Source organism: Budorcas taxicolor, chromosome 25 (genome assembly GCF_023091745.1).
Source record: "Budorcas taxicolor isolate Tak-1 chromosome 25, Takin1.1, whole genome shotgun sequence".
In the NCBI taxonomy this organism is placed as follows: Eukaryota; Metazoa; Chordata; class Mammalia; order Artiodactyla; family Bovidae; genus Budorcas; species Budorcas taxicolor.
The window spans coordinates 29,379,406-29,451,494 of NC_068934.1; the positions used below are offsets into that span (position 1 = coordinate 29,379,406).

A 72,089-nucleotide genomic window follows, 5' to 3' on the forward strand; every position below is an offset into this window, starting at 1 on the left:
AATTGAAGACTAGACAATTGGGCAATGGGGACACATGAGAGTCAGCTCTTCTTACATACCTTGGCTTCCTCAGTAGGGCCAGTAGAAGTGAGCAAGGTCAGTAATTGCTAGAAAGAATGTAGGCCCCTAGTTCCTTCAGGCACTCTGTTCTCTTTGTCTGGGAAAGTGCAAGCCTTTGTCTGGGCTGCCATTGGCTGCTCCTCCCAGCCTGGAACTATAAAGTCGGGATCTTAGAGGCTCTTGAGGCTGTGGTTCAGTCCTGCCTTCTGTAAGTCCTTGTGGCTGGAGCCAGATCCAGAGATGGCTAAGTGCCTTCTGCTACTGCTGCTGGTGGTCCTGTCCTCACTGCTCGGACTCCCGCAAGGTGAGCTCCCCTGCTCCCCCCAACCCCAGAATGTAGGAGGGCAGAGGGGAACCTGGGTGAGTGGCAGCTTATGATTCTAGGCATTGCCTGTCTCTTCCCCTCTTTGTCTGCCTGCCTAGACATTAGAATGTCCCAGAGATAAGATTACCATTTACCCTATAATCTGGGGCATTCTGCTTTTGTAGGAATACATTTCAATATCTTTTTTGCTTGAAGGTCTGTTTTTCATAATTTCAACTGGGTAAACATTTTTGAAAGCTGAAATACTTGGGTACTTCATTTGTTGAACACTTGAAGACATTAAACTGTTGGGGTTATACGATAGAAACAGGATGGATCCTCACCCAAGCTTGGATTATATGTCAAGACTAATGATGCCACATACGTACCAGGAGGGTGTGAAAAGCCTTAATTGGTTATCTCATGAGGCTTTCTTGGGAGAGCAGGGCTTACTGCTAGGTGTCTTAAGATGGCTTGGGGGAGAAGAGAAAGGAGACTCTTGAATTTAGATGATGGTAAGGAAGAGAGGCAGGGCGGTGGTTCCTGCATTTAGGCAGGGGCTTGTGTGGTGTGAAACTCCCACCAATGTTGAAAGAAGGAGCCCCTGGGGCCCACATGTGGGCACAAGGGGCAAGACCTCAAGGTTGCCAGCTGTGAAACATCAAAAACCGGAGTCAGACACTCTATTACATGACCAAATGCAATGAATACTTGCGGGACCTTTTACAAAATGTGTTTTACTTGTAGAACACAAATTAAATCCCAATGTAGTTCTCCAGAAGCTTAACCATTTTCTGATCTGCTTGATGACAGGGAGCAGGGAGAACTTTTGCTGAAGACTATTTTTTATTCCACATCACCTTTACCACAAAACTTTCACAGCTCAGTTATTCTACCTGTGGGTGTGTATGTGTACATACATATAGAATATATATGTTCATATATAGAGTTCATAATATATGCTATATTTTAATATTCATGCATTAATAGATATGTGTGCATTTTAATATTTATATACGATATATTTACAACATATACATATTTTAAATATACTTACATATACATTTACTTATATTCATACACTATCTTGTTTGGACACAGGACACAATTCACAATTATGTGTGCATCAGAACCAACTGCAAGGGCATTTTTCTCTCTCTGGGTTCTCAGTTTAGTAACTTTTGCTGCAACATCATATTCTACTGGCATTTGTATTTATTCTTCCACTGTAAAAATAAATGAGTTTATGTGCTTTGCGGATTTTCCAATTAAATTTATTATAGCATTACAAAAAGTGTTTCACCTTCTACAGAATATACTTTCATAGTTTTTTTTTTTTATTCCATGATTGATTAAAACTGGAATGATCATTAGCATTAACAGGCACCACTTTTTCCCAATGTTCTTTAGCAAATGGAATCAGCCTGCTAATAGTCACTGTTTTGTTTGTTCTGTAAAAGAACAAGAAGACTTGGAGTACAAACTATGAAAAATTAATTTATAAGAGCATACACTTGATTTAAATGAAAATCCATCATCTGAAGCTGATAGGAATAAAAAATCATTTGTCTGGAAGCTGATTCCAGGAAATACCAGGAGGGGTGTGGGGAAGTAAGACAATGTGCAGGCATGCTTGGTTGTTTCAGTTGTGTCCAACTTGCTGTGACCCTATGGACTGTAGCCCGCCAGGCTCCTCTGTCCATGGGATTTTCTCCAGGCAAGAATACTGGAGTGGGTTGCCCTGCCTTCCTCCCAGGGATCTTCCCAACCCAGGGATCGAACCCACATCTCTTATGTCTCTTGCATTGGCAGGCGGGTTCCTTACTACTAGTGCCAGCTGGAAACACGCAAAGAAATGAATAAGCTGGACATTATGGTGAACAAATGGAGCCCATCCTGCTGGGAATTGTGGAGGGCAGTGTAGGGGATCCAACTCATGGGAGGGAGGTTGGTGTATTCATCCACCAATACCCCATCTGTTCCTGGGAGAAGGGTACTCCCAGGGGCATTTGCTCTCCACTGTTTGAGCTGCCCGACGTGCATGATGAGTGTGTCAGAGTCACAAGTGCCGCAGGGGCTGCCTCAGCGTGTGCAGGTGGAGGCTGAGGGCTGTGGGTTGAGCAAGAGGAATTGCACCTGCTTCAGCCAATGACACGTGAGGCCTTTGTTGCAGCTGCTCATATGAAATCATCCAAGGGCATAGTTCTCATAAAATGACTATAACTTTCAAGAGTCGCTGAAATTCTCAAGCAGATTTGTATCTCCAGTAGGGTTTCATGTGCTCAAGGACATCACAGATCCAGGGGTGACGGTGAATGTTGACAAGACAGACTGCTCAGGTTACACAGTCATCATTAAGATTAGAGGAAGTGGAATTGAGAGCTCAGTTCTTTTTATTGAGTGTGAATTTTTCAAAGTTCATTATTTTTGAAATTTTGGAATGTTTTTTGCAAAATAAAAATGTGTGAGTAAGTAAAAACATAAATGTATAGTTTTAAATGACACATAAAGATGAAAGTGTGAGAAGCGCCTTGCAATGACCTTCTATTTGCTCTGTTGCACGTTTCCTAGTTCCTGTTTCCCACAGACACACCTCACTTATGTGTGCAAGCTTAGTCACTTCAGTCAGGTCTGACTCATTGTGACCCTATGGACTGTGGCCTGCCAGGCTCCTCTGTCCTTGCGGATTCTCCAGGCAAGAATAGTGGAGTGGGTTGCCATGTTGTCCTCCAGGGGATCTTCCCCATGCAGGGATCGAACCCAGGTCTCCTGCATCTCCTGTATTAGCAGGTAGGTTCTTTACCACTAGCACCACCTGGGAAGTCCTATTTCAGTATACCTGACCTATAAATTCTCACATTTTTGCCTGGACGCAGTTGACTCGTGGCTTCCTTCCCAATTTCCAGTTTCTACCAGCCCTGTCCTGGGCCTCTGTTACCCTCTCCTTTAAAGCCTATTGTCTGCAGAGCTGCCAGAGTGTACATGCAAAAAGCTAGTCAATGTCACCGCCTATTGAAAAAGCCTCTGATGGCCTTTTCCAACTTTGAATACGATCTCAGTTCTTACGATGGCCTAAATGACGGTCCAAATAAGATGCAAGCCAAGCTGCAGACGTCATTTTCACTCTTCCAGTAGGCATATTAAAAAACTCAGAAATGTGTAAAATTAACTTTAATATACACTTTATTTAACCCAATATATCTAAACCATCGGGCTTCCCTGGTGGTAAAGAATTCTGCAATTCAGGAGCCACAGGAGATGCAGGTTCAATCCCTGGGTTGGGAAAATCCCCAGAAGGAGGGAATGGCTACCCACTCCAGTATTCTTGCCTGGAGAATCCCATGGACAGAGGAGACTGGTGGGCTACAGTCCATGAGGTCACAAAGAGTCGGACACGACTATCATTTCAGCATGTAATTAACATCAAAGTCACTGATGAGCAATTTAAACGATTTGTATGTGTGTGTGTGCTAAGTGTTAGAAATTGACTTACAGCCCATCTATTTGGACTACTGGCATTTCACAGGCTCAACAGCCACACATAGTCCATGAATACCACCACAGCAGCGCAGGTCTAAGCAGATCCGTGCTGTGGTCTGACCCCATCAACCTCTTCAGTCTTGTTTTACAATACTCCCACCCTTTTCCACTTTGCCTGTGCTGATGCTTCTGTTTCTCAAACTGGCCAATCTAATTGCAGCTCAGAAACTTTCTGTGTACTTGCCCGAGTATCTTCCTGGAACCAGTTTGCCAGCTACTGCCAGCTGTTTTAGTGGTTAGCATAAAAAAGATTCAGGTTTGAGCTCAAGGCACCGCTGAGAAAGCTCTCTGCCTCCCCACAGCCTCCTCTCGCTCACCCCTCCATGCTCTTCCTTCCCATTGTTCTCATGAGTCACCAGGACCGAAATAACCTTTATTTTTTCATTGTCAGTCATTTCCCCAATTTATTTGTTTAGCATTTGATAGGCGGAAGGCAATGGCACCCCACTCCAGTACTCTTGCCTGGAAAATCCCGTGGATGGAGGAGCCTGGTGGGCTGCAGTCCATGGGGTCCCTAAGAGTCAGACATGACTGAGCGACTTCACTTTCACTTTTCACTTTCATGCATTGGAGAAGGACATGGCAACCCACTCCAGTGTTCTTGCCTGGAGAATCCCAGGGACGGGGGAGCCTGGTGGGCTGCCGTCTATGGGGTCGCACAGAGTCGGACACGACTGAAGCGACTTAGCAGGCGGAATGGATGTTTCGGTGCTCCCTTCAGCACCCTATTTCCAACACCTAGAATAGCGCCTCTCACTGGCAGGAGCTCACTGTTTGGTAAATAACTCGGGGACCAGAGGAGGGAGTGAAGAGCTGTGACCCCAGGCGCATGCGTTTGTGCGGCAGATCCCTCCCTCTCTCCGTGTCCTGGTCTGCCTCCCTACCCCTCCTCAGCTCTCTCTCTCCCCCTGTCAATCACCCTCTGTCCCTCCTCCACCTCTCCTTTCCCTCCCCTCTCCTCTCCCTCCCCCCTCCTCTCCCTCCTCCTTTCTCCTCTCTCCCTCCCCTCCTCCCCTTCCTCCCTCCCTCCCCCTCCTCACTCCCCTCCTCTCCCTCCCTCCCCCTCCTCACTCCCCTCCTCTCCCTCTCCCCCTCCTTTCCCTCCTCCCCTCTCCTCTCCCTCCCTCCCCCTCCTCTCCTTCCTCCCCGTCTTCTTTCTCTCCCTTCCTCTGCTTTCCGATTCCCCATATCTTGCCTCACTCTTTCTGATCTATTTTTCTTCCCAACCCCTTCCGCCCACCTGTCCTGTCTCTCCCTTCCCTGCCCCTTTTTAGGCTGAGTCCTGGGTTTCTCTGAGTTGTCTCTTCAGATGAACAGGAAGGGTGGAGGATGGGGGGCTCTTCGAGAAGGAGGGGAGTGGGCGGTGCTGACTCCTCACTGCAGCCCTCATCTTCGCCGCTCCTGCAGATGGCATTCACACGGAACATCTCCAGTGGCGCCCCCTGGGGTTGGGGTGATAATCAGCTGGCAAGTGGGATGCGCGGAGGAGCCGCAGTGAAGGACTTGCCCTTCCTCCAGCGGCGCCGCGGGGCCCTGGGAAGACAGGCGAGCTCTCTGTGCTCGGGTGCAGGTCTTGTGCCTGGCGGCACGCATGCCGCCGCCCAGGTGGAAGCCAAGCAGGGAGAAATCACCTGCCTCCAGAACATTCATCAGGAGGAGGGAAACCGTCAGCGTCCAGGCGCCCCTGGGTCACAGGTGCGCTCCCTCCTGAGCTGCCGGGAGGCTGGCCCGGAAGAACCTTATTATGTTGGTTTGACTTTCCAGCTCTAGAGTGTTTCCAGTGTGACAGAGTCAACACCAGCGGGGTCTGCGTGTCTGGGGGAGGCACCTGCCAGACTCAAGGCGGCCAGCAGTGCTTTCTGAGGAAGATCTACGAAGGTAGGTGGTGCCTACAAGGTCTGGGGGTGAACTTTGCTGGAGGCTAGGGGCTGACAGTGGGTGTTCCAGGAAAGGGGCGCAGGGGGTAGTATGAACCCTCCATGGGACCCTGTGAGTACCTGGACCCCAAGCACAAGTCGGGGTGGCTGTGGGCCTCGGGGAAGTGGTCCCGCAGGAACCCTGGGAGCAGGAGCCACATAGAAAGGGGTTGAGCCTGGTAGGCTGCAGTCCATGGGGTCGCTAAGAGTCGTGCACGACTGAGCGACTTCACTTTTGTTTTTCACTTTCATGCATTGGAGAAGGAAATGGCAACCCACTCCAGTGTTCTTGCCTGGAGAATCCCAGGGACGGCGGAGCCCGGTGGGCTGCTCTCTGTGGGGTCGCACAGAGTCGGACATGACTGAAGCGACGCAGCAGCAGCAGCAGCAGCAGTGAAACATTATCCCCTCGTTCTGGTACTGGGCTGCCACTGGCCCTTAACTGGAATGGGGACCTTTAAGGGAGGAGGAGGAGAGGAGAGAGAAGAGCATAGGAGGGAGAAAGGGATGAAGAGAGAGGGATGGAGGAGAGAGAGATGGAGGAGAGAAGGATGGAGGAGAGAGGGAGGAGTGACTGAGGGAGGGAGGAGGAAGGAAGAGAGGGAGAAACCAGGGAGTTTAGCTCCTGAAGGTAACTGGAACTAGGCTGAGTGGGACCTGACTGGGATGGGGTTTTGGGGAACTAGGGACATATACTGGGGGACAAACTGGCAGGGCGGAGAGGACAGTTTCTATTCATCCTTTCTGCCTTCTCTTGTGGGGGGATGGATTGCACTCTAATATACAGAGCTTGGGTAGCTCAGCTGGCAAAGAATCCGCCTGCCATGCAGGAGACTCTTCCCTGGGTCGGAAAGATCCCCCGGAGGAGGGCATGGCTCCAGTATTCTTGCCTGGAGAATCCCGCAGACAGAGGCACCTGGCGGCCTGCAGTCCATGGCATCGCAGAGTCAGACACGACTGAAGCGGCTGAGCATGCATGCTTGCATAGAGCTTGCAAAGCTATCCCAGGAGAGCCCACCAGGGGGCCGTACCTCCAGGCTCTCAGTCCCAGATGGCTGACATTCTCTGTACTGAGTATGAGTCCTCCTCCATGAAATGTGCTATTGCCTCCTCATTCTTGATTAGTTGGTTGATGCATTAATCCTGCGCTTCATTCAGGAATATTTACTGAGCAGTACCCCCAGGATATGCTGAGCCCCACACCCATGGGGCTGCGTCCTAGGTTCTGGGGTCTCACTTGTCTTCTCTGCTCCTCTCCAGATGGCACGCTTTCCTATGGACGCCAGGGTTGTAGCCAACTGTGTACTCCCATGAAGCTCTTTAATCCCAATGTTATTGTGGAATATAAATGCTGTCATGACTCGCCTCTCTGCAACAAGTTCTAAAGTCAGGGCCCCAGCTGTTGCCCTGATGTGATGGATGAAGCTAATTTCGGAATCTCTAAATTGCAACCACGACAGCCTCCAAGACTCCCTGATCTGAATGTGGATCCCCCATGAGAAGCAGCCTCAGACTTGTTCTGTCTTCAGACTCATTCTTCACTGCTAGAAGCCCCAGGGCTGTATTCTTTGAAACCAAATTGGGATGAAGATTAGTGGGCATAGCGAGGTCCAAGGGTACTTTCTCCCTTTTCAGGTCCTAATTGGCAGTCACATTGATTGGCTGCTTAAAAAGGCAGGGTCTGGGAAAGGCTGAATTTGTGATTCTGCATGTTCTGGAGGCAGGAACTGAAGAACGAGGGGGAGTCTTCCAAGGCTTAAGAAAATAGAAGTGTGAAGAGCTCCATAAATGATAGATTAGTTCAGTGGGCTAGGTGTTGTAACACAAATCTCTTAAGTATCAGTGGCTTAAAAAAAAAAATGGAGTAGATTATGTCAGAGGGATCCAGAACTTACACACATCCACCGCTAAACCCAACATAAACTTTGAACCCAGATATCCTGAGACCACCTAGAACTTTTCTTCTTTTCTCCTTAGAGAGCACAGCTTAACAACCAATCTGCTCCCAGCAAGTGACTGAATGCCTGCCAGCACCAATCATAGTTCTGTGATAATAACCTTCCTTTCTTCTCTAGAATGTCTCTGTTGCCTTTATAATCCCCCACTATTGTCTGTTGGCCCCCCCCCCCCCCCCCCCCCGCCGAGCACATCTGAATTGCCATTCAAATGGTTGCCTCCCAAAATGCAATTCTTAGGATTCTCAATAAACTCTTTTTCTTATTTGCAGCCTTTTGCACTTTTTGAGTTATTACCTGAAAATGGTCTCTGGATGGCTAGCTTGCTTTTGTATTCACAGAATACATGCCACAGGCTGGGCGGGAGAATGGGTGTATTAATAGATATATCTCCTCGAGGGTGCAAACCATATGGACATCCTAAGACTTTCCTCTGGTCTGGGTTGACTGGGTCAGTGGTGAACACTTGCCACTGAGTTGAGTCAATAAAATTCTCTTTCCTGGCATTTTGTTATTGGATTTTAGAGACCAATTCTTTGAGTGTGATTAGAACTGTAATATGAAACTCAGCTGCTTTGGGGTATCCATCTTCAGTCACATGATGGAGAACCAGAGAAAGTCCATCTGCAAAGAACAGAAGACAAGATAATTCTGAGCGGTAGAATTATCTTTAGAATAAGAAGCAGAATCCAGGAACTTCCCTGGTGGTCCAATGGCTAAGACTCCAGGCCTCCAAAGCAGGGAGACTGGGTTCTATCCCTGGTCAAGGAATTAGATCCCAGATGCTACAACTAAGACCCAGAGCAGCCAAATAAATAAATAATTTAAAAATAAATAAGTCTTTTTTTAAAAGCAGCAGAGTGCATATGTGATCTAATTCTGGCGCACTGAGTACCCATTTTTCATCCACCCATGCTTGATGTCTAAATATTTCACCCAAAGGTGCATTTCATTAGCAAAGGTGTTGAATGTCACGACAGCACCTTTGGGGCTGTGTCTGCTGTCAGCATTGATACCTTTCTGCAAAGTAGCCAGTAACCATCATAAGTAGCACATATCAAAGGTGGTACCCTTGTATCCACTGTATCTTTTTATTCTCACAGCTTGTGAGGGAGGTGCTATTATTCCCATTTAATAGATGAGGGAACTAAAGACTCAAGAAGTGTGGTAAGTTCCCAAAACGATGGCAGTAGATTTCCACCCAGACAATCTGTCTCCAAAGTTCACAGTACTGCTCTCCAATCCAAAAGTTATTAATTGGAGCAAGAACAGATCCATGTTCTCTGTAAGGACCAGAGAGTAAATATTTTAGGTTTCACGAGTCATAAGTTCTCTTCAGTTCAGTTCAGTCACTCAGTCATGTCCGACTCTTTGCGACCCCATGAATTGCAGCACGCCAGGCCTCCCTGATCTCCCAGAGTTCACTCAGACTCACGTTCATCGAGTCCGTGATGCCATCCAGCCATCTCATCCTCTGTCATCCCCTTCTCCTCCTGCCCCCAATCCCTCCCAGCATCAGAGTCTTTTCCAATGAGTCAACTCTTTGCATGAGGTGGCCAAAGTACTGGAGCTTCAGCTTTAGCATCATTCCTTCCAAAGAAATCCCAGGGTTGATCTCCTTCAGGATGGACTGGTTGGATCTCCTTGCAGTCCAAGGGACTCTCAAGAGTCTTCTCCAACACCACAGTTCAAAAGCATCAATTCTTTGGCGCTCAGCCTTCATCACAGGCCAACTCTCACATCCATATGTGACCACTGGAAAAACCATAGCCTTGACTAGATGGAACTTAGTCGGCAAAGTAATGTCTCTGCTTTTGAATATGTTATCTAGTTTGGTCATAACTTTTCTTCCAAGGAGTAAGCATCTTTTAATTTCATGGCTGCAGTCACCATCTGCAGTGATTTTGGAGCCCAAAAAAATAAAGTCTGACACTGTTTCCACTGTTTCCCCATCTATTTCCCATGAAGTGATGGGACCAGATGCCATGATCTTTGTTTTCTGAATGTTGAGCTTTAAGCCAGCTTTTTCACTCTCCTCTTTCACTTTCATCAAGAGGCTTTTTAGTTCCTCTTCACTTTCTGCCATAAGGGTGGTGTCGTCATCTGCATATCTGAGGTTATTGATGTTTCTCCCGGCAATCTTGATTCCAGCTTGTGTTTCTTCCAGTCCAGTGTTTCTCATGATGTACTCTGCATATAAGTTAAACAAGCAGGGTGACAATATACAGCCTTGACGTACTCCTTTTCCTATTTGGAACCAGTCTGTTGTTCCATGTCCAGTTCTAACTGTTGCTTCCTGACCTGCATACAGATTTCTCAAGAGGCAGGCCAGGTCGTCTGGTATTCCCATCTCTTTCAGAATTTTCCACAGTTTCTTGTGATCCACACAGTCACAGGCTTTGGCATAGTCAATAAAGCAGAAGTAGATGTTTTTCTGGAACTCTCTTGCTTTTTCCATGATCCAGGGGATGTTGGCAATTTGATCTCTGGTTCCTCTGCCTTTTCTAAAACCAGCTTGAACATCAGGAAGTTCACGGTTCACATACTGCTGAAGCGTGGCTTGGAGAATTTTGAGCATTACTTTACTAGCACGTGAGATGAGTGCAACTGTGTGGTAGTTTGAGCATTCTTTGGCATTGCCTTTCTTTGGGACTGGAACGAAGACACCTTTTCCAGTCCTGTGGCCACTGCTGAGTTTTCCAAATTTGCTGGCATATTGAGTGCAGGACTTTCACAGCATCATCTTTCAGGATTTGAAACAGCTCAACTGGGATTCCATCACCTCCACTAGCTTTATTCATAGTGATGCTTTCTAAGGCCCACTTGACTTCACATTCCAAGATGTCTGGCTCTAGATTAGTGATCACATCATCATGATTATCTGGGTTGTAAAGATCTTTTTTGTACAGTTCTTCTGTGTATTCTTGCCACCTCTTCTTAATATCTTCTGCTTCTGTTAGGTCCATACCATTTCTGTCCTTTATCGAGCCCATCTTTGCATGAAATGTTCCTTTGGTATCTCTAATTTTCTTGAAGAGATCTCTAGTCTTTCCCATTCTGTTGTTTTCGTCTATTTCTTTGCATTGATCGCTGAAGAAGGCTTTCTTATCGCTTCTTGCTATTCTTTGGAACTCTGCATTCAGTTGCTTATATCTTTCCTTTTCTCCTTTGCTTTTCACCTCTCTTCACAGCTATTTGTAAGGCCTCCCCAGACAGCCATTTTGGTTTTTTGCATTTCTTTTCCATGGGTATGGTCTTGATCCCTGTCTCCTGTACAATGTCATGAACCTCATTCCATAGTTCATCAGGCACTCTATCTATCAGATCTAGGCCCTTAAATCTATTTCTCACTTCCACTGTATAATCATAAAGGATTTGATTTAGGTCATACCTGAATGGTCTCGTGGTTTTCCCTACTTTCTTCAATTTGAGCTTACAACTATTCAAGTATGCCATTTGTAGCAAAAAGGCAGCCACAGAAAATAGGTAAAGGAATGAGCATGGTTGTGTCCTAAAGTTCATATAGTTTTTTTAGGTTTTTAAATTTTTTTAATGGGAGTATAACTGCTTTACAATATTGTGTTTGAATTTCATATAGCTTTTGCATGTTATGAAATACTATTATTCTCTTGAATTTTCCAGTCTTTAAAAAGGTTTTTTTTTTTTTTAAACTTTTTATTTTGCATTGGGGTATTGTCGATTAACAATGTTGTGATAGGACTTCCCACATGGTCCAGTGGTTAGGAATCTGCCTGCCAGTACAGGGGATGTGGGTTTGATCCCTGGTCCAGGAAGGTTCCACATGCCTCAGGTCACCTAAGCCCATGCGTCACACCTGCTGAGCCTGCATGCGGCAAGAGGAGAAGCCCCCAGCCCGCCACAACTAGAGAGAGCCCTCGCACAGCAGAGAGGGCCTCGTGCTGCCAAAACCGACCAAAGGAAAAAGAAAACAGAATAAAGGAAACTGTATACTAAAAACACAATGTTGTGAGAGTTTTAGGTGAACAGCAAAGGGGCTCAGCCATACGTTGACCTGTATCCATTCTCCGTCAAGGACTTCCCTGGTGGTTCAGCTGGTAAAGAATCTGCCTGCAATGTGGGAGACCTGGGTTTGATCCCTGGGTTGGGAAGATCCCCTGGAGAAGGGAATGGCTACCCACTCCAGTATTCTGGCCTGGAGAATCCCATGGACTATACAGTTCATTGTGTCACAAAGAGTCAGACATGACTGAGCAGCTTTCACTTTCTTTTATTCTCCCTCTCACTCGCCTCCAATCCAGGGTGCCACATAACATTGAGCAGAGTTCCCTGTGCTATACAGTAGATCCTTGCTGGCTATCCATTTTTAATATAGCAGTGTGTACATGGCCATCTCAAACTCCCTTTGAGAAAGAAGAAAACCTGAAGATGAAGGCACAGCTGACATTTGAAAGCACTTACCATTTCTCTATAGTTCTTCATTTGCTAACTGTTCCCCCATGCTGTGGCATGTTAACAAAGAACAGAGAACATTGCTCACCCCCTGGTTTCTCAAGAGTTAAGTTGTAATCCACTGCAGAGCTCACTGGGCACTCTGAGTGGAAATTCAGATGATAACAGGTGAGGTACCCTGTGCTGTAGACAAGCAGGCCCCTTAGGTACTTAGATATATATCTCAGGAAAAATGTTAATAACCCCATAGTCTTGCATCTTCGTATACAGTGGAAAAACCCTAAAGTCATTAACTTGAGATAGGTGTTCTTTTTGACTAGCAGTTAACCTTCTGAAGGGTTAATAGGGTAGCAGAGATGTGCCTGCAAACGGGTCTCTCTGCTCAGGCTGAGCGTCCTTGCATACGAGGCGTTCTGCCAAAGAGTCTGGACACAGCCTTGAGTTTAATGGTCCCTTGCAAACGAGGGAGCATTCCCTTCTTGAGATAAGAAGGAGATGAGGGCTTTGTGCAGACTCTGCAGTAGAGGGAGATTTCACTCCCCTTTGCTGTACGATATCATGTATGCACCTGCACTGTACTGAAAAGGCTTATTCTTACAGTCTGGAATTCTGCCTAAGGGGGGCTTTATAATAATAAACGGCAATTAGTTTGCCCAGTTCTGTTCCTCTGGCCAGAGTGGTGTCCTGTCTGTCTCTTGTGTGTCTTGTATGTTCTGCGTCATTTCACTCGTAATCACCAGTGATCTACATCTGGCACCCAACGCGGGGCTCAAGTGAAACCGAAAGGGTGAGTCACCCCGGGGGAATTTTAAATCCACAGCAGGGGAACTTTCGGAAAATTATGGGGAATTCCTCACCCTAGTGGAGGGAAACTTTTAAAAAAAATCATGGGGAATTCCTCATCATCATTACGGGCACAATACATGGAGTTAGTCCAAGGACTTCTCCACTCCATAGGCGTTAAGGCCTCAACTCGTCGGTTGAGTGAGCTCTTTCGCTTGGTGGAGAAATACTGTCATTGGTTTCAATATCAAACTAAGTTACAGCTAAACTTGAAGGAATGGAAAATAATTCAAAAAGAATTGAAACAGCAACATCAGAAGGGTAATGTGATCCCTTTAAAACTGTGGACTTTATGTAATGCTATAACACAGGCTTTGACTTTACTCTCTACTGATAATAAAACTAAATCTAATGCTTCAAGGAGGGGAGAAATAATTTATGAGGATGTGTCAGACATTAATGGGGCTTCTGCATTGCCTGAGGGCAAGGATACAAATGAGCCTCCTCCTGTAAGTGGTGAAACATCGGATAGTTCAAAATCAGATTCGGAGGCTTCTTCGGTTTTGTCAGAGGAGGGCAAAGAGATTAAAGAAATGACCCGTCTATTCCGGGAGTGGTGGAAATCCCGTAAAGAGGAAAAAAAGTCCACACCCTCTGCTCCTCCTTGTGCTTCTCTTTTCCCCACTGCGGTTAATCGGCCGATGTGGGCAGGGAACATTGTCGGTTCTCCTTTCCTTTGTCTATGGTTCATGATGATGACTTGTCTGCTCCCCCTGGTGGGTTTATTGATCCTCCACAATTGTTTCCCATCCAGAGACAGCAGGATGGCAATGTGATAAATGTTCAATATGCTCCTTTGGAATATAAATTTTTTAAAGATCTTAAAGCTGCAGTAGCACAATACGGTCCTCAATCTCCCTTTGTTTTGGCTATGCTAAAATCATTGGGAAAAGGCAAACTAATCCTTCCGTTAGATTGGGAATCCATTGCCCAAGCTATCTTGGAGGGTTCTCAATGGTTGCAACTTCGTAGCTGGTGGGAGAAAGAAGCTAGAAAGCAAGCTCAGATTAATGAGGGACAAAATCCCCCTGGTCCTCTTGAAGACAAATTAATGGGAGAGGGCCAATATCGGGCTTTAAAAGAACAGGCTCAATATTCTGATCAGGACTTACAACAAGTCCGCCAAGTCTTTCTACGAGCATGGTGCCGTGTGGTGCCTACTGGCCAAGCCCAGCCCTCCTTTGTTAAAACAATGCAAGGCCCTAATGAGCCATATACTGATTTTCTAGCAAGATTGAGGGTAGCTATAGAACGGGCTGTAGTGAGGGATGAAATCTCAGGGATATTATTACAAACTTTGGCATTTAAAAATGCAAATCCTGAATGCAAGCGTATACTGGGACCTTTAAAGGGACAGGGTGCATCTATAGCTGAATATATTAGAGCCTGCTCGGGAGTAGGAGGAACTGAGCACCAGGCTAATGTCTTTGCTACGGCCTTGGCCAAGGCTATGAGACCACCAAAGGGAGGTAACTGCTTTCATTGTGGAAAACCTGGTCATATGAAAAAAGAGTGTCAAAAATTAAAAGCTGATAAAGACAGATCCCTTGCTAAAAAGAATAAGGCTCCTCCTGGACTTTGCCATCGGTGCAGGAGGGGATTTCATTGGACTAATGAATGCAAATCTAAAACAGACAAAATGGGCAACCCGACACTGGGAAACTATCCTGCGGGCCTGAGTCCTTGGGGCCCAGGAACAATACCAGGGACTTCTCCTCCTTGCCCTCCTCCCATTCCATGTGCCCCAAACCTGTTCCCTCCCAGCAACCGTTATGAGTCGATGCCCCGTTGAAAGGACCTCAGATGATGATTTCGGACTTGCGGTCTGCTACTTCAGGGAGTGCTGCTGCTGATTTGCCGCCAGCTGAGAATGTTCTTTTGTCACCAGGGGGAGGCATTTACAAATTAAAAACAAATGTATTTGGACCACTGCCTAAAGGCACTTTTGGCTTGATATTAGGCCGTAGCAGCGCGGCTTTGAGAGGCTTAACCATAATTCCTGGGGTAATAGACTCTGACTATGTTGGAAAAATTTTAATTATGGTCTCTACTTCTACCACACTTTCATTGATAGCTGGGGAACGTATTGCTCAAATACTTCTCCTACCTTATCACCCCTTTTTGGCTCTTCCTAATGAACGAACAGGAGGATCTGGAAGTACTGGGCGACATGTATTTTGGAAAATGCTTATTAAAGATTCTCGCCCTGTTCTCTCTTTGATTATACAAAAAAACAACTTTGAGGGACTAGTAGATACAGGGGCAGATGTTTCAATCATTTCTTCTCAGCAATGGCCCCAAGATTGGAAAAAGGAAAAAAGCCCTTTAATGCTGACAGGATTGGGCTCCATTGCAGATGTTTAAAAGAGTACCCATCCCTTGCAATGTCAATTCCATAATGAAAGATCAGTGTTTGTTACCTTTTATATTATAAATATACCTATTAATATATGGGGGAGAGATCTCCTCTCTCCTTTGGGGGCTTCTGTAGCCATTCCATCGAAAAACTAGTGGCCACTGCTCAAATTCCTCGAGCACGCCCATTAAAATGGTTAACTAATACTCCTAAATGGGTTGAGCAGTGGCCATTACCACAAATGAAGCTCGAGGCATTAGAACAAGTAGTACAAGAACAACTCCAACTCGGTCATTTAGAGCCCTCTACCTCCCCCTGGAATTCTCCTGTTTTTGTTATTAAAAAAAAATCTGGAAAATGGAAAATGTTAACTGATTTACAAAAAGTTTATAAATGTATTAAACCTATGGGAGCATTGCAATTGGGACTCCCCTCTCCAGCTCTTATTCCTCAAAATTGGTCCTTAATGGTGTTAGATCTTAAAGACTGTTTTTTTACCATTCCCCTACAATTGCAAGATAAAAATAAATTTGCTTTTACAGTTCCTGTTCTTAATCATGCTCAGCCTGTTAAGCGTTATCAATGGACAGTCCTACCACAGGGAATGATAAATAGTCCTACCTTATGTCGGAAATTTGTGGCTCACTCTTTACAATCTCTCCGTCAAAAATACCCTAATTATATTCTATATCATTATATAGATGATCTCTTCTTGGCAGCTCCTAGTATTGCTGAACGTGACGAATTCTTTTTAAAAGTACAACAGGCTTAAAGACTATAGAATTTGCAAATAGCCCCCCAAAAAATTCAAAAGGACTTTCCTATTTCATATTTAGAGACAATATTAAAACAACATAGAGTTAAGCCCCAAAAATTACAAATTAGAAGAGACCATCTCAAAACCTTAAATGATTTTCACAAATTATTGAGAGATATTAATTGGCTACATCCGGTACTTGAGATTCCTACTTACCAGTTACGACATTTGTTTTCTACTTTAAAAGGAGATACAGCTTTAGATAGCCCCCGGACCTTAACCTCATTGGCTTTACAGGAACTTCAATTTGTTAAACAACAACTAAATGACGGTTTTTTGACTTACTTACATGCATCTCAACCTATTTCTTTTATCATATTTCATACCCCTTATTCCCCATCTGGTGTAATTGCTCAAAAAAAAAAGATTAATAAAATGGTTTTTTTTACCTAACAGTCTTTCCAAAAAATTGACTATATATATAGATAAATTAGCCTTGCTTATACAAAAAGGTCGCTATCGTATTTTACAACTATCAAGATGTAAACCACACCAGATTGTTACTCAGTTAACAACTGCTCAAATATCTCGATGTTTACAATTTAATGAAAACTGGCAAATTTCTCTTGCTTCATATCCTGGTTCGTTTTCTAATCATTATCCATCATCTAAATTGATTGATTTTCTCCGAACTAACACTATGATATCTCATTCCCCAATTTCAGATGTTCCAGTTAAAGGACCCACTATTTTTACAGATGCAAATAAAAATACTGCTGGATATTGGACCCCCAAAAATTCCAAGGTTCTCCCCCACTCATTTTCTTCTGTACAGCCTGCTGAATTGTGGGCTATCTATTTAGTTTTACAAGATTTTCCCCAACTTCCTATTAACATTGTTTCAGATTCTCGATATGCTGTTCTCTCTTGCCTACAGCTTCCTCATGTTTCCCTTCCACTGACCCTTAAAACAGCTATTGATAAATTGTTTTACCAAGTACAACAATTACTCTTACAACGTTCAGAGTTAATTTTCTTTACTTACATCCGTGCACATTCTGCCCTTCCTGGACCCTTATCACTCGAAAATGCTACAATTGATGCTTTACTTTATCCTATAAAAGCAGCAAAACGAAAACATCTACTACAACATACCAACTCCAAAGGGTTACAAAAATCTCATGCTATTACTCAAAAATAAGCTCAAAATACTGTTCGTTCTTGTTCCATATGTGCACCTTTTGCTTTACCATTTACCCCACCAGGTGTCAACATAAAAAGACTGCAAGCAAATCAGATATGGCAAATAGACGTAATTTACATTTCTTCCTTTGGACAACAAAAATGTGTGCGTCATACTATAGATATTTGCACACATTTTCAATGGGCCACCGCATTACATTCTAAAAAGGCTGACGCTATAATTACTCATTTGTTATCTTGTTTTGCAGTTATGAGATTACCAATTAAATTAAAAACTGATAATGCACCTGCTTACCAATCATCAAAATTAGCTCACTTTTTATCTCAATACCATATAACTCATACTTTTGGTATTCCTTATAATAGTCAAGGGCAAGCTATTATTAAAAGAGCTAATCATACCTTGCGTGACTATCTTAAAAAAATAAAAAAGGGGGAACAAGAGAGATTTATGAAACCTAAAAACATTCTGAATAAAACTCTACTTACCCTAAATTTTTCGAGTGTTTGGAGCAGGGGAAATCTATCAGCAGCAGAGTTGCACTTCCAAGGGAAAGAAGAAGATTAGAAGATCTTGAATACGCCCATTTGGTATAAAGATAAAGAGAAAGGCTGGATCCCAGCATTATTAATATATTTGGGACGAGGGTATGCTTTCATTTCTGTTGATAATTACAGGTTTTGGACCCCAGCAAGATTGATCAAAATCAACAATGGCTGATCCCCTTTGTTCAGAAATTTGAAGAGCTTACTATGCAGAGAAGCCTTACCTCCCGTACAAGGCAAGCAACACCTCCTACGTGGGGTCAAATGAAGAGGTTGACCCAGGAAGCAGAGAAGATATTAATGAAGGCAGGGCAACCTCTGAATCCTACCAATCTTTTGCTTGCCATGATGGCGGTGGTGACATGTCAGGTAAACGGCGTATCGGCAAGTAGTCATACATATTGGGCATATATACCTAATCCCCCATTAGTAAGAGCAGTTTCCTGGGGGGAACCAGAAGTGCAAGTATGCACTAATGAGACTGCCTTCTTTCCCCTGCCAGCTTGCGGGGGAATAGAACAACTATCTCATCATAAACAACAATATAATATTAGTAATTTGACCATTGCCGTGGAAGGTATTCCTTTATGTATAGGGGGACACCCCTTTTGTCTGTCCACCAAGGAACATTCTCATCATTCTTATAATACATGGGGGGTAAAGTATAATAATTACCATTTTGCTGCTTTTACTGTGCTTGTTTCCACTAGGGGATTTAATACCTCGACAGAACCGCTGGATACTCATAATGGAAAACACATGTCACTATGTCCTGTTAACTTTTTTGTTCCTTCTCCAGAATCTTTGGAGTGGGAATGTTGCCAAGGTCATTGACCCTTTAAGGTCATGAATTATTCTGGGGCCATCATTGTAGATTGGAATCCAGATCATGGGCAATTCTTAGAAAAATGGTCAGATAAATCTCTTAGGTGGCATCGTGCAAATGGCACTTTAATGGGCAATGGTAATGAAACAGTTAAATGGCAGCAATTTGCACTTGTCCCTCCTCAATTACCATTGCAAGGATATCCGCACATTCAAGGAGATATTTGGAAACTATGGGCGGTTTCTGGTAATCTCACTATCTGGTCAGGAAACTATACTTTAGACAGTGGTGACTCTTCGGGTCCATTCCATGTTAATTTACATGTTAATAAATCTTATTCTGCAATGGCATGTGTAAAATATCCTTTTGCATTGTTATATGGGAATTGGATCTGGAATGATACTATGGGGTCTATATCATGTGACTATTGTAATTTAATTCAATGTGTAAATCAGTCTTGGTGGGAAAAATTTGAAAGATGAGCCTTTAATTCCAATTTCTTGCTAGTAATTGTTAAGGCTCAGACAGAAGTATGGTTACCTATAAATCTGACTCGGCCGTGGTCAGATTCTTTTGCTGCTTCTCATCTAGTAACTGACGTATGCTTGGTGTGGTCATCGCTTCAATTTTAGCAGTCGCATCAGTAACTGCAACAGCAGCAGTAGCAGGTCTTGCATTACACCAAGGAATTCAAACAGCTGATTTTATTTGGGACTGGCATAAGGACTCTCATTTGTTATGGCAACAACAGCGAGATTTGGATGCACAACTTGCTACCGACGTGCTCAATCTTCAACACACCGTTTCCTGGCTTGGAGATCAATTGGCTGTTTTATCTACACGGAGTGTGTTGAGATGTGATTGGAATTCTTCTCAGTTTTGTATAACACCTGTACCATTTAACATGAGTGAAGGTTGGGACAAAGTAAAACGATCCTTAACTGGGCATCAACATCTCACTACAGAGATTATAAACTTGAAACAACAAATTTTATCCACTTTTAGCAGGACTTTACCTGACATTACAGGATCTGATTTGCTAAAAGGTCTTCAAGAGAGAATGAATAATTTGAATCCATTAGGGCATGTATCCTCACTAGTTGGGACTACTTTTGGAAACACTGTGCTTATATTACTTTTATGTTGTGTTGCTTTTCTAGTCTTCCTGCGATGGCAGAAAGGGAAACAACAAAAGCATGAAGCAGAAAAGATCCAGACCATGCTACAATTTATAGAAGCAAATAAAAAAGGGGGAGATGAAGGGTTAATAGGGTAGCAGAGATATGCCTGCAAACGGGTCTCTCTGCTCAGGCTGAGCGTCCTTGCATACGAGGCATTCTGCCAAAGAGTCTGGACACAGCCTTGAGTTTAATGGTCCCTTGCAAACGAGGGAGCATTCCCTTCTTGAGATAAGAAGGAGATGAGGGCTTTGTGCAGACTCTGCAGTAGAGGGAGATTTCACTCCCCTTTGCTGTACGATATCATGTATGCACCTGCACTGTACTGAAAAGGCTTATTCTTACAGTCTGGAATTCTGCCTAAGGGGGGCTTTATAATAATAAACGGCAATTAGTTTGCCCAGTTCTGTTCCTCTGGCCAGAGTGGTGTCCTGTCTGTCTCTTGTGTGTCTTGTATGTTCTGTCATTTCACTCATAATCACCAGTGATCAACACCTTCATCAGGATGTATACTTGGCTTCATGTACTCCCTAGCCAGAAATCACAAATTGGCCTCTTCAGATAATCCCCTTAGAGCTACTGAGAGGGTGTCATCCAGGCTATAGTCCTCAGTACGTCCCTGAATAAAACACAATTCTTAGCTGTACACTTTTCTTTAAGTAGACAAGTATGTATCAGTACAGCATTTCTTTTTTTGCTGAATAATATTCCATTGTATGGATAAGGTTTGTTTTTTTTTTTTTTCCTTTTCAGTTCAGTTCAGTTCAGTTGCTCAGTCATGTCCGACTCTTTGCAACCCCATGAATCGTAGCACGCCAGGCCTCCCTGTCCATCACCAACTGCTTTTTGTCTACTACGGATTATGCTGCTATGAACATCTGTGTGCAAATTTTTATGTCAGCTTGTTTTCAATTCTCTTAGGTGCATGTGAGCCTGCTAAGTCACTTCAGTCGTGTCCAGTTCTTTGTGACCCTATGAACTGTAGTCTGTCAGGCTCCTCTGTCCATGAGATTCACCAGGCAAGACTACTGGAGTGGGTTGCCATGCCCTCCTCCAGGGGATCTTCCTGACCCAGGGATCAAACCCAGATCTCCTGCATGTCCTGCATTGGGAGGCAGGTTCTTTATCACTAGCATCACCTGGGAAGCCCCTCTGCCTCTTCAGATAATCCCCTTAGAGCTACTGAGAGGCTGTTGTCCAGGCTATAGTCCCCAGTAAGTCCCTGAATAAAACATAAACTCACAATTCATAGCTGTATATGTATACTGTCAATGAAAAAATTAATCAATAGTCAATCCAAGAAAGAAGGGGGGAATTTTATTCAACCTAATCTGAGGATTATAACCCAGGAAACAGTCTTTCAGAAATCTCTGAGGGCTGTTCTGCCTATAACAGATCAAAGCACAGTTATGTACATTTTTGAGACAAAAGGTTATATATCGAAGTAGCATATGGATAGTCTACATAGCCCATATCTGTACTTCCAAAGCGGATCACCATGAGCCCTCACAGGGCTGAGAAGGAATGTCATCTCCTAAGGACTTACCTTGCTGGTGCCAGAAGAAAATTCTGTTTTCAGCCAAGCAGGCATTCCTGCATCTTTTAAGGAGATCTGGTTAATGTGTAACGTGGATGTTATAATGCACAGTCCATGGGGCTGCAGAGTCAGACACGACTCAACTGAGCATGCGAGTGATGCACAGCAAAGAGGGGCAGTGGCCCAAACGGACAGAGACAGGATTTCACGCTTAAACTTTTTTTCTTGTTCTGCCTTAAACAAATTTTCATTTCACCAATTCCTGGGTATGAAATTGCTATGTCGCAAAGTAATTCATTGTTTAACTTTTTAACGAAAAGTTGAATGAACTGCCGAAGTGCTAGCAGAAGTGGCTACACCATTGTATAATCCTATGATGTACGGGGGTTCCATGTGGTTTTGAATCACGTTACTGATGACTTCTCATTTCTTCCTAAAACATGGCTTACTTGCTTCCAATGTCTCCTTCACCTTGCTTGTCTTCTCTTGTCAACATTCTCACGAGTGAATGCCCAGCAAGGCCTAAGGACAAGAAAATCATGATTGGGATCAAGCAGTTTGTCGGGCAAATATGGAACCTACACAATTGGCTAGAGCCTGTTTTGGACTATTGAAAGATTAAGAGCAACCCCACACCCCCCACTGTATGCTGTCTTCTACAGTCATCTCTCTCTCAAGGAATTGCTGGCCCCCATCCCAATCAGCCCTTCCATCAGTTTCCGTGTACCAGTTCCATGTCTCTTCCTTCCATAAAAATCACACTGAAAGCCCTGATAATTGACACAGAGAAAAAGCATTAAGAGGTAAAAATATGCTTAGCACTGGGAGGGAGGGAAGGAAGTAGATTTAGAAGCCAAGCTGAGAAGCAATGAAAGGGATTTGTTTCTATCATTTGGTGGCTCAAGCCAAACACAGAGACATATATGGGTGACAGGAAGATCTTTATCTGTTCATAAGCACACTTCTAACTTCTCCCTCCACTGGTAGTTTTAGTGAGAATGTGTGGAGCAAGCAGCCTTCCAGGTGGTAGTGGATGGAAAAGGGCAGCTGAGTTTAACCAGTGGACAGTCCCATCTTAGATTTAGGTCTTTACTTTGAGATGGTTATTATTGTTATTTATTTATTTATTGGTATACGGTGTTAGGGAATGTTGTAATTTCATTCTTTTACATGTATCAGTCCAATTTTCCCAATACCACTTACTGAAGAAGCTGTCTTTTCTCCTTCATGTATTCCTGCCACCTGTCACACCAAAACCAGACAAAGACACTACCAAAAAATCGGATTAGAGGCTAATACCTTTGATGAATATAGGCGTAAAACTCCTCAACAAAATCTCAGCAAATGAACCCAACAACACGTAAAAAGGATCATACACCATGATCAAGTTGAATTCATTCCAGAGACACAAGGATGGTTGATTGATGTATAACTGAATCGCGTTGCTATACAGCTATTGTATAGCATACCTATTGTACACTAATACAAAATTGTAAATCAACTGTACTTCTTTAGAATAAAAAAAAAAAGCTGCCCTGAGAATCTAACCACCACAGGTGCAAACTGCAGCCAAAAGCAGTTCCGCATTTCCAATCACATCAACCTGAATGAAGGAGCTGGTGATCCTACACAGGGATAAATGATGTGCTGGGTATGATGACAGGACCAACAAGTGACGTTTGTTTGGTTGTGAGAATGATTTTTTGTGCACAAAAAGAAAACTGGAAACCACTCATAGTTATATCAGCTAAAGATATCTGTTGTTATATTGTGGAATGCATGTGTGCATGCTAAGTCACTTCAGTCATGTCTGACTCTTTGTGACCCCATGGACAGTAGCCGTCCAGGCTCCTCTGTCTATGGGATTCTCCAGGCAAGAGTACTGGAATGGGTTGCCATTGCCTTCAGTGGCAACCCATTCCAGTACTCTTGCCTAGAAAATCCCATGGACGGAGGAGCCTGGTAGGCTGCAGTCCATGAGGCAGCCGATGCTTTCATATAAGTTAAGTAACTTGGCCACAGTCCCGGCCAGTAAGTGCTGGAGTCAGGATTTGAGCCCAGACCCAACCAGTTATGGATCTTGTGCAATTAGTCACCCTGCTCCACTCTGGTCCCAGCCTGAACCCCCATCCTGGAAGCCAGGGTGACTGGAAGTCCCCCATCAGGGACCCTGGAGAGGAAGAGGCTCCTGCAGAGAAAGGCGGGCCTCAGGCCCCTGCCAGCTTCTCTGTAACTGCAGTCATCAAGGCTCCCTCTAGTCTTCCTTGTGGATTTCCCAAGCCTTCTCTTTTCTTGAACAATCTAGAAAGCTCACAGCTTGGCATTCAAGGCCCAGCATCATCTAGTCTTACCAGACCATCCCCTAGAGGAGGCAATGGCACCCACTCCAGTAGTCTTGCTTGGGGAATCCCGCGGACAGAGGAGCCTGGAGGGCACGATTCACAGGGCCGCAGAGAGTCGGACACGACGGACTTGCATGGACTGAGGCAGAGACTTGGGTACTGGTGCTCAGGACCCTGGGGCTTCCGTGCTGGCTCAGCAGTAATGCAGGAGACCCAGGAGATGCAGGTTTGATCCCTGGGTTGGGAAGATTCCCTTGCAGAAGGGAAGGGCAACCCACTCCAGGATTCTTGCCTGGACAGAAGAGTCTGGCAGGCTACAATCCATGGGGTCTCAAGGAGTCACTACAGTCGCTGCAGTCCATGGGGTCGGACACAGCTGAACAACAACAATGATACAAAGTCTTACCTTATTTATTTCTGAGGACTGAGGCATGAGGCTTTGTCAGACCCTCTTTCTGAGTCAGTTCAGTTCAGTTCAGTTGCTCAGTCGAGTCAGACTCTGCAATCCTGTGGACTGTACATGCCAGGCTTCCATGTCCATCACCAACTCCCAGAGCTTACTCAAACTCATGTCCATAGAGTCGGTGATGCCATCCAGCCATCTCATCCTCGGTCGTCCCCTTCTTCTCTTGCCTTCAATCTTTCCTAGCATCAGGGTCTTTTCCAAGGAGTCAGTTCTTCACATCAGGTGGCCAAAGTATTGGAGTTTCAGCTTTAGCATCAGTCTTTCCAATGAATGTTCAGGACTGATTTCCTTTAAGATGGACTTGTTGGATCTACTTGCTGTTCAAGGGACTCTCAAGAGTCTTCTCCAACACTACAGTTCAAAAGCATCAATTCTTCGGTGCTCAGCTTTCTTTATAGTCCAACTCTCACATTCATACATGACTACTGGAAAAATAATAGCTTTGACTAGACAGACCTTTGTTGGCAAAGTAATGTCTCTGCTTTTTAATATGCTGTCAAGGCTGATTGTAACTTTTCCTTCAAGGAGCAAGCTTCTTTTAATTTCATGGCTGCAGTCACCATCTGCAGTGATTTTGGAGCCCCTCAAAAATAGTCTGTCACAGATATCTCAACTATTTCATTGCAGGGACTTCCCTGGCAGTCCATTGGTTGGGACTTGGACTGCATTTTCTCATCTCTCATAGTGGTTTTAGCTCCTTGCTGTATGGGTGGCTTGTTTTTTAATCATACAGAATCTGAAAGGGAGATCCTTTCTCTGCAAACATAATGAATTCTTTATTGGCTACATACGAAATGATGGGCTTGGTAACTGGATACAAAGGTGTGAACACTTGGATAATTGTACAGCTGGAGATGTGAAGTTTGGGTTCATAAATGGCTACATGCTAACCGAGGATGTATAAGCTGCTAAAATCCTGAATTAGGTGGTTTTCCACTGACCCAGGTGCTGAATGGTAGGAATTGCATGGAATTCTAAGGAACACTAAAGTGAAGGGTTGAAGAATCCCCTGGTGGTCCAGTGGTTAGGACTCTGTGCTTTCACTGCAGAAGTCCCAGGTTCAATCCCTGGTCAGGGAGCTAGGATTCCTCAAGCCATATGGTGTGGCCAAAAAATTAAAATAAATACAAGATTGGATGAAGGAAGCACCTTTAGGATGAGGGGATGCTGGTCAGATAGGTAAAATTCAAGTCAGAAGTTCTAAGAGGCAAGGATGTGTCAACATTGTTCGAGAAGCAGGCAAGGTCCAATCATAACCTTGGTGGCTGCTATGACCTTGGTCACAGCAGGTTCTGGTGAGAATTGGTGGCAGAAGTCAGATCAGAGAGGATTAAAGAGCTAATCCACAGAAAGGAAGTGAAGATAGTAAGTGCAGGCTTCTTAAAAGAAGCTTGGAGAAGATAAGAAGATCATGGAGTGGTAGCTAGAGGGAAGACTGAATCAAAGGACAGCTTATTTAGGAAGAAAGAGTTTAGCATCTTTTTAGACAAAGATAAATTTCTGTCATCTTTTTCCTTTCCTTACATTAGTGCAAAAAGTCTACCTTATCAGTTTAGGAATCTCTATTTTCATCAGTCTCTTTCTCTCTCTCTCTCTCTCTCTCTTTTTTAAGTGGGAAAGAGAATGGGGCTTAAAAAATTTTTTTTTAATTTAATTTAATTTTTTTTTTTTTTGGCCATTCCACTTGGCTTGCAGGATCTTAGTTCCCCAACAAGGGGTCGAACCTAGGTCCCCTGCAGTGGAAGCATGGAGTCTTAACCACTGGACCACCAGGGAAACCCTCATCCATCTTTTTATCTCCTTTCTTATATCTTTAGTTTTCCGTTAGATTCTCCCTCCCCTTCTCTCTATCATGTTTCACACCTCTCCTGTTTCTTTTTATTTTTCATTTCCTTCTTTCTCTCTTGTGCCTTTTCCTTCTTTCTCTCCCATCATTTTTATTAAAAAAAATAGGCTTGATATAAAATGAAAAATATTTCTATTAATATTTCATCTATTTTTAATAATAATATTTACATTATTATTAAACAATCATATTATTAACATTATAAATTAACATTACTGTTAAATCTACTTCTAATCTTTCCCCATTCTACTCAGTATTCTTATAATAGTTTAAAGCATTTTCTTTTTCATAAATAAGCTTCAACAAATATATACTTAATACTCAGATAATGTTTTTCTGGACTTTTTAAAAATAATGAGAATGACAAAGGAGAGAATTGGATGACAGGTGAGTCTGGGTCTGCTTATTTCTCTGTCCCAATACAAGAGCTTGCCTGAAAGAGAAACAACCATCAAACCCAGATTCTCCAGTCTATGTGGGTCAGTGTGGGTCTAGTCCTAACCAGGAGATTCAGGGATAGGCTATTGATGATGACAGAGGGAACAATGAATGCAATTAATATTGCTTTAAAATGACTTTTATAGTTCCCCCAGCTTCCTGTTTAGCAAATTAAAATGTGGTCATTGAAGACAAGTTTTAAAAGTCTTGTCTACAGCAAAGTGGTCTGTAGCAAAGTGGTTCAGTTATACATATACATATACATGTATCTATTTTTTAAAATTCACTTTGTTGTACACCTGAAACTAAAACATCATTGTTAATCAAAAACTATACTCCAACATAAAATAAAAATTAAAAAAAAGAAAGTGCATTGTCCATAAGAAGTATTGCTACCATTCCCACGCTGAGAATATAACCAAACTTTTCTGGACTCAAAAAAAAGTATATAAGGTCATGTATAATACAAATAAAATAAACTATTAAATAATCTATTAACCAGAGTTAATCAATATGAGGATATCAAAACACTCAACCATAAAGGAGATCAGCCCTGAATATTCACTGAAAGGACTGATGTTGAAGCTGAAGCTCTAATACTTTGGCCACCTGATGCAAAAAGCCAACTTATTGGAAAAGACCCTGATTCTGGGAAAGACTGAGGGCAGGAGAAGCTGGCAGCAAAGGATGACCTGGTTAGATGGCATCACCAATTCAATGTACGTGAGTTTGAGCAGACTCCAGGAGACAGTGAAGGACAGGGAAGCCTGGTGTGCTACAGTCCATGGGGTTGCAAAGAGTCAGACACAACTGAATGACTGAACAACAATCGATATAAACGTATTAGTCCCTATACTTCTATTCTCATGTACGTAAATGTTGAACCATCTCACATATGCCTGAGGAAAAAGGGGTTTTCCAGGATGTGAAACTTTCAGTGCTAAAGCCAGAAAAGTCCCGGGCTACCTGGGATGAGCTGATCAATCTGTTATAGTTTTTTGGTTTCTTTTTTTTTAAGCAAATAAATTTTAATACATCTAAGTTTAACATCTTAAGTATATTTTAAAACTTTTAAAAACTGAAAAAAATTTAAAAGTATTTTATGCCAGCATTTTTTCTCCTTTTTTTATTAGAGCATAGTTAATTTACAGTGCTGTGATATTTTCAGGTATACAGCAAAGTGAATCTGCTATACTCTGTTATAGTTTTTTTTAAAAATTGTTTAAAAGAATGTGTTTTACACAAAGATGATGAAAATGTAGTACATGGCTTTCAAGAGGCAGTTCTTCCTTGGGTGGTCAGCCACTGAGCCAGCTGACCAGTTTGCCAGGGTCACCAGGCTATGAGACTCCCCACCCACCCAGCACTCACCAGGCAGGAGGCAGAACCAGAGCTGCACTCAACCCTAGCAGCTTGTCCATCGGCCTCAGAAGGCAGTCCCTTAAGTAGGTCAAAGGGCCCCGTCTTCCCCACCCCAGGGCTTTGGCCTTATACTAGTCCTTGGTAGAAAGTGAAAAGTGAAAGTCGCCCAGTCATGTCCGACTCTTTGCGACCCCATGGACTATACAGTCCCCGGAATTCTCCAGGCCACAATACTGGAGAAGGCAGCCTTTCCTTTCTCCAGGGGATCTTCCCAACCCAGGGATTGAACCCAGGTCTCCTGCATCGCAGGCGGATTCTTTACCAGCTGAGCCACCAGGGAAGCCCAAGAATACTGAAGCGGGTAGCCTATCCCTTTCCCAGCAAATCTTCCCAACCCAGAAATCGAACCGGAATCTCCTGCATTGCAGGCAGATTCTCTACCAACTGAGCTATCAGGGAAGTCCTGTTCTTGGTAGAGACGGGGGCCAGTCATTGGCAGAGTAGGCCCACTAACAGGATCTTTATTTTAATTGAAGGAGAATTGCTTTAAAATATGTGTTGGTGTCTGCCATACATCAACATGAATCAGCTATAGGTATACATATGGTCCCCTCCCTCTTGAAACTCCCTCCCACGTCCCTCCCCATCCCACCCCTCTAGGTTATCACAGAGCCCCGGTTTGAGTTCCCTGAATCATACAGTGAATTCCCACTAGCCATCTATTTTACAGATGGTGCTGTGTATTTGCAGGGCAGCAATGGACATGCAGACATAGAGAACAGACTTACGGACACAGCACGGCGTGGGCGAGGAGAGGGTGGAGCCGCTGCAGGGCGGCATGGAATCGCGCACTGTCAGGGCCTTGTAACAAGCTCAGTGCTCTTCACCGACTCCTCACTTCAGGAGGCATCACAGGCTCTCAGAGTAAATCCCCAGCTGATGAAACTTTTCCTGTTTTTCAGGGAAAGTGAAAGTGTCAGCTGCTCAGTTGTGTCTGATTCTTTGGGACCCCATGGACTGCAACACATCAGGCTCCTCTGTCCACTATCTCCCAGAATTTGCTCAGATTTATGTCCATTGAGTCGATGACACTATCTAAACATCTCATCCGCTGCCACCCCTTTTCCTTTTGCCTTCAATCTTTCCCAGCATCAGGGTCTTTGGCAGTGTATAGGGTCTTTGCATTGGGTGGCCAAAGAAATGGAGATTCAGCATTAACATCAGCCCTTTTAGTGAATAAGAAGGAGCCCAAGAAACAGGCAGAGAATAGAGGTCACTAAATATAAACCCGTGATGTTACTTAATTCCAGTTTTTAAATTAAATTTTTCTTAACTGAATTCTCTAGCTAGTAGTTGAACAGAAGATGAATATAAAGAGTTGAATGCAGAACCAAATGACTTAAGCAGTATTATATTTCCTATTTCCCTGATGGGGAAATTGGGGGCTATAGATTAATGATTTGCCAAGGTCTCCAGTATTCTTGCCTGGAGAATCCCCATGGACAGAGAAGCCTGGTCGCACAGAGTCGGACATGACTGAAGCAACTTATCACACACACATGCAGGGTTTCATAGCCAGTAGATGTTGTAACGTGTCTTTAAACCCAGATCCACCTAATTTCTGAGTCTTGTCTCTGGCTGGGACACTTCCTGGTTGGGTTTCTGTCTAGACACAATACTGCAAGGTCTGATGGAGATCAGCGTGGGCCTGGAAGCTTGTGGTGGTTCTAGACGCCACTTGTCTGGCTGCTGCCCTGGAGAAGATTCCTGCACTGAGAGAGAGATCATGCCTGATGACCTCTAGGTCGACTGACCATATCATTTATTCTCTAGACTGAAGCTGCGGAGAAGGCAATGGCACCCACTCCAGCACTCTTGCCTGGAAAATCCTATGGACAGAGGAGCCTGGTGGGCTGCAGTCCATGGGGTCGCTAAGAGTCGGACATGACTGAGCGACTTCACTTTCACTTTTCACTTTCATGCTTTGGAGAAGGAATTGGCAACCCACTCCAGTGTTCTTGCCTGGAGAATCCCAGGGACGGGGGAGCTTGGTGGGCTGCCGTCTCTGGGGTCACACAGAGTCGGACACGACTGAAGCGATTTAGCAGCAGCAGCAGCAGCAGACTGAAGCTCTGGGGAGTGAAAGGGGCATTTACTAAGTAAGCTTGGAATGCCATGAATTAGAACTAACTGTTAGTTCTCTCACAACTTTGGATAAATTTAATATGTGATAAATTTAATCAGGATAAATTTAATATATGACATTATCAAGTGCTCAATTTCTGATGGACCTCTGAAGGCTCCTCTCCTGAAAAACCAGAAAAATTTCACAACACATCATTCACGGAGGTGCATGTCTTATTCAGCATAACTCCACCATTTAAAATGACCATTATTTTCCAGTGCAACCTAGTTGGACACATTGTGGAATGTTGTTTAAGAAACTATGAGGAAGAATGGAAGAAGGAAGGTCAGCCAGGAATGTGGGGCAAGCAAGGCCTTTTCTGGTGTAGATTTAACTCGTGATACTTCTAAATGACTTCTGTGAGGTTCAGACACACACGTGGAGCTATTTTAGCCACATGGCATCTCCACTTTATTTTAGCGTAATCAGATAGCTGTCACCAGCATTTTCCAGTGGGGCCACATTTCCTAAATCTTTTCTAAAAATTATAAGTGTTGGTGATTCATATTTACTGTCCTTAAAGTATAAAAGTGTATTTAAAAAAGTATAGATGATTTACGTTACTGTATTAGTTTCTGGGGTACAGGAAAGTGATCCAGCTTTACACAGACAGACCAGACACACACATGCACATATGTATACCCTTTTTCATATTCTTTTCCATTACGGGTTATCACAGGATACTGAATATAGTTTCTGGTGCAAAACAGTAGGACCTTGCTGTTTATCTGTTTTATATATGGGAGTGTGTATCTACCACTCCCAAACTTCTGATTTGTCCCACCCCACCCCTGTCCACTCTCACTTTCGGTAATCATAGGTTTGTTTTCTAAAGTGAGAGTGCTAGTCACTCAGTTGTGTCCAACTCTTCGTGAGTCTGAGTATAACGTGGACTGTGGCCTGCCAGGCCTCTCTGTCCATGGAGTTCTCCAGGCAAGAATACTAGGGTGGGTTGCCATTCCCTTCTCCAGGGGATCTTCACGATCCAGGGATCAAACCTGGATCTCCTGCATTGCAGGCATATTCTTTACCATCTGAGCCACAGGGGAAACCTTGAGTATATTTTTGTTTGGTAAATAAGTTCATTTATGTAATCTTTTAGGTTCTATATACAAGGGATGTTATGTGGTATTTGTTTTTCTCTTTCTGGCTTACTTCACTTAGTATAATAATCTTTAGATTTTTCTACGTTGCTGCAAATGGCCTTATTTTGTTCTTTTTTATGGCTAGTAATATTCTGTTGTGTACATGTACCACATCTTCTGTATAATTCATCTGCTGATGGACATTTAGGTTGATTCCACGTCTTGGCTATTGTGGATAGTGCTCCTACAAACATTGGGCTGCATGTATCTTTTTGAGTTAGAGTTTTCTCCAGATACATGTTCAGGAGTGGGATTTCTGGATCATATGTACATATATATATATATATGGACTGTTTTCCATAGTGGCTGCAATAGTTTACATCTCCACCAACAGTGTGGAGGCTTCCCTCTCCTCCTCACCCTCTACAGCATTTGTTATTTGTAGAGTTTTTCATGCACCAAGATCCTTCCCTGAGGAAGCACCATCAAGATGTTTGAGGAGCATAAACTTCTATGAGAAGTTTTGGCCAGCTCATTATCTTCTGCTTTCTACTCTCTTTTCCTAGCTTCCCCAGTGATAGATAACACGCCTCTTTCCAATATCACAGTATGCGTTGGGTCCTATGCACTATTATTATCAATACAACCTTCAGGTTTGCATAGACCAGGGTGGAAGTAACACTATGGAAGAAGAATTTTGTTCTTTGGTGGCTCCAATAATCTGTTCATATCCTAGTTTCTCCATTTTCTACTCCTTCCTCACCCTCTGCTCTTGCACAGTGATGACGGGGGTGATGTGGGACTCGGGACCCCATGGGCAGCTCTGGAACCCCACTATCCTGTGAGAGGGGCTGCTGAGCATACAGGGGATTCTGGACCATTCAGCAAAGTTCATCTTTGTGGGGATTGGGTATCAATGACGTCTTTCATCCATGCACCCCACACTGCTGCAGAATTTATTCTGAATCACCTTTGTCTTTGGAAGGCTGTGGAGGGGAGTTCTCTCCTCTGACAATGTGGGAGGAGCTGGACTCCCAGTCTGTGACATGTGGGGGCTCTGGGCCCCTTTCCCCTCCTTGATTGCTTTCAGGGCTGGCAGACCCTCATGCATTCATGCATTTGTCCTACTATTCTCGTTGAGTCAAGGAGGAGTAGGAGTCTTGTTGAATCCTGCTATTCTTGCTGAGCGCCTGCTCTGTACCACACAGTGTGCAGAGAGCTTCTGGGGAATGATTAGCATGACTGTCAGGGTCTCTGCCGTGAAAGGGTTGTTCTGATGGAGAAGAAGAGAGGGGAATGGGAGACACACCCCATCCTGCACTGTGACCTGGAACGGTTTCTCTAGCCCCCAACCTGCACGTTAGGACCTTGCTCCATCATCTTTCTCCTTCCTTTGGCTGGATCTCCTAGAACGAATACTCTTATTCAGGAATTAGCTATGTTTATTAAGCATGACTAATGAATTCAGAATACCACAAGATTGTACTTTCAAAGGTACTGGGACATAGGTATTCCTTTGAGAAACAGCAACAAAATTTTAAATTACATTATCTGCTTCCTTTGTAGTCTAGAGAAATAAGAGTAATATAGCAGGAATTATTTCGTATTTTATAAAATAGACTAGTCCTCTATAATGCTTTGAAAAGTGAAAGTGAAGTAGCTCAGTCATGTCCGACTCTTTGCAACTCTGTGGACTGTAGCCTACCAGGCTCCTCGCTCCATGGGATTCTCCAGGCAAGAATACTGGAGTGGGTTGCCTTGCTCTCCTCCAGGGGATCTTCCCAATCCAGGGATTGAACTTGCATCTCTTATGTATTCTGCACTGGCAGGCAGGTTCTTTACCACTAGCACCACCTGGGAAGCTCTCTCCTTAGTATAGCAAGATCTAACCAGGCAAGCTTAATGTGGGCTGGAATACTTGAGTTGGTTTTTCACCAGCGATGCTGATGGAGTTTATCCTGGTGTTTTATAGGGTGTTTTGTTTTGTTTTGTATTTTATTATTGGAGTATAATTGCTTTACAATATTGTATTAGATTCTGCTTCACAACAAAGTGAATCAGCTAAATGTGTACATATATCCTCTCCCTATTGAACCTTCCTCTCCCAACCCCCATCCCACCCCTCTAGGTTATCAGAGCACAGAGCTCCCTGTGCTGCGCAACAGCTTCCCCTAGCTCTCTATTTCACACATGACAGTTTATATACGTTCATACTGCTCTCTCAGTTGCCCCACCCTCGCCTTTGCCGTGTGTCCACCTGCCCATTCTCTGTGTCTGAGTCTCCGCTTCTATGCCCTGCTGATGGGCTCACCAGGACCAGTTTTCTAGATTCCACATATATGCGTTAATATACATTTGCTTTTCTCTTTCTGACTTACTTCAGTCTTTATGACAGACTCTAGTTCTGTCCATCTCACTACAAATGATCCAATTTCATTCCTTTTTATGGATGAGTAGATGGTCTGCAGCCATGGAATTAAGAGACGCTTACTCCTTGGAAGGAAAGTTATGACCAACCTAGATAGCATATTCAAAAGCAGAGGCATTACTTTGCCAACAAAGGTCCGTCTAATCAAGGCTATGGTTTTTCCAGTGGTCACGTATGGATGTGAGTTGGACTGTGAAGAAAGCTGAACGCCGAAGAATTGATGCTTTTGAACTGTGGTGTTGGAGAAGACTCTTGAGAGTCCCTTGGACTGCAAGGAGATCCAACCAGTCCATTTGGAAGGAGATCAGACCTGAATAATCACTGGAAGGACTGATGCTAAAGCTGAAACTCCAATAGTTTGGCCACCTCATGAGAAGAGTTGACTCATTGGAAAAGACCCTGATGCTGGGAGGGATTGGGGGCAGGAGGAGAAGGGGACGACAGAGGATGAGATGGCTGGATGGCATCACCGACTCAATGGAAATGAGTCTGAGTAGACTCCGGGAGTTGGTGATGGACAGGGAGGCCTGGCATGCTGCAGTTCATGGGGTCGCAAAGAGTCGGACACGACTGAGTGACTGAACTGAACTGAATATTCCATTGCATATATGTACCACATTTTCTTTAATCATTCATCTGTTGATTAACATTCAGGCTGCTTCCATGTCCTGGCTATATTTTAGAGTTTAAAGACAAAGCTCTGACATAGGTGGTGCCCTACAAAGGCTAATCTAATTGGCATTATATTTTATTTTCTATCTCACCTCAATTTTAGGGGGAAAATACCACGAAAAATATTTACACTTGACATTCTGAAAATAGAAGTAGATATACAGAAGACTTTCTCACAAGTTCAAAAAAATTTACTGAAATTAAAAAAAATCATACAAAAATGAATTTTTAGACTCTACAAAAGAAACATATTTTGTTTCAATTTATGAAAGAGAAATGCAAGATTATAGTAAAAAAGTAAAGTAAGATGATAATATTCTTGCATCATGAGTGGTTAGGGAAAGAAAATAAAGGAAAAGGGTAAGGACAGAGGAAACAATACAAAGGAGAAAAGAGAGGTCAAAAGGTCAGAAAAAACACACGCAGAGTGAGAGTGATAAGATGGTGACAGATATTTCTAGTCATAATAACAGAAGCATTTTTACACTACAGAGAAGACACAAATCTTCCTATGCTTGACAACTTACTAAACTCATTGTTCTTCTAAAGATGCTATTCTGCCTCTCAATTCTTCCCAAACTTCTTGGAAGAGCTGCCCGCCCTCACTACGTCCTCCTGTCCTGGTCCACTCACTCCTCAGCCTGCTGTAAGGTGGCTTCTGTGCCGCTTCTCCACTGAACCCGCTCTGCCAATAACATGCACGTTGTCATGGAAACACCGAATCCTGCTCTTCTGTCCTGCTTCCCCACCTACTTCCAGGACCACCATCCGTCATCTTTTTGGAGTGACCTTCACCCTCTTTTTCTTTGGGTAGCCCCTGGTGTCAATGACTTGTCCACCCCCTTTCCCACCTCACTCCCTAGAGAACCTCTGTAAGCCTTATCACCAGAGCTGGCGATAGATTCTGAGTATGTATGTAGCATCTAAATCTGATGATCCTACTTTCTCTTCTTTGGACCTTGGTACTTGGTATCTTCTTGGACTTTGAGGCCTCTCTGTCCATCTGCCAGGTGGACAAACTCTTTTTCCTGAGTTTTCCACTGATCCCACGAACTCCTGATGTAGAAATGGAACCCATCCCCTTTCTGGGCACATGGCAGTCACTGCTGAGCAGGTGGGATCAGAAACCAGGCGGCCAGAGGAACAGAGTGACTGTGAGGGATGAGGGTGGGATGGTGATTCACAGACGTGAAGGAAGCAGGAGGTGAACCAAGGGTGAGCTGAGCTGAGAGCACTTGGTGTTGCGGGGAAGGAGCCAGTGGCCAGGAGGGAAGTGAAGAGGGAAGCTTGGAGGAGAGAGGAGGACACTGCATGCTCGGCCGGGAAGAGAGAGGGGAGGGGACACCACCACTGACAGGGAATTAGCACTTAGTGACCTGATCATTGTTTTCCTTTTCCGATATATTTATTACAGAAATCTCGACCTTTGCAGCAAAAGGTTGAAATCTTCAGGTCCCCAATATAGTAATTTGAAGACATACAGAAATCATAACAGTCCAGTTCAGTGTGGTTGAAGTTCCACCGACCTGGAAGAGAAGGACAGTGACTCTCAGCACCATAGAAACATACCCGGAACCTCCCCTGGACACACCCAGTCTGGCCTCCAGACTAGGGACATGTCCACCTCCCAGGGAGGGCCCCTCAGACTGCAGCCCCTCCCCAGGGTCAAGAGTGAGGCGCCCGCTGGAGCCAGAAGAACCTGGCTTCGTAGTGTTACCTTTCTCTGAGAAAAGGAAGACATCTCTGGTTCTGCAGCCGGGACCTTGTTCCATGGTGCAATTGCCTTTGCCCTGCAAACACTGACCTTTCTTAAAATTTTGGCAGACCATACATAGTGTATCTGAAGCTATAGAAAACAGAAGCAAAGGTTGATTACAGAGTCGAATGGGCTGATATTAAGGTGGGCTAGAACACTGGTAGGGTCAAGGCAAAAGCAGAATCCTAAATATTTCCTTCCAATATACTCTTAAAGCTTGGGAACATTTGCATCATATTATGACCGTGGATTCTGTAAGGACAGGTGTTTTTTACCCAGGGATTTTTTTTTTTAATTATTTACTTGACTGCACTGGGTCTTAGTTGTGGCATGTGGGATATAGTTTCCTGACCGGGGGTGGAACACGGGCCTCCTGCACTGAGAGCACAGTCTTAACCACTGGACCACGAGGGGAGTCCCTACACAGGGATTTTGACTCTATTAAAAATAATATGAAAGCTGTCCCCTTAGCTGTGATGCTATTATGAAGAACACAATGAGATCGTCTACATACAGCCACCTGAGGCCAGACTCTAGCAGCACATACTGACCGTGCTGGCCCCCAAGGTAGGATTGCAGTCTCACAAAACTTCCCACCATACCTCCCTCCCCACAAGGAAGCTGATGTCCAAACACACCTAAGTGACAATGGAAATATTGCCCCTTGTAACAGAAACATTGGTTCAAGATGACCTTTCAGCAACCTGTTCCTGCTGCAGCACTGCCCCTTGGCTGTGTCTTTATGGAAAGTCTGCAGCAACCATTGACTCTGCCTCATAGGGCCAGCCCAGCAAAGCACAAATCGTTCCCCTTTGAGACAGGGCCCCAGCCCCAGCCTGCCCCCACAGAGGGACTGACCCCACTCTGAGACCTTGGAAAGGAACCTGAGCTCTTTCCCTGGGAGCAGTCCGGGTGGGGACAGAAGAAAGAGCCCTCAGATCCTTGCCGGTCAAACCATTCCACAACCTCGTCCTTGACTTTGTCCCCTCCCAAGTGGGTCAGGTCACCAGGCGGGCGGCGCTGCCGGGCCCAGCTCCACATCCTCAGCCCCGGCCCAGCTTCCACAGGGACTCACCCACTCCTTGGAAGAACACGAAAGGGAAGACCCCCAGCAGCAGGAGCAGCAGTAGGAGCTTGTCCATCTTGGTCTGGAGGTGCAGGGGGTGGAAAGGTGCAGAAGTGGCTGGAGCAGGGGAGCAGAGTGCCCGGGGAGGGTGAGGATAGACCGTGCTTGTGTGCAGGTGAGAGAAGGCCACGCACTCTGGACAGAGCTGCCCTGGGCCGTGGGCCGGAGCTTCCTTTTACACACCTGCCAGTGGGTGTTTCACAGCCAAGTGGGCCCAGGAAATGTTCCCACAGGACGAACCCCCTTGGACACTTACAAGGATGTTATCCAGTGGGCCTGGAAGCTGTGGTGGTTCTAGACACCCCCTGTCTGGCTGCTTCCCAGAGAAGCTTCCTATGCTGGGATGGTGCCTGAAATTTGGCGTGCTACAGTCCATGGGGTCGCAAAGAGTCCGACACGACTGAGCGACTGAACTGAACTGAACCGATCTCAAAGTAGATGGACCATATAATTTATTCTCTAGAGTGAAGCATTGGCATGAGAATGTGACCAGATCATTTTCTGCTTTCCACTATCTTTTCCTAGCTTCCCCAGTGAAACATGCTAAGTCGCTTCAGTTGTGTTCCACTCTCTGTGACCCTATGGACTGTAGCCCGCCAGACTCCTGTGTCCATGGGATTCTCCAGGCAAGAATACTGGACTGGGTTGCTATGCCCTCCTCTAGGGGATTTTCTGGACCCGGGGATCAAACTCATGTTTCCTGTGGCTCCTGAATTGCAGACAGACTCCTTACCACTGAGCCACCTGGGCATCCTCAGTGATAGATAACACGCCTCTTTCCAGTATCACAGTACGCGTTGTGTCCTATGCACTATTATTATCAATACAACCTTCAGGTTTGCATAGACCAGGGTGGAAGTAACACTATGGAAGAAGAATTTTGTTCTTTGGTGGCTCCAATAATCTGTTCATATCCTAGTTTCTCCATTTTCTACTCCTTCCTCACCTTCTGCTCTTGCACAGTGATGACGGGGGTGATGTGGGACTCGGGGCCCCATGGGCAGCTCTGGAACCCCAGTATCCTGTGAGAAGGGCTGCTGAGCATACAGGGGACCCTGGACCATTCAGCAAAGTTCGTCAGTGTGGGGACTGGGTATCAGTGACAACCTTCGTCCACGCACCCCACACTGCTGCAGAATCTACACTGAATCACCTTTGTCTCTGGAAGGCGGTGGAGGGGAGTTCTCTCCTCTGACAATGTGGGAGGAGCTGGACTCCCAGTCTGTGGCATGTGGGGGCTCTGGGCCCCTTTCCCCCCCGATTGCTTTCAGGGCTGGCAGACCCTCATGAATTCATGCATTTGTCCTACTATTCTCGTTGAGTCAGAAATAGGGCTGAGCGCCTGCTCTGTACCACACAGTGTGTGGAGAGCTTCTGGTGAATGGTGAGAGTGATTGTCAGGGTCTCTGCCATGAAAGGATTGTTCTGATGGAGGAGAGAAGGGAATGGGAGACCCCACCCCCCACCCCACATTGGAACAGTTTCTCTAGCCCTCAACCTGCACATTGGGACCTTGCTCCATCATCTTTCTCCTTCCTTTGGCTGGATCTCCAAGCATGAATATCATTGTTGGGGAACTGGCTATTTTTATAAAACGTGAAGACACTCCAGAGAATATAAGTAGCAAGGACGAATTGAAAGAGTAACATGGAAACATATACATTACCATACATAAAATAGATAGCCAGTGAGAATTTGCTCCTTTGCTGACGCAAGGAGCTCAACCCAGTGCTCTGTGACAGCCTGGAGGGGTAGGATAGGGTGGGAGGTGGGAGGGAGGTTCAAGAGGGCGAGGACATATCTGTGCCTGTGGCTGATTCATGTTGATGTGTGGCAGAAACTAACACAATATTGTAAAACAATTATCCTCCAATTAAAAAATAAAATAAAACTGACATAGCTCTAAAAAAATTGTAATTAAAATATAAGAGAAATATTTGCACCCTCTGCGCCTTGTGTGGGTCACCTAGTTAGTCCATGCCAATGACCAAGAGTCTGTAAAAATTCTATTTAGTCCTGGAACAGTGATCATCTCTGTCTATATAAATCCAACTTGGTGAACACAGGATCTGTGCTTTTAGGGGCTAGAAAAATAAAAGAGTTGAATGCGGTAGAAATTGTTTTATACATCGTAAAATAACATAGCCATCTACCTAGCCCTAAGGTCTTGATTACTTCTGTTGTTTGGATAGGATTTGCTTCTGCATACTTGTTTATGTTGTGTTTATGATAATTTAAAGATAAATCTCAAATGACGTATTTGCATTTGTAGATCCTGGGTTTTGAAAATACTAAATAAGTGTTGTTGTTCTAACTGCTCTCACAATTGCCAACACCGACTTGGCTCTGAGAGGTGACAGGGACTCTTTACTTTCACCAAAAGTGAGTCAGGCTCCTCTAAGCTCTCTTTTTGTCCTGTTTCCTGACCTGGACCGTGTCCTTGGCAAGGCCAGCCCAGTTTTAGCAAGAATCTTGCTGGCTCAGTTTTCAGTAAAACCCTCCACCTTGATAATCTGATCAAATTCCTCCTTCCTTGCCTCCATATGTTAACACGCTGCCCTCAGCAAGAATCCTGTTGCTTCAGCCTAGCAGGATTCTCATAGATCTGATGTTTCCTCTTAGTAATTTTACATAATGATGGCACTCCCTGCCCCAACCAGCCCCTTGCTTATAAATCTTCACTAGTCTTCGATGGACTCAAAATTGAGTCCAAGCTTTCTTCTCTACCACCAAACCCCGCTAAAGTTGTTCCCTGGAATAAAGTCTGCCTTACTGCTGTTAACAAATGTCCTGAGTATTTTTTAAGTTGTTATTGAATTTGTCACAATATTGCTTCTGTCTCATGCTTGGGTTTCTTGCCAGTGAGGCAAGTGAGATCTTAGTTCCCCAACAAGGGATCAAACCCACACCCCATGCACTGGAAGGCTAGATCTTAACCACTGCACCAGCAGGGAAGCCCCATGAGTGTTTTGCACTTAGCAGAGGGCCATGGTCTTAACTGAGCAGAAACAGAGGGAAGGGGAAGGAAAGCAAGCAGCGGGGCTGCACCTGCAGTGAGTGTGTCCTGAGCCTCAGTGCAGGTGTCCCCCAGGCGGGGTGCAGGCTTGGGCTCCCGGACTGGAGGGGAGGTAGTCATGGGGGACGTCTGACCCGGAAGAAATGGCTATTTAAGCAAAGCCCTACCCACAAGAGAAGCTCTTACTCTTGGGCCTGGAGCAGTGAAATGCCCAGAGAATAAAGAATCGGGGACTGTTGAGGGGCCCAGAGATCTGATCAGGTCTCATGTCCCCCAGTGATTAGGTAGCAGCCTCAAGGGCATAGGGGTGGCACCTGGGACATTTGTCCTTGTAAGTGTCCAAGGGAGCTGATCCTGTGGGATCATTTCCTGGGCCCACTTGGCTGTGAAACACCCACTGGCAGGTGTGTAAAAGGAAGCTCCGGCCCACAGCCCAGGGCAGCTCTGTCCAGAGTGCGTGGCCTTCTCTCACCTGCACACAAGCACGGTCTATCCTCACCCTCCCCGGGCACTCTGCTCCCCTGCTCCAGCCACTTCTGCACCTTTCCACCCCCTGCACCTCCAGACCAAGATGGACAAGCTCCTACTGCTGCTCCTGCTGCTGGGGGTCTTCCCTTTCGTGTTCTTCCAAGGAGTGGGTGAGTCCCTGTGGAAGCTGGGCCGGGGCTGAGGATGTGGAGCTGGGCCCGGCAGCGCCGCCCGCCTGATGACCTGACCCACTCGGGAGGGGACAAAGTCAAGGATGAGGTTGTGGAATGGTTTGACCGGCAAGGATCTGAGGGCTCTTTCTTCTGTCCCCACCCGGACTGCTCCCAGGGAAAGAGCTCAGGTTCCTTTCCAAGGTCTCAGAGTGGGGTCAGTCCCTCTGTGGGGGCAGGCTGGGGCTGGGGCCCTGTCTCAAAGGGGAACGATTTGTGCTTTGCTGGGCTGGCCCTATGAGGCAGAGTCAATGGTTGCTGCAGACTTTCCATAAAGACACAGCCAAGGGGCAGTGATGTAGTAAGAGGAGGTAATTGGATGGCTTATTTTGAACCAATAATTTTACAGAATTGGCTATTTTTGTAATATTGTATATGCTTAATGAATTCAGGATACTGTCAGACTCCTTTCAGTGGTATTGGGACATACGTGTTCCTTTGAAGAACAAAATTTTAAATTAAAAAAAATTATGTTTCCTTCGTGGTATAGAGAAATGAGTAATATAGCAGGAATTGTTTCATATTTTATAAAATAGACTAGTCCTATATGATGCTTTTGTTCCTGTTTTATTTGGAAAGTACTTGCTGTACATCCTTCCCTGGTAGCTCAGTGGTAAATAATCCACCAGCCAATGCAAGAAATTTGGATTCAATGCCTGGGTCAGGAAGATCCCCTGGAAAAGGAAATGGTAATCCACTCCAGTCTTCTTGGCTGGAAAATCTCATAGACAGAGAAACCTATAGGGCTACAGTCCATGAGATCACAGAGTCAGACATGACTTAGTGACTAAATAGCAACAACGATGTTTACAGAGCTCTTTTTACTTAAATATGTCTGTACTTTGGATGACTTTTGGTGCTGTCCTTGAAAATCTTTGGAGACCAAAATCTGCCTTCTCATCCTTAAACCAGTGTAGTACTTTTGCCCCATCCCTTTCCCAAGGGATCCTGGTCCAAGGCAGCTATATGGAATGCACTGAGTGTGTTCTGCACAATTGCTCCAGAGCTAAAGGCAGCTTGTGAGCACAGAGCTGGTACTATGGGGGTGTTCAGCCCAGATCCCAGGGAACAAAGGCTGAGCAGACATAATCTCTTAGTGCTATTCAGGCGCAAGTTTGGAAACTTCACTCACTTGGTTAGAACCCATACCTTTTTTTCCCCCCTCTCATATCTCACCTTCTAGTATCTGCCATATTTCCCAGCAGGTAATGTGACATATTCTTGTTCAAGGTTATTTTGGAAAAACAAACAGCTCTAGTGGGGCATCATTCACATAGTATGCAATTCACTCATAAAGTATACACAAAGTTATTTATCCTGAATGGATTTTGAAATTCCCATGTCAAAGACCCCATTTCCTTAAATAGCCAATGGGAGCAACCCAGTAGGGGTATGTCTTTCCCCAGATAGCATGCAGGACAAGTATTCAGAGCCAGGCTTTGTCCCTCAACTCCTAGGTCCTCCTGTGTCTTACCTACCTTTGTCGCAGCCCATTCTGCCCTGGCCTCCGCTTCCCTGTGTGTTTCCCTGCAGCTCCAGCCACCTTGTGTAAGGTCTGCACTATTTTTAAGAGGGGCATATGTTTGTATGGCGAGGGGAACTGCACTGCCGAAGAAGGCCCCGGTTGCAGAACTTCCGATATGTCCTTCTTCAATGTGAAAGGTAATGCTCTTACGCGGGGCTTCTCTGCCTTGAGCGGGTGCCTGATTCCTGACCCTGGGGAAGGGCTGCAGTTTGAGGGGCCCTCCCTGGGAGATGGACATGTCCCTGGTTTGAGGCTGGGCTGGATGTGGCTGGGAGAAGTTCCAGGTACGGTTCTCTGGTGCTGAGTGTCAACATCCTTCCCATCCAGATGGCTGGCTCTACAACCACACGCAACTGGACTGTTACGACAAATGTAGAGCTTGGAACTTGGTGCGTGGACGCCTCAAAGTTTCAAGTTTTTGCTGTAAAGGCCAAGATTTCTGCAATATGTATAGAGGAAGATCACTGCATTGGAAGAGTCACTAACTGCTAATTCCCTGACCCCTCCCCCCTCTCTTCCTGGCGTCTCTTGTCCTGGATCCTTCCACACGCCCTCCTGCCGAGGGTGCAGTGTCCTCCTCTCTCCTCCAAGCTTCCCTCTTCACTTCCCTCCTGGCCACTGGCTCCTTCCCCGCAACACCAAGTGCTCTCAGCTCAGCTCACCCTTGGTTCACCTCCTGCTTCCTTCACGTCTGTGAATCACCATCCCACCCTCATCCCTCACAGTCACTCTGTTCCTCTGGCCGCCTGGTTTCTGATCCCACCTGCTCAGCAGTGACTGCCATGTGCCCAGAAAGGGGATGGGTTCCATTTCTACATCAGGAGTTCGTGGGATCAGTGGAAAACTCAGGAAAAAGAGTTTGTCCACCTGGCAGATGGACAGAGAGGCCTCAAAGTCCAAGAAGATACCAAGTACCAAGGTCCAAAGAAGAGAAAGTAGGATCATCAGATTTAGATGCTACATACATACTCAGAATCTATCGCCAGCTCTGGTGATAAGGCTTACAGAGGTTCTCTAGGGAGTGAGGTGGGAAAGGGGGTGGACAAGTCATTGACACCAGGGGCTACCCAAAGAAAAAGAGGGTGAAGGTCACTCCAAAAAGATGACGGATGGTGGTCCTGGAAGTAGGTGGGGAAGCAGGACAGAAGAGCAGGATTCGGTGTTTCCATGACAACGTGCATGTTATTGGCAGAGCGGGTTCAGTGGAGAAGCGGCACAGAAGCCACCTTACAGCAGGCTGAGGAGTGAGTGGACCAGGACAGGAGGACGTAGTGAGGGCGGGCAGCTCTTCCAAGAAGTTTGGGAAGAATTGAGAAGGCAGAATAGCATCTTTTATCGGAAAAGCGACCTTAATGAATTTAATCAAAGAAAAGTTTTTTCTTCTTAATGTTTATTTCTTGGTGTTTACATTTGTTTAATGTAGAAATCCTCTTGTTATAACTGTAGCAATATATGTTTATACATCTCCTCTTTTTCTGTATATATATATGTGTGTATATATATATAAAACATTTCCTGCTCTTTTTGTCTATCTCCTTTTTTTTTTCCTTTTTCTTTTCTTCTCTTGTTCTTAACATGTTTTTTTCTCTTTTCTTTTGCCATGGGGAAATGGAGATCATTATTTGTGTTCTTACTGCTTATTTTGATTATTTCCATTCACAATTTAAAACAAATTAAATTGGACATACTATATTTCTCTTGAAAAAACAAATAAGAATAAACTAAACCACTTTATGACTTTCATTCATTTTTAAAATATTTGTTTTATTTTCATTATTTATTTAGCTGCACTGGGTCTTAGCTGCAATGGATGGATCTTCAGCTGTGGCATGTGGGAATCTTAGTTCCCTGGTAGGGATCGAACCTGGGCAGCTTGCATTTGGAGCACAGAGTCTTAGCCACTGGACCACCAGGGAAGTCCCACGACTTTTATTTAGTTAAAACATTTCAAAGTCATAAGAAAAATCCTCTAAAAACCTATTTTTCTTTCAGAATATCAAGTTTAAATATTTTTTAAAAAATATTTTAGCTGAAACAGAAGGTGGAAAGGAAGACAAATTTGATGAGCCACTGAGGAGCATGGCTTAAGCTAAAACTTTGTTATTAAATGCAAAAGTGTGAGCAACAGCTCCATCAAGACCAATGGCAATAAAACTTAACTCAAATATTCCAGCCTATATTAAGCTAAGTGTACTTATATTTGCTTCCACCAAAAAGAACTATGGATGGGTCATGTTGGTGGAACAGGATCAGTGAGGGTCTTTTATTATTTTAAAGACTGCCTTTCATCACTTATCACCTAATAGGATGGCTAATATCAAAAAACCAGAAAGCAAAAGTGTTGGTAGAAATGTAGAGAAATGGGAAAGCTTGTGCACTGTTAGAGGAAATGTAAAAGGTGCAACCATTATAGAAAATGGCATAATGGTTGTTCAAAACAGTAAAAATAGAATTCCCATATTATTGTTATTAGTGTATCCTTGTTACCAGCAATTTCAGTTCTGAGTATGTAACCAAAAGAGTTGAAAGCAGGGTCTCGAAGAAATGTTTGTACACTCATGTTTATTGCTATATTACTTGTACTAGCTAAAAGGTGGAAGCTACTAGGCTGTTCACCAAAAAATAGTGTAAATGGGTAAATAAAATGTAGTAGGCTGCTGCTGTTGCTGCTGCTAAGTCGCTTCAGTCTTATCCGACTCTGTGTGACCCCATAGACTGCAGCCCACCAACCTCCCCCGTCCCTGGGATTCTCCAGGCAAGAACACTGGAGTGGGTTGCCATTTCCTTCTCCAGTGCATGAAAGTGAAAAGTAAAAGGGAAGTCGCTCAGTCATGTCCGACTCCTAGTGACCCCATGGACTGCAGCCCACCAGGCTCCTCCGTCCATGGGATTTTCCAGGCAAGAGTACTGGAGTGGGTTGCCATTGCCTTCTCCAAAATGTAGTATTCCAATCCCAACGAACGGCAATGCCAAAGAAAGTTCAAACTACACCACAATTACACTCATCTCACATGCTAGCAAAGTAATGCTCAAAATTCTCCAAGCCAGGTTTCAATAGTACGTGAACTGAGAACTTCCAGATGTTCAGGCTGGATTTAGAAAGGGCAGAGGAGCCAGAGATCAAATTGCTAACATCCATTGGCTCATAGAAAAAGCAAGCGAATTCCAGAAAACCATCTTCTTGTGCTTTATTGATTACACCAAAGCCTTTGCCTATGTAGATCACAACAAACTGGAAAATTCTTTAAGAGATGGGAATACCAGACCACCTTACTTGCCTCCTGAGAAATCTGTATGCAGGTCAAGAAGCCACAGTTATAACTGGACATGGAACAACAGACTGGTTCCAAATAGGAAAAGAAGTACGTCAAGGCTGTGTATTGTCACCCTGCTTATTTAACTTCTATGCAGAGTACATCATGAGAAATGCTGCGCTGGATGAAGCACAAGCTGGAATGAAGATTGCCGGGAGAAATACCAATAATCTCAGATACCAGATGACACCACCCTGATGGCAGAAAGTGGAGAAGAACTAAAGAGCCTCTTGATGAAAGTGAAAGAGGAGAGTGAAAAAGTTGGCTTAAACCTCAACATTCAAAAAACTGAGATCATGGTATCCAGTCCCATCACTCCATGCAAAATAGATGGACAAACAATGGAAACAGTGATGAGGCTTTATTTTCTTGGGCTCCAAAATCACTGCAGATGGTGACTGCAGTCATGATATTAAAAGATGCTTGCTCCTTGGAAGAAAAGTTATGACCAAACTAGACAGCATATTAAAAAGCAGAGACATTACTTTGCCAACAAAGATCCACATAGTGAAAGCTATGGTTTTTCCAGGAGTCATGTATGAATGTGAGAGTTGGGCTATAAAGAAAGCTTTCAAACTGTGGTGTTGGAGAAGACTCTTAAGAGTCCCTTGGACTGCAAGGAGATCCAACCAGTCCATCCTAAAGGAAATCAGTCCTGGGTGTTCATTGGAAGGACTGATGCTGAAACTGAAACTCCAATACTTTGGCCACCTGATGTGAGGAACTGACTCATTGGAAAAGAACCTGATGCTGGGAAAGACTGAAGGCAGGAGGAGAAGGGGACAACAGAGGATGAGGTGGTTGGATGTATCACCAACTTGATGGACATGAGTTTGAACAAGCTCTGGGAGATGGTGATGGATAGGAAAGCCTGGTGTGCTGCAGTCCATGGGGTTGCAAAGAGTTGGACACAATTGAGGGACTGAATGGAACTGAATATATACAAAGGAATATCATTTAGTTAGTTCATTTACTCAGTCAAGTCTATCACCAACTACTGGAGCTTGTTCAAAATCATGTCCATCGAGTCAGTGATGCCATGAAGGAATACCTTTTGTCTTAAAAAGGAAGAAAACTTTGACACCTGGTTCCCCATGGATGAACCTTGAGAACATTGTGCTAAGTAAAAGAAGCCAGGCTCCATCATATGACAAATACTGTATGATTCCACTTGTGTGAGGTTTCTCAACAGGACAAACGCATATGCAGGCACACCTCAACTGCCACACTTCACTTTATTGCAATAGTTGTTTTATTGTGGTGATCTGGAACAGAATGAGCCATAGCTCCCCTGTATACCTGCTGGAAAGAAGTGGAATGTGGCTGCCAGGGGCCTGGGAGGTGGGAGATGGAGAGCTATTACTGAAAGGATACAGAGATTCAGCTTTGCAAGATGGAAAAGTTCTGAAAGTCAGTTTCACAACAGTGTGAATATACTTAACATTACTGAACTCTACTCTTTGGAATGGTTAAGGTGATATATTTTATTTATGTGTTTTACTATAATCAAAGTTTTGAAAAGCAAATAGAGAATTTTAAAAGATGCACTTTTACCCTTTCAGTAAAAATGAAGATAAAACAATTCCCCCCAAACTCCTGCTTTTTGTTATCCTTCATTCTTCACTAATGATCGACGGAAATTCTGTAGGTATTGTAGAAAATTTGAAATGTACAAATAATCACAGAAAATAAAATACTTCTGTAAGAGGGCTACACTTATCAACTCTCTCCAAAGAGCAAAGCACAAAAATGGGAAGGAGTTGGGGAGGACATTTACAAGATATAATCTGGCAAATAATTACTTAGTAGGTGATCAAGGTTAATGTCATCCATGATAAGACAGGTTGGTATTATCTACACATAAGTGAAAGTGAAAGTGAAGTCACTCAGTCGTGTCCGACTCTTTGCGACCCCATGGACTGTAGCCTACCAGTCTCCTCTGTCCATGGGATTTTACAGGCAATAGTCCTTGAGTGGACTGCCATTTCCTTCTCCAGGGGAATCTTCCTAACCCAGGGATCGAGCCCGGGTCTCCTGCATTGTAGACAGACCCTTTACTGTCTGAGCCACCAGGGAAGTCATCTACACATAACCCAGGTCTAACAAAACATCACAAAAAACCCATACTGAGGTTCCATTCTCCTCAAAAGGATTGAATGCTATTTAAAAAAACAGGGAAAGTCTGAGAAACAGCCATAACCCAGGGGAGGGAAGGAGACACGATGAGAAAATGAAATGTGAAATCCTGGAAGAGAAAAAAGAGACGAGGCAGGAACCTAATGAAGTCTGCATGCAGCATACAGTTTAGAGCTAAATCAATATTTTCTCATTAGCTGTGATAAACTTTTCCTGTAAATTGAACAATACTGCAGAATTAAAAGTTGTTGGAAAAAACCACCCAAACATGTCACTAGAGAGAAACATTGTGATAATTTAATGTATAATGTGCATCTTATTGGCTTTTTCATGGTAAGTATATTCACACACACAGGGCTTCCCTGGTGGCTCAGTGATAAAGAATCTGCCTACAGGGCAGAAGATGTGGGTTCAATTCCTGGGTCGAGAAGATCCCCTGAAGAAGGACATGGTAACTCTTCTTGCCTGGGAAATACTATGGCCAGAGGAGCCTGGCGGACTGCAGTCCATGGGATCAAGTAAGAGTCGGACACAACTTAGCGACTAGACAATTTACTTGGCTGCTGTATACTTTTGTTTACCAGGGCTCCTGTAAAGTTGTTTCAGCCAGTCTCTAGTTATCGTTGTAAATTTTCAGTGCAGTCGGGTAAATATGAAGGAGTGTGATTGCTGAATCATATGGTAAGAGTATATTTATTTTTGTAGGAAGTTGCCGATCCATCTTCCAAAATGGCTGTACCATTTTGGATTCCAAGCAGCAATGGATGAGACTTACTATTGCTCTACATTCTTGCCAGCATTTCGGGTTGTCAGTGTTCTCGGGGTTGTCCCTTCTGATAGATGTATAGTGGTGTGTCACTGTTGTTTTTATTCAAATTTCCCTGAGGATGTATGATGGGAGCATCTTTTCATGTACTTATTTGCCTCCTGTAAGTCTTCTTTGATGAGATCTTTTTAAGGACTTGGCTCCATTTTTCAATTGGGTTTTCTTGTTGAGAGGGTTTTTTTTTAATTTTTATTTTATATTGGAGTATAGACGATTTTTACAATGTTGTGTTAGTGTCAGGTGTACAGCAAAGTGATTCAGCTACACATATACATATGTCTATTCTCTTTCAGCTTCTTTCCCATTTAGGTTATTATAGAATATTGTGTCCGGTTGTTGACTTTTTAAAAATTCATGGTATGTTTTGGATAACAGTCCCTCATCAGCATGTCTTTTGCAGACATGTTCTCCCAATCTGTAGCTTATCTTCTCATTCGCTTGACAGTATCTTTTGCAGCACGAAAAATTTTCACTCTAAGGAAGTTCAGCTTATCATTTCTTTCATGGGTTGTAGATTTGGTGTTACATATGTTATCGCCAAACCCAAGGTTATCTAGATTTTCTTCTATGTTCTTATGTAATAGTTTTCTAGTTTCGCAGTTTCCCTTTATGTCTGTGATCCAGTTTGAGTAAAATTTGTGAAAGGTGTGAAGTCTGTGTCTAGACGGTTTTTTTTGGCACATGGATGTTCATTCATGATCTATTTTTTGACAATACACTGCAGTTCTTCCTTAATAAACAAAAAATTATTTTCAATTAAAAATCTCACAGAGAAAATCAGCTTTGGACGAACGCTCTGATGAGGCAGAGGCAAAGATTTAGAAGGAGGTCCTTCTGGCACCGAGCCTCAGGTTTATTCTCCTCCTCCATGCTCTGTGAGCTGACGGGCTGCGTGTATGGCTAGTTTGCCATTGCAAGCGCTTAGTGCTTCTGTTGTGTTATCTCAGTGGATCTTAGTGATGCTTGGCAGCTTTTCGTTTATTCCTTGGCCTTGGAGAGCAAGAAAGTTCTGTTGTTCCATCAAATGTCTGTTCTGTATCCCATATTTATTTCTTTTTAAAATAATTAATTAATTAAGTTGGCTGCACCGGGTCTTAGTTACAGCATGTGTAATCTTCAATCTTCTTTGAGGTATGTGGGCTCTTTAGTTGGGGCATGTGCGATCCAGGGATAGAACCTGATCCCCTACATTGGGAGCCTGGAATCTTTGCCACTGAACCACCAGAGAACTCTCTATATCCCATATTTCTTGGAGAAACTGTACCTGGGCCATGGACTTTCCACTCTGGTCTTCTTTTCTCTTTGAAGGTTAGATCTGACTCACTGTTCTCAGATGAAACTCTCTGTCACAGTTCTGCACCCACAAAGGGCTTTCATTGCCCAGGGAAGGTGGGCATCTTCTGGAGGAGCTCATCAGGAGGGAGGCGGCATTCAGTGGCTCATCAGTGGCATTAGGTGTGGGTAGTGTGTTTCAGTACAGGCTTCATGGGTAACTGAGCAGAAAACAGAGGGCTTCAGGAGGTTGACAGGAAGGACTCTATGGGCTCATGATTAGGAAACAGACATGGATGAGTACAGAAGAGCATGCCAGCACATCCCAGCCATATTAGCTAGAGTAGCACTGATGTATGAAATCTCTTACCTCATCCCTGGCCCACTCTCGGGGTCACTGAATCCCAGTTCTCCCAGCTAAGAGAGAAAGGGCTGATATGGTGACAAGTTTTCAAGCCCCACGGTGCATCTGAGAGGTGCTGGGAGGAGAAATCAGAAACCTTGATCTCAGAGACTCATGGCACCAGCAGCAAAATTGATTAAAAGAGGAGGACTGCTCTGGGGGCATCCAAGGGTCATTTCATAATCCCACTGGTATAACCTCCAGCTCGCTGCTATATCCAGGGAAATTCACCTCCTCTGAATATGCCATTTTCTACTCTTTAATTTGGCCTTGTTTGAGATCTAGCTCATCCCCACTACACTGAGATAACCTTCCTTGCATCCCCCTGTTTGTGCTAAGGTCTCTGGTATACACAGCCTGCTGCTGTAGTGAACTTATCTTGCTTTCTCTATAAATCTTTTTTCCCCCTCTGGCTAAGTGGAGAGTTGCTTAGAAGAGGGAGCATTTCTTACACTAAAATTTTTATTTTAATTGAAGGATAATTGTTTTACAATATTGTGTTGGTTTCTGCCATATGTCAACACGAATCAGCCATAGGTATACATATGTCCAATCCCTCTTGAACCTCCCTCCCACCTCCCACCCATCCCACCCCTCTAGGTTGTCACAGAGCACCTGATTTAATCTTGCATCATGCAGCAAGAACGACAGGCCTACCTTGCCCCAGTAAGCTAGGCAATTAGCGTGCTGTCCATAAAATTCGTTGACTTTGAGGGACTTCTGTGATGGTCCAGTGGTTAAGAATCCACCTTGCAATGCAGGGGACGTGGGTTTGATCCTTCATCAGGAGAACCAAGATCCTGTATGGTGCAACTACAGGATCCTGTAGGCTTCCCTGATAGCTCAGCTGGTAAAGAATCTGCCTGCAATGCAGGAGACCCCAGTTCAATTCCTGGGTCGGGAAGATCCCCTGGAGAAGAGATAGGCTACCCACTCCAGTATTCTGGCCAGGAGAATTCCATAGACTGTATAGTCCATTGGGTCGAAGACTCAGACGTGACTGAGTGACTTTCACTTATGCTGCAACTAAGACCCAATGAAGCCAAATAAAATTAAAAAAATTATTAAAAAAATATTCTCCTGGTGTTGCTCACCACACCACCTCTAGTACTTTTCATGGAGCCTGGAACTCAGCAGGTTTTCAGCAAGTGTTTCGTGCTTCCCTGGCTTAGAGGGACAAGCTGCTGTATGCACTCAACAACTAGAACCACAGCGCCCCCTGATGGTGCTAGTTTCCTAGTGCTAAATCGTTTCAGTCATATGGACTGTAGCCCGCCAGGCTCCTCTGTCCATAGAATTCTCCAGGCAAGAATACTGGGCAGGGTTGCCATTTCTTTCTCCAGGGGATCTTCCAGGGATCAAACCCGTGTCTCCCGGGTCGCTTGCATCGGCAAGCTTGTTCTCTGCCGCTAGCACTGTACTAGCGAATCCTGGGAGAAGAACCTTGGATTGGACATTTGAGAGGCATGTTCCATTCTGGAGCCTGTCTGTTCCACAAATCTCTCTTTCCTGAAAGCAATATGGCTTCCCGCAGACTTGGCCTTTGGGAACAGTTTGTTCTGCTTTTTTCTTTCACAGGGAATGTTCTGACATGAACTGAGACCCTGGGTTCAACTTGCTGCCATAAAGAGGAGGTTATTCTGGGAACCTCTCTTGAAAACCTGCTGCAGAATAAGGGATTCCCTCCCAAAGCTGTTTGCAATATAATAGTGTGAGATGGGGGTCACTTGGTCATATCCTCTCCATCCTCATAACTCAGGCTTATCTATTTTCTTCTCTTCGGGATTACATTTATTTATTCAGGTTTCTCTTGTATCACTATGTCATTGGGTACATTGACCTTGGGGAAGTCTGTTCTCTGGTCTTTCTGTAGCCCCATTGTCCCTACAACGTATGCTTATTCCCTGCACACCCCGCCCCGCAAAAAGCCTGCAGAGAGCTGCTTCTGTTTTAGTAAATACTTTTTGTTGAGGCAGTCCAGGTGCGGGATGGAAAAGAATTTCCAGACACAGAGTATTTTAGAAGAGAGTTTATTGAGAGCGAAAGAGTGAGGTAGTGAGGGGTGCTCCAAAGACGGTGGGCTGACTTCCCGAAGATGAGGGAGAGCTGACTGCAGGGAGAACAGAGAGGGAGGCCGGCTCAGTTAGAGCAGCAGGCTGGCTCCAGGGAGACCGATGCTTCTGTGGGCTTGCGGTCAATTTTTATAGCTTCAGGACAAGGCAAGTTCCTGTGGCAAGGGTTTGCATTAGGTCATTGGTCAGGATTCTACATGGCACATATGTTATTTAATATAGAGGTGGAAGCTGGCTGGTTAGGGACAGGATGGCTTAAGAAAATCAGGATGCCATAGCTCATGACAAACAGGATGGATCGTGACAATAGCGGCCATGGAACTTGGCTAATTCTGGATATACTGCCCTCTGACCCCAGCATGGGGCTCCACACTGTGAAGCAGAAGGAAGATGATGGTACAGATGCATGAATGAAGATGTTACAGATTTGGGGGAAGGAAGAGAACATTCAACCACAGTGAAACCCATTTTGCCTATTGGTTTGATTGAGAGAAACCTTGCGTGCCATACAGTTCACTAGTTTAAAAACTTACAATTCAGTGGGTTTTGGTATATCCACAGAGTTATGCAACCATTATCATATCCCACATCAACATGCTCCTAACTGTGTTGACCACAGACCCAGCGAAGGTAACATGATGTGCATTAAATAGCTGTTTATCAGAACACTCCTTTCCTGTATAACTCTCTTCTAAGATTTCCAGCTCAGTCAATCCATCCTGATTTCCAGTTGTGTAGTGTGGTTGTGGATTCTAAATTAAAATAAATATTCAAAACTTAAAAATAAGGAGCCTTAAGAAAAATAAAGAGCCTTGGTGATGGAGAGGTTGAAGAAGAGAGAGTGGAAGAGCTAAAAAAGGAGGAAGGTAAAAAGAAAGGAGGAAAGAAGTGTCTATCTGTTAAAAAAAAATGTGACTCTTCTTGTGGTCAGTTGCCCTCCTCCCTGTCTTCAGCTTGTGATACATCTACCCACCCCATCTGTGCTAATGTTCTCCCTTCTGATTCATAAGCATGGACTAAAAGCCTGAATCAGCTCTATAAATGTTTAATAGAAAGAAACACCAGCCAAAAAAAAAAAAAAAAAAAAAAGACTGACCTAACAAGCAGTGAGCTTATCTTTTTAGAAACTCTTCATTCAAGGGAAATGATCATTCTAAAGGGAGTGAACATGGATAAGACTCCATGAAGGGGTGGTTTAATTGGAAACCTCATGCGGAATGACTTAGTGTGGCTATTGCAGAAATCAAAGTGGCAGTGTATACGCTCAGCATGCTGAAAAAACCAGAACTTGTTTCATAATTGGAACAGTTTTTCTCACAGCTGATCATCTCATCTACCGCGCAAGAAAAAGTCAGATCCACACGGGTCACAATGAGAGCCAGACTATTGGTCAGAGAAAAGAACTGTAAGATAGCAAACGTCCACTCTCCCTTAGGATTGGACGTAGAGAAAGAATATTCTCCAAAGGCTTGTTGTTGTTGTTAGCTGCTTCAGTCACATCTGACTGTTTTGTGACCTCATGGACTGTAGCTTGCCAGGCTCCTCTGCCCACGAGATTTTCCCAGGCGAGAATACTGGGATGGATTGCCATTTCCTCTTCCAGGGGATCTTCCTGACCCAGGGGTTAAACCCATGTCTTCTGCATTAGCAAGCTCTTTACCACTGAGCCACCTGGGAAGCCCCTAAAAAAGGCTGCATGCTCCATAAAAAGAGTTCAGCTTTTGTTCTTGAGATGTCCCATCTCATGGAAGACCCAATATCCAAGATAACTCTCCTGTAAGAAAGAGCTGCCCTTGCTGGTGGAATAGACAGGCCTCTTCTTCAAAACCATTTGTATAACAAGCACTTTCTGGAAACCTACTGGGCTAAGCACTGGATGAAAACTGGTGAGCAATAAAGAGTTTCTTTATCTCTAGGATATTTCGATGTATTGGAGGAGTTTTAGACTGTTAGAATATTGTGTGATTAACAGCAGGGAAATTTGAAGACATGAAGGTAGGCTTGGGATCTTAGGAGACCCAGAGGCTGAACCCAGGATTGGTGTACAACGGCAGCTCTCAGATCTATCCCCGCTGATGCAAGCTGCTGCTCAGGTCTGTCCCCGCTGTTGCAAGCTGCTGCTGCTGCTAAGTCACGTCAGTCATGTCCAACTCTGTGCGACCCCATAGGTGGCAGTCCACCAGGCTCCCATCCCTGGGATTCTCCAGGCAAGAATACTGGAGTGGGTTGCCATTTCCTTCTGCAGTGCATGAAAGTGAAAAGTGAAAGGGAAGTCCCTCAGTCATGTCTGACTCTTCACCACCCCATGGACTGTAGCCCACCAGGCTCCTCTGTCCATGGGATTTCCCAGGCAAAAGTACTGGAGTGGGGTGCCATTGCCTTCTCCACTGGTGCAAGACTTCAATATTAAGTGCCTGATCACCCTACACCTAGGACTTAGCCCCTCACTCCCTCTCCTCAAAGAAATTTCCCAAGTATTCAGACACCATCCATATAAGAAACTGATTTGAGTATTGAGGAGAAAGTTGGATTCTCCTGTCTGTAAAGCTTAAGGTCCCACACCTCATTTAAGACAATCTCAAGAATAAACCGTGGAAATAACCTCAGTGTATACACACATACACGGGAATATTTTTTAAAAGTATTTCTCTATATATTATTTATTTGACTGTGCTGGGGTCTTAGTTGCAGCATGTGGGATCTAGTTCTCTGAGCAGGGATTGAAACTGAGCCCCCTGCATTGAGAGCTTGGAGTCTTAGCCACTGGACTACCAGAGAAATCCACACACACTGGAACATTATTTAGCCATTAAAAAATTAGGAAATCCTGCCAATCTGTTGTGACAATGTGGATGGATCTTTAGGGCACTATGTTATGTGAAATAAGACAGAGAAAGACAAATGCTATATGATCTTATTTATTTGTGAAATCAAAATAAACAAACTCGAAAAAAAGAAATTGGATCTGTGGTTACCAGAGGTGGAATTGGATGAAGGTGGTCCAAAGATACAGACTTCTAGTTATAAATTAAATAAGTACTAGGGGTGTAACACACAAGGTGTCAATTAGAGTTAACAATGCTGTATGATACACAGGAAAGATATTTTAATGTTTTAATTAAGACTCTTATTAAAAACAGTTTTAGATTCATAGCAAAATTGATGGAGGTATAGAGGTTTCCGTTATACCCCCTACCACCAAAACGCACAGTCTACGCCGTTAATATTCCCCACCAGAGTGGTACATTGGTTACAATCGGTAAACTATGTTAACACAGGAGAGTCACCCAAAGACCATAATTTATAATACCGTTCACTCTTGGTGCTACACATTCTGTGGGTTTGGCCAAATGCATAATTATGCGTATTCATCACGTGAGAGATTTTTTACAGCAGTGTTGATCAAAAACATTGTCAGAATGTTCTCATGGAGAGGCTAGCAGTGTTTTCTGTGTTTTTTCCCAGCTCTTCTGATACATTCTGTGCAGACAACTCACATAAGAGAAATCTAACAGCCTAACTACACACCACCCACACCTTGAATCCTGAAAGCACACTTTCCTTCACCACCGTTCTGAAAAATTAACCCCTTCCTGGGCTCTAAGAGCCCTCTGCAGCCACTGGACAGTGGATGAAGTGAGGAGGAGGTCTCAGATGGCTGCTGCTGGGAGCATCCACATCAGCTCAGAGATTCCAGTTACATCAGGAACTTCCCCGGTGGTCCAGCGGCTAAGACTCCGCATTCCCAGTGCAGGGGGCCTGGGTTTGATTCCTGGTTGGGGAACTAGATCCCACATGCCACAACTAAGAGTGTGAATGCCACAGGTTAGACCTGGTGAAGCCAAATATGCACTAATAAATAGAATAAATATTAAAAGAGAAGTTATATCAGCATAGGCTAACAGACACAGAGACAGTGAAAATGAAGAGTCTTTTTGATTCCCAATTTTCTAGGGACAGGAGGCAGACTGAGACCTCTGGGAACATGGGCCATTTCTTTTGGAGAAGGAAGAGTGATTCGGAGGAAGGAATTAAGAACCTAGAGGGCAGAGGGTGGAGCTAAGACCCACAGGGAACCATTCTCAGTTGTAGGACTACCTGTGAAGGATTGGACTTCCAAGAACTGTCGTGGACCCGTGACTGTGTCTCAGATGATCTCTGTTTTTTGTCTGTTTGTTTTTCCCCTTTTATGATTTTTCTGATGTGGACCATTTTAAATGTCTGGATTCAGTTTGTTACAATATTGTTTCTGGTTTTTTGTTTGTTTGTTTGTTTGCTTTTTGGCTGCAAGGCACGTAGGATCTTAGTTCCCCAACCAGGGATGAAACCAGCATCCCCTTGCCTTGGAGGATGAGGTTGTTGCCACTGGACCGCCAGAGGAGTCTCACATCATCTCCTTTTGAATGAAAGTGTTTACCGCAGTCATTCTACCTCTACCCTACTCTTCTGCATTAGGTGCGTGGAGAGCGGGTATCTGTCTCTTTAGCTCAGAGAAGCTCGCGCACCCTTAGAGTCTGTACTCCACGACAAGAGAAGCCACAGCAGTGAGAAGTCCAGGCACAGCTAAAGAGTAGCCCCTGCTCGCCACAACTAGAGAAAAGCCCGCACAGAGATGGAGACCCAGCGCAGCCCAGAAATAAATGTATTTAAAAAATAAAAAAAATAAGAGATAACAGGAGTTTGGTGAGGATGTGAAGAAAAGGAACCCCGGTACATGCTGAACTCCTACGAAAGTAGAACTTTGGTATGAGCCAGCAATCCCACTTCTCCCACAACATTTTAGGACAATAACCGTAGTGGTAAGGTCATGCCTAACCCGGTCTCCTTTTCCTCCTTTAAGCAAGACTCTATACATCTCTTCCAGAAACAGGGTCAAAGCACTTTCCCCCTTTATTTGGTGGCTTCCTCAAACATCACACAGTCAAAATGTCAGGGCCTAAGAATCAGGTCTTACCTGGTTGTCCCAGTTCCTCTTACTCTCTGATCGGGTGGTGTCCTCAAATCGATGCTTTGTTTGTGTGTTTGTTTAGAATAATAAAACTGAAGAGAGCAGACTCAAAGGTTCTGACCATACACTTGAGAGTCAGAGGGGTGGATCAGACAGATTAAGGTGGCATAGTTTGACAAAGCACCTCACCAATAGGACACAGACTTTTCCCTTGGGGTCATTTATTTGGTTCCCTTTCTCTGTTCTTCATTCTCTCTTCTTTCTTTCCTCATGTTTTTAATTCTTCATTTAAAAAATGAAGTCTCCCTGGCTCTCCCTCTAAAACTCTCTTATCTATTCTAAATAATTATCTAAATGTGGAAGTCCAGCACAGCTGAGGGGAGCTGGAAGCATATCTGATAAATTCTGCCAATGAACCTAGGAGAATTCTACACGGCACTGATATAACTGATTAGCATGCCCATTTAAAATCTATTATGAGGACTCCTCTGCTGGTCCAGTGGCTGAGACTCCGTACTCCTAATGCAGGGGTTTGATCCTTGGCCAGGGAGCTAGTTCCCAGCAGCAACTAAAGATCTCGCATGCTGCGACTAAGACCTGGTGCAGCCAAATAAATAAAAAAAATCTATTTTGCTTTTTTCTATCCACACTGTAAATGCAATACATAATTTGGTAAAGAATAATGGGTCAGGGAATAGAATTGGAGGCCTTATTATGTAGTAATTATTATAATAATGCATGTTCTGTCCTCAGACATTGGATTTTAAATCCTGATTATAGCATATATCAGCTCTATGAACTTAAAACAAAGTACTTTAAGTCTGTGCTTACATTTTCTCATCTGTAAAACAGAATAATGCCAGTAAGTACTTCACTGAGCTGTGATGATTTTAAATGATTCAGTACTTGTACAGTGTTCAGAGAAGTGTCTGACGATTAGCAACTTCTCAAAGAACGTTTGTTATTCTCATTTGGGAAGGCAAATTGTTTTTTATTTTCTATATGATTTAAAACATAAACATAAAAATTGTAAATCTATATTATTGGGCATGCAATGAATAAAGATCCAATTTGTGACTTTACTAACATAAATGAGTAAAACTGTATTTCAGTAGTTTCTGAATTGAATGTTAATGAAGTTAAGTTCATATCAATCCAAACTGAATTATTTTAACTGTAGGATGATAACTGTAGTTTTTATGGTAACCAAAGAAAATATCTGTAGAATATACACAAAAGGAAACGTAAAAGAGAAAATTGTTCACTACAAAAAAATCATCAAAATGCAAATAGTAATGGAGCAAATGAGGGCTCAAAAAGCTATAAGACATACAGAAAACCAATATTAAAATGGCAGAGGTTTGGCTGTTCTTTGTCAGTAATTACTTTAGCTATAAGTGGATTAAACTTTCATAAAGAGGCAGAGATTGGCAGAACAGATTAAAAAAAATTATCCATCCATAAGCTATACAACAAGAGATTCACTTTAAATCTAAAGACACAAATAGGTTGAAACTCAAAGGATGAAAAAAGATACTCCTTGTAAATTGTTATCAAAGGAGACCTAGGGTACCTAAACTAATAACTAAATGATCTAAGTTACCAGAAATAAAGAATGACGTTATATGTTGATAAAAGGGCCAGGTCATTAAGTGTGTGTGTGTTAAGTCACTTTAGTCACGTCCAACCCTTTGCAACCCCATGGACTGTGGCCTGCCGGGCTCCTCTGTCCAAGGGATTCTCTAGGCAAGAATACTGGAGCGAGTTGCCATGCCTTCCTCCAGGGGATCGTCCCCACCCAGGGATCGAACCCACACCACTTTAGGTCTCCTGCATTGGCAGGCAGGTTCTTACCATTAGCACCACCTGAGAAGCCCAGTTCATTAAGACGTTGTGACAAGTATACATAGGCCAATCAGAAACCAAAATATATATTGCAAACTTTGACGGAGTTGAAAGAAGAAATAGACATTCTACCTCAGTACTTCACCTTCAATAATGATAGAAAAACATATAGAAGATCAATAAGGAATTAGAGGATTTAAGCAATATCCTAAACCAGTTATATGTAAGACATATACAAAGTGTAGATGCCAACAACAGCAGGATATGCATTCTTCTCAAGTGACATGGAATATTCTCCGTGGAATATTACAAGGCCCTCCTTGTAAGGCTCTCCCTGTTTGAGGACCTCTCCAGGCCTTGAGTGTTAGGCGCCTGATGAGATTTAGGATACTGGACATTTGAGAAGTAAAATAACTTGGAGACTTTTGCCAGATTGTTCTTTGTCCGGTATCCCTTCCTTCTTATCCGGTGCATTATGCAAACAGCCCATGAGTTCCCTTGAATATAGCCTTTTTATTCAATAGAGTTTTTATTGTAATACATTCAGTGCCCCCATGTCCCAGCGCAGCCTCCCCCATTCCCTCCCACCTTAGACTTGGGGTTTGACCCCCAACCAGAACAGCAGAACCAGACAACCAGGGTCTGGTTGTCTAAGTTGAGCCCGGACAGCATTTCAAAGTCGCACTACATTTCTTTTTTGTCCGCGTTTGATTTCTTTTGGGCTTCTTGGCTCTCAGGAGGCAGTGTGGGTGTTGGCTAAGTGTGAAAGCATTTCTGGATCTTGATGTTTGTTAAAGAATGGTGGGCAGAATGCTGTCAAGAGGAGGTCACTACAAAGTAGCTGAATATCTCGGGCTAAACCTCTTTTGCTATGGGATTGAATGGAACCACATCCTTTACTGGTAAGCTATTGCAGCGGCTTGTATTACAGCAGAAGAACACGATCTTCTCCCGCGGGGTGATGCGTGTATACTCTGCACATCTTCTTGGGCAACCCAGCACAGAATATTGGTAGATATAATCTGCAGAGGGTAGGAGAATAACCAGGCCACAGGTTAGACATCAGACGGGGCACGGAATGTTCCCAAGTGAACAGTCCCTCCCTTTCCGCCTATCCCCATAGGTAGACCCTGGACTTGAAGCCCCTTCCACAAAAGGGGCAGTTTCCTTCCGGGGTGACTTGCTTCTGCTCCCAATGCCCGCACACATTTATAGCAAAGTTGCTGTAACAGACAGACTCTACTGAATGCTAGAAATGCAAAGGAATTTGGAGACCATGCATCAAAACCTCATCACTGTACAGGTAAGAAACTGAACACAGTCAATGTCCCATCCCTCCCCATTCTCCTGCCCATCTCACCTCCGGTGTAATGATGAGAGTATACTTCTTTGGTCTGGCATGCTAAATCAGGATATCTGGGTTGGCAAGAACCTAAATTCTTTCTGCAGTTTTTGCCAATATATTCATCGCAGGAGATGCAAGAAATCAATCTCATCGTGGGAGGATCTTGACAACATGGGAGAACCACAGGGTGAGAAAAAGGAATGCCAAGTAGTGAAGGGGAAGACAGCTGGGCTGCAGCTGCAGGTGTCAGGATTGAGGCCAGAAGACTAGACTTCCCAGGCCTTCCTCCTTGCTCCCTGAGGATGCTCTCTGCAGAGCCAGGTCTACCAAGGAATCTGTTTTAGGAGTCACATGGTGACCAGGAAGTGCTCTTCCTTCTTTCTTTTCAGGCTCACCCTGTAGCTGTGGCTTCGAAAGGGGCACTGAAATGGGCACTTCATTGCCAGTAGGGCTGGGTGAGGTTAGTTGAGAGAGATGGCTCAGGATCTAATGGCGGAGAAAAAGGAGGAGAATCTCCCTTCTGAGCTTTGTTATTAAGCCCTGGGTGTTAATTGATGAGTCTAACTTTCCCAGCTATTGATGCCTCAATGGTTCTTTCTTTTTTATTTTTTTCCAATAAAATAGTATTTTTTTTTTGAAAGTCGCTCAGTTGTGTCCGACTCTTTGCGACCCCAAGGACCATAGCTCTCCAGGCTCCTCTGTCCATGGAATTCTCCAGGCCAGAATACTGGAGTGGGTAGCCATTCTCTTCTCCAGGGAATCTTCCCAATCCAGGGATCAAACCCAGTCACCCACATTGCAGGCAGATTCCTTACCACCTAAGCCACCGGGAAAGCCCAAGGATACTGGAGTGGGTAGTCTATCCCTTCTCCAGTGGATCTTCCCGACCCAGGAATCAAACCGGTGTCTTCTGCATTGCAGGTGGACTCTTTACCAGCTGAGCTACCAGGGAAACCCACTGATTCTTTTTTTTTTTTTTTTTTAATAAAAGAGTTTAGAATGAGTTTATTACCTGGAGAAGGGAATGGCTACCCACTCCAGTATTCATGCCTGGAGAATTCCATGGACAGAGGGGGCTACCATCTATGGGCTCACAGAGGTGGACATGACTGAGCGAACTGACACATACTAATGAATTTCTTAAGGGTGTAAGAGCAGTTCGTAAGTGGGAAGCTTTCAAATTTGAGACTGATATGAAGCTCAGAGACCTGATGTTACAGGATGGCTTATAGAGTGAAGACAAGGAAGTTGTTTAACATTACAACAATTGATTATTACAGTGGGGTTTTCAGAGGGCAGGGGTTCGTTAGAAGTGGTTGTTATTGTTTGTTTAGTTGCTAAGTTGTGTCTGATTTATTGTAAACCTGTGGACTGTAGCCCGCCCGGCTCCTCTGTCCAGGGAATTTTCCAGGCAGCAAGAATACTGAATGGGTTGCCATTTCCTCCTCCAGGGGATCTTCTGATACAGGATCTAACCCGAGTCTCCTGCATTGGCAGGTAGATTCTTTATCGCTGAGCCACCTGGGAATCCCTAGATGACTTAAGTTTCTTTTGATTATCAGAGGCATTTATAAGAAATATCTCCCTGGGAGCTCAGATGGTAAAGAATTGCCTGCAATGAAGGAGACCCAGGTTAAATCCCTGGGTCAGGAAGATCTCCTGGAGAAGGGAAATGGCTACCCACTCTAGTATTCTTGCGGGGAGAATTCCATGGACAGAGGAGCCTAGTGGGCTACATACAGTTCATGGGATCACAGAGTCGGACATGATGGACAGACTCTCAATTTCATTCACTTCAGTTCAAGAGTTAGATTTGGGTTTGCTCAGCCCCAGTAGTTCTTTATCATCCCTTTCCCTCACACCATTCTTGGAGTGAGAGTGTGGCGAGCTACTGGGCGGCAGAAGCAGCAGGATCTTCAGGAACAGTTTCATGATGGGGAAGGGAAGTAACAGCCACTGAGGCTCAGGGGCCTGGCTCCAGCAAAGACTGTCTCTGTAGCTCCTGCTCCCCGGTCAAGTCTTTTTGGACATTACTCCCGTCCCCCCATCACCCTGCCCCTCTGCCTCCCTGCTGCGGGACTCACCCTCTCTGAAAGACCAGCACAGAAGCACGAGGGTTCCGGGGAGCAGGAGGAATAGGAGCCAATCCATACAGACTGAAGAGAGGACAGTGAGGCAGGCAATCTCCGGGAAGTGCTCAGCGATGGTGCCCCAGACAGGATGCGGAATGGAGCTGCAGCTGCGGTTCCCTCCTCATCTCCTCCTCTGTGAGCTATGCCCTGGGCTGTAAGAGCTGCACTTCCTTTACCTATATTGGGAGGCCCTGCCTGTAAGGTCGTGGGTGTTCTGCTTCCTCTTCTCATTCCACTGCCAACGCGGGGACTCAACCGAGGAATTTACATGGGAAAGAGGTGACCTTCCTCAAGATAGTAAGAACCTCATCCCAGAGAAGACAGGGGATCTAAGTAAAGCAGAGATGGAAGTCACCTTCAGAGCCCACGTTTTCCTGGCTTATTCAACTTACTGTGTGTAAAGCTGCAGATTGTTCCCCTGAGCCCAGGTACTGGGCTTTGCTTGGTAGGCATCACAAGTGCACAGAACACTCCCGTGTTGTGTTGGGTTCCTTAATTTTGCCAAATCACATCACACTGGGCTGGTAAAAGGAGAGACCAGTCAGGTGAAGGTAAGGGACTGGCTTACCAAAGATTTGGGGAATGTCTTATAAGAATGGACTTGGAGGGACTTCCCTGGTGGTTCAGAGGTTATGAATCTGCCCACCAATGCAGGGGACACAGGTTTGATGCCTGATCCAGGAAGATCCCATGTGCTGTGGAGCTACTAAGCCCAGGCGCCATAACTAATGGGGCTGTGCGCTTAGAGCCTGAGGTCTGAAATAAAAGAAGCCACTGCAATATTCATTGCTCTCCACAACTGGAGGATAACCCCTGCTCACCACAACTAGAGAAAGCCTGTGCACAGCAGTGAAGACCCAGTCCAGCCAAAAAGACAAAGTAATTAATTACTGGAGTTGGAGACTACAAATTCAGTTATCATTTAAAAAGGTCCAGCACAAGGAACCTAGCAAACCCTATTTTATCAAAATCCTCTCTATGTCCCATTGTCTTTGAATGACCCAGAAAACATTTGTTTCCCAAACTTTAACTCTTTATATACGCCTTACTTTCCCTTGAAGACTCTGTGAAATGAAAATATCTCCTGCCATATCAATAAACAAGAAATGTCACAGCCATCAGTGACTTCTGGCCTCCACATGTGAATGAGAATCCCAAAACTTCGATCCAGTGAATGCTCCCCTCACCAGCCCAGAGACTGCCGAGGAGCTGGAGGAATGCACGAAGCAGCCATCTGCCACTGCTTAAAGTGAACAAGGAAACAGGATTTGCATCTCACGCCGGTCAGAATGGCTGCCATCAAAAAGTCTACAAACAATAAATGCTGGAGAGGGTGTGGTGGAAAGGGAATCCCTGTACACAGCTGGTGGGAATGCAAACCAGTACAACCACTACAGAGAACAGTGTGGCGATTCCTTTAAAAAATGGAAATAGAACTGCCATACGACCCAGCAATCCCACTGCTGGGCATACACATCAAGGAAACCAGAACTGAAAGGGACACATGGACCCCAATGTTCATCACACCACTGTTTATAATAGCCAGGACGTGGAAGCAACCTAGATGTCCATCAGCGGATGAATGGATAAGGAAATTGCGGTACATATACAAAATGGAATAATATTCAACTATAAAAAAGAATGCATTTGAGTCAGTTCTAATGAGGTGGATGAAACTGGAGCCTATTATACAGAGTGAAGTAAGTTGGAAAGAGAAACACCAATACAGTATATTAACACATATATATGGAATTTAGAAAGATGGTAACAACAGTCCTATATGCAAGGCAGCAAAAGAGACACAGATGTAAAGAACAGACTTTTGGACTCTGTGGGAGAAGGTGAGGGTGGAATGACTTGAGAGAATAAAACTGAAACATGTATATGTTACTATATGTAAAACAGATGCCCAGTGCAAGTTCGATGCATGAAGCAGGGTACTCAGAGCCAGTGCTCTGGGACAACCCAGAGGGATGGGGTGGGGAGGGAGGTGGAAGGGGGTCCAAAACTGGGGGACACATGTATACCTGTGGCTGATTCACGTCAATGTATGGCAAAAGCCACCACACTATTGTAAAGCAATTATCCTCCAATTAAAATAAACTAATTAAAAAAAAAAGAAACAGGATTTGGCCCCAAATAGCTGAGGTGCATGTGAAAGGAATGAATTCCATGAGCCCAGAGGCTTGCATCTTCCCATATGTACAATGCTAAATTCCTTAAATTAATACCTAATCTTTGATGTTCAGATGCCTGCTCCCTTTGCTGCACACTTGTATATAACCTGACTCCCCTTCTCACCTCCTTGGAGCAATTTTCTCAGAGCTACTGAGCTCCTGTCTCCCAGGCTTCGGCTGGAGAGGCCAGGAGTCTTAAACCTACCCAACAAGAGAAATAACTCTACTTTCACGTTGTGAAGACAACAGGATTAGTTGGTTGGGGAGCTAAGATCCCACATGCCTTCTGGCCAAAAAAGCAAAACATAAAACAGAAGCAATATTGTAACAAATTCAATACTTTAAAAAAGGAAAAAAACAAAAACCCTGAAGGGAGCTCAGCATTTTTTTTTTTAAGAGCATGAGTCTCATTGCAAGCCCTGCAATAAATCTCTCTCTGCTCCAAACTTAGTTTGGCCTCACTGTTCATCAGGAACATGAACTTGTACCTGTAGAGAGACTGACGCTGGCAAAGGCCAGCTCCAGGCACTTCCTAATCTGCAGCTCTGAGAGAGAACTGAATCTAGCTGCATGGGGACAGCCCGGAGGGCCTGGAATGTGGTCCCAGCCAAATCTTAGAGCCCATTATTAATCAACTCTACTCGAATATAAAATAGAAAGCCTTTTTTTTTTTTTTTTAAAGAAATGCTGGGTCTTTTTGTTTGTTTGTTTATCTGAGACTGTGCTGGGTCTTCACTGTTGCTCTCAGGCTTTCTCCAGTTGTGGCGCACGGGCTTCTCACGGCCTTGGCTTCTCCTGATGTGGAGCACTGGCTTCAGATGTGGAGTACCGGCTTCAGTAGTTGCAGCTCATGGGCTTATCTGCCCCGGGGCGTGTGGGGTTTTCCCAGACCAGCGATCGAACTGGTGTCTCCTGCATTGCAAGCCAAAGTCTTAACCACTGGACCACCAGGGAAGCCCCTAGAAATGATGGGTCTTGGGAAACGCTGCACAGAGAGAGCCAATTAGTTCATTAGTTCAGTCACTCAGTCGTGTCCGACTCTTTGCGACCCCATGAATCACAGCACGCCAGGCCTCCCTGTCTATCACCAACTCCTGGAGTTCACTCAAACTCATGTCTATCGAGTCGGTGATGCCATCAAGCCATCTCATCTTCTGTCATCCCCTTCTCCTCCTGCCCCCAATCCCTCCCAGCATCAGAGTCTTTTCCAGTGAGTCAACTCTTCGCATGAAGTGGCCAAAGTTCTGGAGTTTCAGTTTTAGCATCAGTCCTTCCAATGAATAGTCAGGACTGATTTCCTTTAGGATGGACTGATTGGATCTCCTTGCAGTCCAAGGGACTCTCAAGAGTCTTCTCCAACACCACAGTTCAAAAGCATCAATTCTTCGGTGCTCAGGTTTCTTTACAGTCCAACTCTCACATCCATACATGACCACAGGAAAAACCATAGCCTTGACTAGACAGACCTTTGTTGGCAAAGTAATGTCTCTGCTTTTGAATATGCTATTTAGGTTAGTCATAACTTTTCTTCCAAGGAGTAAGCGTCTTTTAATTTCATGGCTGCAGTCACCATCTGCAGTGATTTTGGAGCCCCCCAAAATAAAGTCTGACACTGTTTCCACTGTTTCCCCATCTATTTCCCATGAAGTGATGGAACTGGATGCCATGATCTTCGTTTTCTGAATGTTGAGCTTTAAGCCAACTTTTTCACTCTCCTCTTTCACTTTCATCAAGAGGCTTTTCAGTTCCTCTTCACTTTCTGTCATAAGGGTGGTGTCATCTGCATATCTGAGGTTATTGATATTTCTCCCAACAATCTTGATTCCAGCTTGTGCTTCTTCCAACCCAACGTTTCTCATTATGTACTCTGCGTATGAGTTAAATAAGCAGGATGACAGTATACAGCCTTGACGTACTCCTTTTCCTATTTGGAACCAGTCTGTTGTTCCATGTCCAGTTTTAACTGTTGCTGCACACAGATTTCTCAAGAGGCAGGTCAGGTGGTCTGGTATTCCCATCTCTCTCAGAATTTTCCACAGTTTCTTGTGATCCACACAGTCAAAGGCTTTGGCATAGTCAAGAAAGCAGAAATAGATATTTTTCTAGAACTCTCTTGCTTTTTCCATGATCCAGCAGATGTTGGTAATTTGATCTCTGGTTCCTCTGCGTTTTCTAAAACCAGCTTGAACATCAGGGAGTTCACGGTTCATGTATTGCTGAAGCCTGGCTTGGAGAATTTTGAGCATTACTTTACTAGCACGTGATATGAGTGCAATTGTGCGATAGTTTGAGCATCCTTTGGCATTGTGTTTCTTTGGGACTGGAACGAAGACTGACCTTATCCAGTCCTGTGGCCACTGCTGAGTTTTCCAAATTTGCTGGCATATTGAGTGCAGCACTTTCACAGCATCATCTTTCAGGATTTGAAATAGCTCAACTGGAATTCCATCACTTCCACTAGCTTTGTTCATAGTGATGCTTTCTAAGGCCCACTTGACTTCACATTCCAGGATGTCTGGCTCTAGATGAGTGATCACACCATCGTGATTATCTGGGTCATGAAGATCTTTTTTGTACAGTTCTTCCGTGTATTCTTGCCACCTCTTCTTAATATCTTCTGCTTCTGTTAGGTCCAGACCATTTCTGTCCTTTATCGATTCCATCTTTGCATGAAATGTTCCCTTGGTATCTCTAATTTTCTTAAAGAGATCTCTAGTCTTTTCTATTCTGTTCTTTTTCTCTATTTTTTTGCGTTGATCGCTGAAGAAGGCTTTCTTATCTCTTGCTATTCTCTGGAACTCTGCAGTCAGATGCTTATATCTTTCCTTTTCTCCTTTGTTTTTCCCCTCTCTTCTTTTCACAGCTATTTGTAAGGCCTCCGCAGACAGCCATTTTGGGTTTTTGCATTTCTTTTCCATGGGGATGGTCTTGATCCCTGTCTCCTGTACAACAGGACTCACTAATTGAATGTGTGACAGGGTGGGGAACCAGGAAAGAAGAAAGAGAAATCTCTGAGGACACTTAGTTTTTAGCCTGAGCAAATGAGTGAATGGTGCAGTTATGGGTGACATGGGAAAGAACATGAGGAAAGTGAGGTGAACCTGGAGGCTGTCGGGAGGGTGCTGTGTGGAGGGTATGATGTTGGAGTGAGTTAGAGTGTGGAATCAGTTTTTTGTTTGGGGGGCACATTAAGTTTGAAATGCTCATCAACACAGATATTAAAAAGGCAGTGAGGGGACTTCCCTGGTGGTCCAGTGACTAAGACTTTCCCCTCCCAATGCAGGTTTGATTCCTGGTTCGATCCCTGACCAGGGAAATAGATCCCATATGCTGCAACTAACACATAACACAGCCCAGTGAATAAATATTTTAAAAAGTTTAAAAAGGCAGTGGAGAGTTTAGAAGGGAAGGTAAAGATTTGTGAGTTATCAGTCTATTGAGGGTATTTAGAACTATGATACCTGTTCACTAGAGGAGCTAATTAATAGGGTAAGAGGACCAAGGACTGCCAAAGGCAATTATATCCATAGCCTCAGATTTTTGGTACTGAAAAGATAAAGAAAAATACAAACTTGAAACTCAAGCCACAGATGTTATTATTATGTGTAGCTGTTGTTGTTGCTGCTGTTATTATCTGCAGTGCTGTTGTTATCGTTATTTTGTACAGCTCTTGTGTGCTGGCCTGCACAGAGGCCATGCCCAATAAACACAGTGTTTTTAGTCTGGCTCTAACAGTGGCCTATGCTCCTTGCCAAGAATCCACCTGAACAAGTGCAATCAGATTTGTATCTGCCGACTGTCTTCCGAGGATCAGCCCAGAAGAATAGGGGAAGTCGGGATAATGGAAATAGCAGAAATAGGGCCCCCAATCCAATAGCCCATAAAGCCAAGTGATGTTACCGACTGGTAGGAGACGGGACAGAAGGCAGAGGGTAGACTACTGACGCAGAGTGAGAAATAACAAACAATAACCTGACAATTAAATATGCGCATATTATGATTCAAATTAAGCTCCAGTATACCTGTGGTACTATTCCATCAATTTTGAAATCATAGAGACTTGAGCAGAAAGTCCTTGTGACGATATCTTTGAACCTGAATTCCAGATTTCTACTGGGGAGGGGAACTTTTCTGAGATGAGGAGGGGAGAATGGAGATGTCACAGGAATCTTTTTTAAAAATATATTTATTTATTTGGCTGTGCTGGGTCTTAGTTGCAGCATGCAAACTCTTAGTTGTAGCATGTGGGATCTAGTTTCCTAATCAGGGATCAAACTTGGGCCCCTGCTTTGGGAGCGAGAGTCTTAGCCATTGGACCACCAGGGATGTCCCTCACTTTCTTGTCCTATGTATGAGCACACATTCTCAGGAAATTTCCGAGACATAGAAAGAAGACTGTGTCCTCTAATTTTGCATTGTCAACAGTTTGGCACATGTTTAAGTCTTTGAAATTATAAGAGTTGGGTTTTTTTTTTTTTTTCTCGAGTATATTTATACCTTCTAAATGCACTTATGCCCTCTTGTTCCTTCTCCACCCACTTCTGGATGGTGCCAAGAGTTCCAGGGTTGCCTTGTTCCTTGTCTCACTTGACTAAGCTTTTCACCTCTCATCTGATGCCCGTTTGGACTTTACTGACCAGAAACTATCTCATCTCTAGACCTCAAGAAGATGTTCTGTTCTCCTAACCCTGCAGGCTGTATCCGAGTCTTAGTTCCCAGGCCTAACAGGCTTCCATACCATTGAACTACTGTGTCCACAGCCTGCCTCCACCCTGTCTGGGGCTATATGAAATTCCCAAGGACACTCCCTGCATTATTGCCCCTCTTTGAAAGCAGGATCCAATCTAACTCTCCCTGGCACTGCAGGTCATGACCAAGGGATGTGCTTCTCAGGGTCTCATCTCCTTGACTTTGGTTAGGCAACGCCTCCTGCAGTTTCATCATTGTATTCCTTCCTCCAAGCCTTCTCCCAGGTTGAAGTGCTTAAAATGATCTCTCTTTCCAGCTTTCCTTCCTTCTTTCTTCATTTCCTCCAAGCAGCCTCAGCATCCCAGCTCTGTAACGACAGCTCTCCTGTACTCCAGGGACCAGAAGCAAAGCTTGCTTCTCTAACCAACGCTCGTAAGATGCTTCTTCAAGGGATGTAATCCAACAAATGCTCAGAAAAACAAATATCAGATATTAACACATATATATGGAATCTAGAAAGATAGTACTGACCCACTTCTCAGTTTGGGAATTTTACAGCCAATCACTTCAAACACAAGCACATTACAAGAGTTTTTAAAATCTTGCCAAGTGATTAAGAACCCCTGGCCCATGGAAACCAACTGCTTTCTTCCCACAGGAGACCATTATAGCATCATGCTCAGGGGTTGGGTGAAGCTCTGTTTAAATCTGATTCTTCACCTGCTGGATGAGCGACCTTGTGTGTGTCCTTTAACCTCTCTGACCTGTGGGGGTTTTTTTCACTAGAGAAAATATATATTTATCTATCAAGAAGAATTGTGGGGGCTAAATTAGCACACGTGAGCTATTTAATTGTTTTAAAATGTAGCTTTTGAGGAGGCCAGGAGACATCATCAGTGGAAATGACAGAGGAGGGAGCTCTGAAGGACAGTCCCCCTCAGAGAAACACTGATCACAAGAGTAAAAGTCATCACAATCAACTTCGTCTCAGATTTACAGCATCTATGGAAAGGATGAATCTGAAAGAGACAGTTTCCACATGGTAGGAAAGGTTTGTGGCATTTTTAAAATAATAGATTTTCTCCCAGCTTGCTCCCTCCATCTACACACACACACACACACGCACACACATAGAGGAAATAACAGGGAGAATCTATATACAGAACTTTAGTAAACTGGTCAGGGATAGTCTCTCTGGACGCAAATTGTTTTCATCATCTGAAAGGATGCCATTTATTTTTGTTTCTTTAAAAATTTTTTTATATTGGAATATAGCCAATTAACAATGTTACGATAGTTTCTGGTGCACAGCAGAGGGACTCAGCCATACATACACATGTGTTCATTCTCCCCCAAAGTCCCCTCCCATCCAGGCTGTCACATGACATTGAGCAGAATTTAAAGGGATACATGTAAAACCTTAGCAATAAAGTCAGGAAAGCTGAGGGTTACACGCCACCTTGGGACTGCTGGTCTCTGAGAATGGCTTTCATGTACTGGTGAATTTACCAAGAAAAGTAGAAGAAAAATCTTCTCCTTTGCTGAAGTCACCCTTGGAAAGAGTTCTCCTGGTGAATAGCCAGAGTTGGCCAACATGGCAGATTGAAAGCCGAGGGCCTTTTACTTGAGCCATAAGCTACAACAGGAACGACGGGTAGATCGGTTATTGGCTTCTTCTTCATTGTTGTTGTTGACTACCTCCCTTGTCACTTTAACATCCTTTTATCTTTTCCCACCCTCAGCACCGTTGGCATGAACTATCTAGGGAATTGCGGACATGTTGAACAATTTTGAGATTCCCAGCAAATCCTTGGGGATGGTGAGTCACATGGTAGAAAAGAATACACATAAAAGGCCTCCCCAGAAACACTTCTTCTATGTTCTTTCCTGGATATCCACATATTGTCTGAAAATTCCATTTTCACATCCCTCAAGAGGGTAGAACTTCTCTGGTTTCATCTAGTCTCAGTCAACCAGAACGGTGCTGCTCCCTTGCTTCAGGGAAAAAGAGACACGATTTTCTGACTGAACTGTTCCTTCAAACCCTGATCTAGAAGAAACTGTTCTTTTTCTGTCAGATCACTGGTATAAATCCTATGGGTACTTGGAAAACCCCAGGAGCTTATGGTCACTGGGCTGCCTTGGAATAGTAACTGTGGTTCTTCATTTTGTTGACCTTCCCCCAAGGGGCTTTCCTGGTGGCTCAGATGGTTAGGAATCTGCCTGCAGTGCAGGAGACACGGCTTCAATCCCTAGGTTGGGAAGATCCCCTGGAGAAGGGAATGGCTACCCACTCTGGTATTCTTGCCTAGAGAATTCCGTGCCTGGAGAATTCCATGGACTGAGGAGCTTGCTGGGCTATAGTCCATGGGGTCATAACGAGTTGGACATGACTGAGCTAGTAACACTTTTACTTTCAAGGTGGCATCTGCCTAAGCTGAGAGCTCTTTCCTCAAATCACATCCTGGCAATCACCACCCGTCCCATTAAGGTCTTCAGAAATGACATTATGTGAAAATATCTCAATTATCAA

General features: G+C 44.2%; 1 protein-coding gene and 1 non-coding gene across 2 annotated transcripts; both read left to right on the forward strand.

Moving 5' to 3' along the window:
- Positions 1-300: 300 nt before the first annotated feature.
- On the forward strand, positions 301-7,205 carry PATE3 (prostate and testis expressed 3). Its single transcript, XM_052662564.1, has 3 exons — positions 301-364; positions 5,669-5,782; positions 7,081-7,205. The coding sequence occupies exons 1-3, from the start codon at positions 301-303 to the stop codon at positions 7,203-7,205; spliced, it is 303 nt and encodes a 100-aa protein (XP_052518524.1).
- Positions 7,206-25,265: 18,060 nt separating this feature from the next.
- On the forward strand, positions 25,266-25,339 carry TRNAE-UUC (transfer RNA glutamic acid (anticodon UUC)). The gene has a single exon. It is a non-coding gene; the product is annotated as a tRNA-Glu (tRNA).
- The last annotated feature ends 46,750 nt before the right edge of the window (positions 25,340-72,089 follow it).

What these genes read in the sequence shown, in the direction of transcription:
- PATE3 (XM_052662564.1), top strand. Translation starts at nt 301, where the DNA reads ATGGCTAAGTGCCTTCTGCTACTGCTGCTGGTGGTCCTGTCCTCACTG. An exon ending in ACTGCTCGGACTCCCGCAAG is followed by an intron (nt 365 to 5,668) that starts GTGAGCTCCCCT and finishes TTGACTTTCCAG; the next exon opens with CTCTAGAGTGTTTCCAGTGT. An exon ending in TCTGAGGAAGATCTACGAAG is followed by an intron (nt 5,783 to 7,080) that starts GTAGGTGGTGCC and finishes GCTCCTCTCCAG; the next exon opens with ATGGCACGCTTTCCTATGGA.